We start from the raw sequence: 72,089 nt of genomic DNA, 5'->3' as shown, positions 1-72,089 counted from the left end.
TCTTCATGCTGTTTTTTTACCTCTGTTGTTTCTGCTGTGAAACAAAAATAATGTAAATTGTTCACTAAAGCCTGACTTTAGAATTCAAAATACCAGGAAATTTAGAGTTTAAAAATTGATAGCAATTTTTCTGTCCTGTGTTGAAGGAACTAGAGTCCTAAATTAGATATGATGCTTCATGGAAGCCAAATCTGAGATCTGAAGTGAGAAGTAGCATGATCAAACAAATATAAGTGTTGAATTGAATTGAATACTTGTTTTGGGGGGGAAACATGTCTCTGTGACCCTTGCAAAGAGCATTTTGCAAGCTGAAGAGTAACACATGGTACAATAACAGCTCAAATGAGAAAGCTGGATGAAGTTGTGGAAAAACCGCTTCTCAGAAAAAAAAAGTGGAAGGATCTTAATACAATCTAGCTGTATTGACAGGGAAGGGGAGAAAATAACAAAAAATAATCCCTACCAAGCCAGATTGGAAAGACGGTTTCTGACATTGAGTCATATCAAGAAGCAAATTTGATTTAAGGCATATAAGAGATGCAGAAAAAATTGCATGCTCCAGTTTCTCCTTAATCTGAAATGGGTTTAGCAGTATGAAGGCCAGCTGTAGTGGATATTCCACAACATTTCTCACTTCTGCCCACTCTAAACTCCTAGATTTTCTATATTCTTTTGTTAAATTAAACATATTGAGTCGTATTTCATTAATCATGATGAGATTTGTGTAACAGAACTTTTATCTCCATCAGTGTTCCAGTTACATTCAACGTGCTGTTTGGTAAGATGAGTCTTTTGTCCAAAAAGCCACATAAATATCAGCTGCAAAGCAGTAACTTAGAGTTTCATTTTGCTGAAGCCTGAGCTTCTCTGATTAGCTAGCAGATGGATCTCCCATCAGAGAGAGCTGTAATGCAGTCACAAGCTCAAATTCTGATATAATTTTTGTACGAGAATTTGCCTTAGGTGTTGCTATAATTTTACCCTTGAGCAAAAGAATCATCCAGATCAAACACAGAAGCATTGATATGAACAGGTGATCTCTATTTTGTAGAATAACACTGGAAAGAAACAGGTTGAAATGTCAAATGTGAACTGCTGTGAGCTCGTTTCACATCACCCTTACTACAGGACCTGACTGCTGCTCACACGTGAAAAACTCAGCACTTCACCTGAGAAGACCTCAACCATCTCAAGGATGTGTGTGCATTTGTGGACAACACTTTCCTCAGGACCTAATTATCCTCAGGGTTTTGTTAGCGTGGCTTTGGCACCTGAAGGAGGAAAAGCCTGCTGCATTAGGCTGGTACTAACAGTAGGCCACTTAAACTAACTGGCTGGCTCTCCCAGAGTGTTCCAGCAACTGCTGGGTGCCTCCTCTGCCTCTGCCTCCTCCTCCTCCTCCTCCTCCTCCAGGTAAAGCCTGCAACACGTGTTGGCTTTGGGCTGCAGCCTGCTGTTTATCTGTGGCAGGCAGGCAAGCAGCAGCCCCTCTGCTTCCAGAGCTTCAGCCTCTCCCTGTGCTGGTGATAAGTTACTCCTCGAGTCCTTTCTGCCAATTGTTCTTGGCAAAGGGAGCAGGGAAGACTTTTGTTGTTGCTGGCTGTTATCTCTGCCTCTGACTCCACTTGGCAGAGGTGCAAATCCATCTCTCTGGTGTGGAAACAAGCTGCTGGACTTTGGATGAGTCAACTCATTAATAAACAAAGAGTTACAAAGGAAGCAGGGATCAGTCTTAACAAAATAAATGCTTTGAAAGTTTGGATGCTAAGGTATTTGTCCTCCCCAGCATGACACTGCTTTATCTTGGGCCCCAGCCTTCCTATCAGAAAATGGGGAAGTTAGTAGTTTATCAAATTTTAATCAGCTTAAATGTTGATGTATTACTTACATAGCATGGAAAGTATTTTCTTTGTTGTTATTGGTGAAAGCATTTTTAATTATTAATTTATATCTGTTTCTATACCTTCCCTGCTTTGTGGAATATGCCAGTGCTAACTGGAAAACCTTCTATCACCTACTGCTTACCCTATCTCTGTGAAGGAACCTAAGCCACCTGCTCTGTGGGAAGCTCAGAACCAAAGTATTGAGTTCTCATGGAATTCTCTTCTTTCCTGAAGCAGAAGCATGAGATCAGATTCAGGAATATGGGACTTGGAGGATGGGGGATTGCAGCTTTTTGGTGGATGGGGTTGATGGGGTATACTTCGTGTTAGTTTATTTTTTTCCAAGGAGAGGATATTTGGATTTTCTCCTTGTCCGTAGCCCACTGTTGACCAGGAAAAATTTCATTTGGATGGGGCCTCAGTTTTTGTCCAGCAGCATCATTTCAGTGTAAAAGGAAAACCTGGCTCAGCTTTCTTGATGCTCCTTATGCCACCCTTAAAGACAGCAACCCTACTTTCCTTGTGCCAGCACTGGGAAAACCTCACAGTTTCCTCATCTGCAAGATGCCCTTCTCTCACCTTCAGAAGCCAGTCTTGCTCTCCAGCAGACACTGGAGTCAGCCCCCACTGAAATGCACAACTATTCCAGTGGTATTAAAACAGAGGAAGATAGGTTTGTTACACTTCAGAAAAGCTGGAAGCAAAAGGAGCTGTAGGCAAACCTGCTGCTGGACTATTAATTCCACATAAAGCAAATAGGGACATACAGATAGAAACCTTATTTACAGCAAACTCTTAATAGGCAAGAGCCACAAAGTATTACAACAAAGTATAAAGTTTAGCACAGACTTTCTGTTTGCCTTTGCATGGTTAAATTTATTTGAAAGCCCAGGAAAGTAATTCTAATGACGTGTATGTATTTGCTTTATAGGGAAAAAAATAAATGAGATTCTTTATATTTTCCTAGCAGAAGGAAGTCCTCTCTCTCCCCCAGTCAATGTGCCATTTAATTTCCCCCAGGGGACCTATCAAAGCCATGCAGAATCCAATGTCACCCCAGCTCCAACAAGGTATTCCCAACCAACTGCACTGCTCATTCTTCCTGCCCAAAATTCACTGACAAGTTTAACACTGAAAATAAACCAGACATGACCAGATATGTACATTCTCCTCTTCAAGAATTTTGTGAAATGCACATGAATGTTTATCTACCCAGGAAAACAGCGAGGTGCAATAGGATGTGGGAATCTTAAAGGAAAAAGGGTACATCATACTTCCAGTAAAATGTGACACTTTTTGTTAATTCATCCCTAGAGTTCCCTAAGAGTTAGATAGCAACTGTTACACAATATACATTGTGAAATAAATTGTTTGAAGAACTAAAATACATAGAAAACACATACCTTATGACAGGTGTCTGATGAGATGCCCTCATCTGTGCTAAAAGTGCAAAGGATAGTGTTCAAGAGCTAGGAAAGGTCACACTGAAATTCGGCCAAGAAAGCCAATGGAAAGTTTCCTAAGCAGAGTCCTTCAATGAAGTGCGGACAATTTTCCCAGAAAGTTCACCAACAAAGCAGTTGGCCAATGACAACCTATAGTGTGGACAACAAATCAATTGCTGTTATATAAAATCAATCGTGTTATATAAAAAACTCAGTTTCTCTAATCAGTTGTAACAGTCAAATAGATTTAATCCATTTTCTCTCTGCTCTTGGATAATAAAGGAATTTGAATAGATCTATGATTTACTTTGTGCTGTTTACTGTATTAAAAACTTCAGACTCCACACCACGCCTCTAAAACCTTCTCCCTACATACACACCTCTCAAAACTTCATTAGATTTTTGTTGTCCTTTTCCCTTTTCAGTCATATTCCTTCTGAGGTGGAGCAGACTGTATTTAGTAGTCCAAGTACATCCTCTATATCAAGGTTTAATGTTGTTTTATTTTTAGTACTGTTCTTTATTCTTCTCTCAATACCACCTCATTTCCCATATATCTCTTTGCTTTTCAGCCAGTGTGGCATGATGGAAAGATCCTTTATCTCAATTCTTCACAGACACATCTGTGTCCTTTTCCCAGCTGGTTTCAATGAATTAAAATCCAGTATCTACAAATAGTCAACATTGTTGTCTAAATCACATTACACTGCAATAGCAGCTCCATCATCATGTCAGATTGCCTGATCTTTGTTAGGTCCTTCCACATTTCCTTCTCCTCCTTTCTACATGTGACTGAGTAATTTCTTTGGGGCACGTGTTGATTTTACGATCCCACTGCTTGCGCCTTCCTCCAAATCAAACATTAGAGAGCACCAGCACAAACTTTGGGGGAACTCCACTTAACCTTAATTAAACTCTATGAAAACAACTTGCATCCACCTTTTCCGCTGTAGAGCCTCATACTTTCTACCATAAAGTAAACAAAACTGACCTCTTCATGTTAAAGAAAGAGAAAAAAAAATAGGAAAAAAACCCCCCAAACTGTGCAATCCCTGATATAGGCTTGTTGAGGAGAAAAGTGGGTAAAATATAGAAGTTAGAGCTCAGAGGGCATCATTGCTCCCTAGGAAGCCAAGCACAAAATAGAAAGGAGAGAAGAGAAATCACAGGAGTGAGCCTTTGGGAGCCTTGACGGCGAGTCCCACACCACTCAAGGAGGCCGTACAAAGGATGGCCACTCTCTTGGTCAGACCAACAACACCTGGCATGGTCAAAGAAGGGACTGGTCATTGCTGAAACATGCACGTCCCCAAGGACCTCATCTCCTGCAAGTCCAAAGGCAGCTGTTGTACCCATTGCCAAGGGTTTATGGAATGCAAAAACCAAGTCATAAAAAAAGGGGAAAAAAAAGGGAGGGAAGAAATGTGCTAAAACTCTCCAGTCCTCCCAGGTATAATTACAGAAAATAACAACAGAAATAAGGTGGCATTTGGCACTTTTGGTGTTTCGAGGTGTTTACTGTTTTGAGTCTCGACTGCGGTAACGTGTAGGATGCATAAACTGTGGAGCTGGCCAAGCAGAATGGGCACGCAACCTACTAATTGGGGAAAGTCTGCCCGGGCATCCGGCCACGGGCTGGCAACACAGCAGCCCCCAGAAAGTCCATTTTCATTTTTTAATAATTATCTGAAACGCTGGCTCAACCGCCAATCTAAAAATTAAATGAATATCCATTTAATATGCAAAATCAATGGGTTTTGTTCTGAATATGCATTAGCTTCCATCTCTTCTCTGTTTGTAGCATTTAATAGTAAGAAATATATAAAAATAACATAACTTCCAATGCCTTATCTATGTAGTGCTTCCGTCTCTACAGTCTGGGTTTTCTCCTTTTCCTTAGTTGAACAGAAGTTACACAGATCCCAGGAGCAAGATAATATACTTAGCACAAAACACAGCTATTCCACCAGCATATTCAGGAAGAACCCCCCACAAAAAAATAACCCAAAAAAGGCCTACAATTCTCCCTGCTACTACACTTGGATGCACAGTAAAGTTACCTGTTAGAAAGAAACACAATTTGAGACCTTTTGTTTCTCTTTCAATTTCATAGAAAATAAATTTGGAACCTTCATGACTCAATTACGTGCACACTAAGAAAAGGTGATAATCCTGTTTTCTACATACATTAAAATAATGATAATAAATTCCACTCCTCTCTAATAAATTCCATGTTTTTTTAAAAAAGTATATAATAGATTGCCTAAGGTTTCTAGAAAACATATTCTAAAATATACTTTATTTCCAAGCAAGCTGACACTTGAGTCTTGAGTCTTATCTAATCTTTAGCTGTTCATTGTTCAGGTCAATTTCTTCTGATCAAAGGGCTTAGCAAAATATCAGAATAGATATTATAAAATCCCAAGATATAATGACTCATCGCTTTCTTAACTTAGCTCTCTGGGACTGTTTTTTCTCCCTTCCTTTTCTTTCTTATGATCCCATAATGGAGTGAGGGTCTGATTCTCAGCCTAGGTTTTAGCTAATTGCACAGGGCCACAAACACTTTGAGTATTAGGTAGGTAAACTACATACTTCTAATTGTGAAAGGTGGCAACCAAAATAATGTTTCACATTGTAAATTATCTGACCTTTCATTTAAACATCTGCTACTGGCTTAATGACCACTAATGGTGTTCCAGGAGCAGAAATAATTTACTGCCTTTTGCTCCTTTTGTGTTACACTGCCAACTCAGCAGTGAGCTGAAGTGAAGCCAAAGGGTCAGCACTGGTGGAAAGCAGAGCATCAGGTGGCAGTCACAGCTACAAGGCCAAGTGAAAAAGGACGGGAGGTGAAGCCTGTAGGGCTCTACCAAAACAATTGTGGAAACATCAGCTTATCACCCCTTTACTATGAGCAAGAGTAGAGAAGGCAAAATGGAAGCTCACCTTCATATATGCTATCCAGAGCTATCGGGTAGGAAAGATCTACTTAACAATAAATTAAATTTAACCTCTATTTTTTTGGTTCATGTAAAAGCCACTGTGACATTTTGGGTGAAAGACAAAGTACTCTTATTACCCACCCTTCACAACTATTCATAAAACATGGCATGAGCCATGAAACATGCTGAAGTGTTTTGACCTCATTGCTCATGAGATGCCTTCAGTTTTAAATGCTTGGAAAATGTAGTTTTGAGTTCTGATGAACTAATTAAATCTTGATACAGCAAACGAGATCACATCTTCACTATTTCATAAAACAGAAATAAATAGATAAGTTGAAAACCTCCAACAATAGATTCAATCTGACAAAGATCTAAATAGCACAGGCATGAAAGTTCAGTGGCATGAGAATAGTGATTAATCAGATTTCCTCACCAGAGTTCAGGCCATTATTTGAAAAAGGGACTACTTGCTTCTGTCCTCAAGAAATCATGCCTGACTACAAAACTTCCAGATAAATTCTAGCTGCAGTGACATTCATGTGAATTTTGCTAAAGATTTCAGCAGGAGTTTGTCCTGTTTTCCCTGGCACAAACACAACACAATGTGGAGACATGCAAAGCCCTCTGCTGAGTCCAGGTCCTTCTGGCCAAGTGATCCCTTGTAAATGCTCAATGTGCTTCCAGATGCTGAGTCTAGACAGACTCTGCAGCCTCTGCTGCCGTGCTACAAGTGATCTCACACAGCCCTGGAGCTGGTAGAACTCTGTCAAGTCCTCTCAAAGAAATAAGAAAATAAAAACAACTCTAAGGAAGGTTATATGATATTATACATCTTCATTAAATTAGAAATACCTCCCTTCTTAAGTAAATGGAATTGATACCTTCACCTTTTAAGAATATTTTCTTCATGCTTCATCCAGAGGCAAGAATGAGAGTAAATTCAATTAAGGGCTTCTGGTTTAATACTACTTGATTTTTGATGTGCATTGACTTGCAGTTTCCTTGTTATCACTTCACAAATTTAATACTGCAAGGCTACCTGTGCTGCCGCCTTGCTGAGATTCTTCATTTTGGATCCAAATATACACTTTTGAGAAGTATTTTCCATTTCCTTGATTATTAAGCATGTAAAAGGAGCTCTTCAAAGATCAAGGGCATCAACTCTTTTCTCAGGAGCAGTGTTTCATTTTTTTATATGCCAATATAATTTCTATCATACAGTCCAAATTGCAATCCTCTCTAAGACCTACTCAAGCACAAATTAATGAGTAAACTGAAGATTAACCTGCAAAAGCAATTATTATTATTAAGATCATTAATAAAACAAAACAAAAAGAAGTGGCATAAAATGAACACAGAAAGCAGAAACAGTGTTTTCTGAGTGACAGAAACTGGACCAAGATAATGCTGGTAAAAATGACGCTGAGTTGAAAGAGGTAAAAATGCTTTGTCACCACTCATTTTTTCCCATATGTTTTCCTGGAAGAGCACATTTCTGAGACCATGTCACTGGTTTTACTTCACAGAGATAAAATGGGAAAAATGATATCTTTATTGTACTTTCCTATCTCTAAATAAATTTGATTTGATAAAGGTACTTGGCCATCAGGTTCCTGTTCCTTCTGTGTGTAATTAATGTGATTGCTAATGAAAGCCCATTAAGAAAGAAGCCTTTGCTTGTCACTGGACAAAGGAGGATGTAAAAGCACTTCATTGTTCCTGCTCTGAAGGAAAACAATTTGCCACAGCCAGACCCCCTCCCAGCAGTGCCAAGCCCATGGTAATTTATTACCTCTGGATGTCTGATTCCAAGCGAAGGGAACTGAAATGTCATACCTTCATTCACAACACCGTCTCATGGAATTATTTTTTCCGGATTCCTGGGAAGTTGAAATATTTGAGAAGAATATCAGGAACTGTTGTTTTAGCCTGTTTGGTGAGTAGATAATTGCCTTCCAACTCTATTCTTTCAGGAAATGATGTGAGTGTTGCATTGTTCCTAGACAGGAGCAGCAATGTTTTTTAACAAGACACACACATACATATTTTTAAAAGAAACAAAACACAATAAAAACTTGCAGTCTAAGCCACTGTACTGAACCAGACTTTTTAAATCTGGCAGAGATAAGGGGTTGGCCCAGACAGCATGTCCACATTTCACATAACTCAGAGCATTCTTTAGAAGGGATGTAAGCAACACTTTTTGTTGAAGTACAAAAAAAAGGAGAAATTTCAAACAAAACCTTTTATGATGTGAGAGTAAAAAGCTCATTATGTTAAGTGATATCAAGCATGACCAGAAAAGACCCTAGGGAGAAATTACACTTTCTTTATTGGATTCTGTGGGACAAACCAGCCTGGGAACTTGAAAGCAGAAGGAAGGTGCACGTGGAAATCACATCATATATGAAGAATAATTCCTTACCGTGTGAAAATTATTTGGAAATAGTTTTCAGCTAAGGTTTCTCTTTCTGGCAGCCTTTTCAAAGGGAGCACACTGAGGCAATGACCTACAGTAGCACTGATACAATGGCTACTGGATAACCTTCTCACAGAGGTATGTGGTCTTAGTCCAGTTACGTGTCAGCAGAGAAAATATAACAAGGACTGAAACTTGTAAGAACAAGGGCTCAGTTTGAGCCTCTTTCTTTATATTGACTAAAGATAATAGTGAAAATTTAACACAGTTAACTTCAAAAGAAAAAAAGAAAAGGTAACACAGTTAAATTTTCACCATTTTTCAATTCAATTTCATTTTTAATTGAAGTAAAATTTGGCCTAGAAAGGGTGTACTATTTCTTCTAAGGGAGAGGAGTTTAAGGACTAAGGGACAGCATGCAGGAACTCTGCTATGGCTTTCCATACTCCAGGTTGACCACCACACATTTCTCAAGGACTTATGTCTTCTAAAAACAAACTGGAGGTAGATTTTTGCATTTAGTAACTGTGTGCTGATGGTGACCACCTCAGCGGTAAATACAAACTTTACAACAACCTGATGAAGGGGGCTGCATTTCCTCCCTATCCTCAACATCTGTCTAAGAAACAAAAGTCAATAATTAGACAGTTTTATTACATAATATTCTATCTGTTTGTGGATGTTTTAAAGGAAATTGTATTTGCTATATCATCTGCAAGTCACAGCTGCAAGAAAGTTTCAAAACACAATGGATCCTGGTCATCCCGAATTTATTATTGTTTAGTACATGTGTATATATTTTGAGATTTGGTGGTTTTGGTTTTTGTGTCTTTTTACAACCAGTGATGGTAGCCAGTGATTAGGCTACTTGTCCTGGATACATGGGTACACAACAATTTTTTAACAAAATGAGAGAAAGGTGCTGTCCTACACTAGATATCTGTGCAGTATTTGTATTCTGTATAAGGTGCCTCAGACAGCAAATTCATCACATTGGCTGATAAAATGAGCCTCTCTAAACTTGTTCAAGACACAAATATCAAAATCCTGTTAGCTTCAAGTACTTTGTGATTCCAGAAAATTTTCCACTCTGGCAATGTATTGCAGGCTGCTTATTCTAAAACAAAAATTGAATCTTTAGGACTTTGAGAGCTTGATAGTTAACTCCTCCTTAGGATTCCAAAAGTTAATTTGTTGTTTGAACCTAAGCTGCTACCTAGGCCTACTGCTGTAATTCTACTTTACAATGTTGAACATTCATTGTTTAGTAAATAAATGATGCTCAATTTTCTTTCAAATCAGTGCATTGGAAGGATGCACAGTATTTCCCATTTATGTAATTCAGCTTAGAAGGTTTCTAGTTGACATAGTAAATATTGGAACATATTTAGAGCCATCTGGAGAGGGGATTTTCAGGAACCGGAATTTATTTAATGAGGGCTAAAAACATCTGGAAAGGACAAACTTGTGTCCACTCATAAAGGACTTCCTATGACCTCAAGCAATCCTGAACTAAATTTCCCAGGGCTCAAGCTACTGAAAAGTGCTGTGCGTATTCTAGAACACATCGTAGCAAGAGGCATTTTTGCATATCCTGATTTGGGAAAGCACTGAATAGGGACCATCCCACAAGCTTTCTGAATCAAGTTGGCAAATTTATTTCACAATTAATTTAAAGACAAGTAAAAATGCTTATCCAGGTTCCTGCAACATTTCCTGCAGCAAGAACAAAGGTTTGGGGTTTTTTTTTCCCAGATTAAAGAATATTGGGACCATGTGTCATGAAATGCTGGATGAATTTGTAGAGTATGTCCATCTCAAAATGTTAGTAATGAGTTCCAAGCAAAAGTTAATAGTGCTTTGGTTCCCACTAAATTCCATTACATCACATTTAATGCAATGTCTGATAAAAAACAAAAGTAATAATAATAATAAAAAAAAATATATATACTCAATTGCAGGTCTCCTTGTATCTACCCAGTGACTCATTAGTGGGGAAGACTGAGGAAATGCAAGGTTTTAGTTTAAATTAGAGTTTTAAGATACAGTACAGTTGTCTCAAAAGCTCATCTTGAAAGGGTTGTCTTTTTCTTCACCATATAAGAAATGATGTTAAATAAAAATCTGAACATCTATGTTCTGATTTGGCCCAGACTACGCGTAGAAGGTGCCAGACTGAAATTTAGCTGGATAGTTCTACATGACTTCTAGTTAGGAAGTATAAGCTTGAGACGAGATTTTCAAAGCTACAGCTTGACACCCTAGCAGGACTTCTGCAAGGTTTTCTTCTTTCTAATGCTCACAATTATCTTGAGTAAATGTGTTCCTACTTTGCTCATTGCTTACATATGAAAGCACCAAGATACTGCATGCAAAATTGTACACTGCAGAACTGGAAGCAACATGGATATGGAGTGATGTACTTTTACAGGATTTCTTTTTACCCCTAGAAAACTCCCTTTGTTAATTGCTTCAAAATAGACTCTGATGCTTTTGACTTCCGCCTTCTCTTCTAAGTGTCTACATTATCTGGATATTTTGAACAATCTTTGACTATTAAGCTATTTATGAAAGTTGTGGTAATCATTAATATCCTACTACAGCTGCTGCAATTCCATCTTCCTGCAAATTCTGCTGCACCTTGACACACAGACCAGAGCTTGCCTGAGAGAACTGGGCATACTGCATCTTTAATACTTTGAGAAGTCCATTTCATTATAAGCAATTAAAATAACTAATCTGTTTTAAAAATGTGCAGAACAGTAATTTGGTTCAAAAATTTTATTTGTAGAAGATCCCATTTCCTTTTCATGGCACAACCCCCTTCAATAAATTTTTGCATCAAATCTTCAGAAAACCTGATCCATTAAAACCAACAGTAGTGTTGGAATGCAGCTCTTCAAAGTTCTAATTTCCAGCATTTGAGTCTGCGATTATAATACATTTTAATTAGAAGGCAAAAGAACTGCAGACACCATTGTTCATATTAGCAGCAAATATTACATAAATAACTTTAAGTGTCCTGTTCTAATGGGGCAAATGCCACTGGTAAGTAGTGTCACTCTAAAGTATGTGGTTTCATCCACCAAATGTCTTTTACTTACACAGAACACTGTGTAAGTTACTGTGTTACAACTGAACACTGTAAAGCATTTATGTTTCACACCTCGTATAAACCAGGCTTCCTCGTCGTGCTCCTTCTCCAGACTACACTGACACCTGCTGGGGAACTTCTGTCAGCCTCAGAATCCACATCCTTGAGTCTATCATCAGCAATTTTCAACTCGGCAATGAACTGATTCAATTTTCTGCCTGATTATGCCATGTATCTGCTGTATAGTTTGGCTTGTGAAAAAAAACCCCCACAATTTTTGAGGAAAGATCTAACAAGCCATAAATTATCAGAGAAGATGTGATGTTCCAGTTGTAACGATCTTCCTTTTCTTTAAAATGCATTATCTAGTGTCACCACGGAAAGAAGCAGAGGAAGAACACACGAATCAGCCCCCTCCCTCATTGCTAGGAATAAAACAATGGGTAGGCCTTAGACATAAAACACTCCAAGAGCAGTACTTAGCTTCGTTGTTAACATAAGGCAGTTAAAAAAAAAACCCAAACCCTTACATACCTCTTCATTTCCTCAATTTGTTATTGCTCCTAAGCAGGGGCAGATTTCATACAGCAGTTCCAAGGAAGACACCACCTTCTTGCTATGTGTTTGTTAGAACAGAAAAACTCAGAGAATATTCCAGTGGTTACGTGACATCCAACCCCACTTTCAGTTCCAAAGAACTTTTCAACAAAATAAGCAGCACTAATAGTTAAACAAAAAGTTATACACATAGTCTGGTACGAAAAGGATTGCAAAACTCACCTTTAATACTGGAAGTTAATATTGAGGACCTTTTTCAACTCCTTTGTTGGAATCCAGTGCAAACTTCTATCAGGTTTAAGAGGGGCTAAATAAATCCTCAAGATTTTTAAAGCTATGGAATTCAGTGATGTAAAATTGCAAGTATAAGGTGAAACACTTCCTTCATGCACCAATGGCATAAAACCAACTACTAAAGCATTGATTTTTCTATCTCCCAAATAGCCGAGACTGTGAATAACAAAGTCTGGAATTTTGAAAAGAAAGTTGCACTGTGGAGAACTATTGTGTTCAGACAGACCACAGTCCCACTTTGATAAAAAAATTCTGAAAACAGAAATCTTTATCAGTCAGACATACTGAGATAGTATTGGACACATAGGTATTGGTTGAGATTTTTTTTAAGCATTTGGACAGAAAAAAAGGTTTTCCTATAAATGTTGACAAGCTGCTTCAACGATGATTAAGCTTTTCCAAGCACCTACAGCATATCATGCAAAAAAAGGTGAAAGTTACTAAATGAAATTATTTCAGGAACAGATATTTTTCATTTAGTCCGCACCATGAATAACATTGACAAAGAGGTAGACAGATTTTCAAGAAGTGTGTTTTCAAATGATCTCCAGCATAAAGGATTCTTTACCATAAAACATCCTGAAAGAGCAACACATTTTCAGTGCTAGTACTTATTAAGCTTTCAAAAAAATCAGGAGCACACATCCCAGGTTTTGGAAATGCCATTTTATTTTCCAGTGAATATCCAAATGTAACACTTGCATCATTGTTTATCAACCATCAAATTGATGAAATACTAAAAGCTCCAGTGCACAGTTAATTAGATATCTAAATCTTAATAAAAAATATCAGTGCAAAAATAAAAATTAATTCAGTATGCAGTTAAATGCATTTTGTTATAAAGATATTTGGGCTTTGAGCACGTATACATCAAATTATCTGGTAAGAGAAGCCACTTCCAGTCTGTGCTCCAAACAAAACTATTCCACACCCAGTTCTAAAGACAGGCAAGAACTAATTTCTTCTTTTTAAATGAAAAGTCTGAGCTTAGTTACAACATTCATCATGGGTACACAAGCTGAGAAATATTACAGAAGTCACCCTCTATTCAGATAGGAGTTGTTCAAAAAAGAGGCTTTCCTATTTTTCATATGTGGGATCCTTTGGAGACATCTATGTTTTTTCCATTCAGAACAGAGAATTAACAACATTCCAGTGTGCCCCAGTGTTGGCAAATCCTCTTTCAGTCCAGATACACAATGATGATTGATGAAGCTGTTGGGACCACGGTAGCAGGCAGAACAGCTTGGCAGGAATTCAGTGTTATTGAAAGAAATCTCAAATACTTATTCCATCTCCTCTACTCACTTTAATCACACTATCAACATGCTGCCAGGAATGGAGCCTTGAAAACAAGCCATAAACTTAGACAAGCAACACTTGTTGGTGTATTACTGCTGCAATACAGGTAAAGTGTAAATTCTGTTTATTTTTACCTGTTTCCATTCTCCATTAGACACCAGCTAAATTATGGAAAGATATTTCCTGCACTAACGGTTAGCTTGCAGCAAATTTCATTAAGGTACTACGTCTCATTTTCCTCGGTTAATGAACTGATTGAGTTAACTTCTTCAGTTGCACTGCTGGTAACTGCAAGTTTGGGATAAAGGAAAGCAGCGCAGGAGAGTATTTCACATATGCTGTACAAGTTGGTAAGAAAGAAGATCAGTACTACAGGCATTTAACCACTAATCTGCTCATTAGTTATGCTGATAAAGAAACAAAAATCTTCCCTCATTTCTTCATAAAAGTTCTGACAAGCTTATCCTAAGTAAACCAACAGCATGCCAAATATTTAAGGTAAAACTGTACTAGCTATAAAGCTAATACAAAGACTGATATGCTTCTCATGATCACTTTTTTAGCTTGTTTTGGCTTTGCTTAGAACAGTAAAAGAGATGCCTGAGACATTTACAGGGAGAAAAAAAGAAGGAATTGTTGACCAAGCTTACCTTACACATTTTTTGTTAACAAAAACTATTCAAATTGCAACTCTCCTTCATAATACTGAACATTCAACCCAAAAGTTTAAATTACAATTGGATTTAAAACTCTGTTGAGATCTTTCACTGGTTAATCTTCAAAGTAAAACATTCCATGAGACAAGTTTATTTTCTTGAAATCTACAAGCAGAATATAGAGTTTTCCCAGTGACTTCTCAGCTAACTATGGCTGGAATCTATTAACCTACTTTTTGGGAAAGGGCTGTGGCTGCACACCAGGATGGCTGATATTACATTAGTCTCTGTTTTCCCAAATGATATGATACTCTGCTGATGGGAGAGAACTCCAGTTTGCAACTCCCTGAGCTTGATGTAGTCACACAATTTTCAGCTCCAGCTTCCAACAAACAAAGAAATACTGGCATTCCACCTGCCCTGAACCAAAAAAGCATAGATAGGCACTTAAGTTGAAAGTATGCAAAACATTTCTTCCCGTACCAAGACTGTAGAGGAAATCCTCCTTTTTTCTATCAGCTTCAGCTTTCCAAAAGAACCTTAATTTAAGTCAGAACCAACTGAGCATGGCACAAATCCAGCATTATTGAAAAAGGTGTTAAAAAGAAGTATATTTGGCCAGTTCCTTCTCCATCTCTGCATATTGCTCTTTGAGGCGCTCCATCGCCTTTCTGTGCTCTTCGTCCACCTCCGCGCGTTTGTTCTGCTGTTCTCTCATGAACTCCTCCCAGTGAGCAATGCACTTCTCCTCACGAGCCATCATCTTGTCTGCCTGAAGCTGACAGGAGGAAAACAGGAAGCTTTTAACCATCATTTCCATAGTAAAACAGGGGGGTTAATGAGAGCAACACAATGTTGAACTATCTGGAAACTAGCACGAAGACATATGGAAAGGAGAAACTAAAGAGAAAACATTTATTTTTGTATAGCCAATCCAAAACAAGTGGCAAAATGTCTGCAATACTATTAATGTGATTGTATTAGCAATGATGCTATTTCTATAAAATATTATAACAGAGATATTAAATGTTTTGAAACTGGCAGCTAGTGTTTCTGCTTTAGCCAGCTAGCTCTCACTGTGATTAATGTCTTCCTTTATAAATAAGTTATTTTTCCCCTCATATTTTCCTACTGCTTGGCTTTGCTAAGTTTAATTCCATTCACTATCTTATCTTGAAAACAAAAAAAGTCTAGATATCTAGAAAAAGAGATCCCAGACACATCAAATGCACATGACAAAACACAATGTAACTGTGGATTGCTTGGGAGCTGTATTGACAGTCTGGCCCCCTTATATTACAAGTGCAGAAGCCAAAATAAACCTAGGCAGTTGTTCTTCTATTTGCTCCATGTCCCAGCAAAAAAGAGGATTAATCCTTCTTTTTCTCTCTCCTTTTCAGTGTATCAGCAATAACTGTTTCTGATGTGTGGCATTTTTGTCAACTAAAGGCACTGGGAACCCATTTATGTATTCTTAAACCCATTTATGTCTTTTTATATTTCTGCTGTTCTTCAAGATCACACAGCAGGGGCTAAATAAACGACTTTTTTCAGTGCAGCTTTTGATACACTTTAACAACATTGTGTCAAGATCCATTTTGTTTGCACCCAATACAGTAACATCTCCCGACAAGATACACAAGTGTACACTAACAGTTTGACAGGTACACTACTTTGTATTCAACAGGTTTTGAAACATGGAACTTTTGAAACATTTGAAACTTTTTGACACAATTACACATCACCTACCCAAAACTAACAATGCTTTCTGCCAAAATCTCATTATTTTTTCAGAACACATAATTTCAGAAAAGTAAGAAAAAGGTATTTCTCCTTAAGTGGCTGCACTACAATGACAACTTTTACCTATATTTTTTAACAAGCTACCTACATGTTACTACTCTCAGTTGGAAAGTTTTAAGCTAGAAAGTTGTACTATGCAAACTTTAAGAAATGCTATGAATCCTGGATACCTATAACTACTCTTCCACTACACATTAAAAGAAAAAAAAAAGAGTGGAAACATCCAGCTAATATTTTTAAAAAAGAACAGTCACCATTCTTACTAAGTGACTGTTCATTTTCTAAGTTATAAATTTCTTATTAAAGTTTTACCTCAAACAAACAGTAGCAGAACTGTAAGAATTTCCTACCTCTCTATGAGTATCTACTCTAGTGTCAGACACAAGCAAACTCTGTCAGTGCTCAGACATGTGCTGTTTGCCCAGTACCAGTGCTCAATTGCAACTGGACTGCCCATCTTCATCAGTTGCAAAAAAGGAAAGAAAAACATGACTATCAGCTTACATCCATGAATGCACAGCCTGTTTTGCTTGATAGTCATGGAAATGTCTTTGGTTTTTCCTGAACTAAATTATAATCAACAGCATTTTGCAAGTAAAGAGATAACACAGGAATACAATAAAGAAGTAGGATTGGGAATACATGAAACTAATTTAATGTATAATTTTCCAGGTTTTAGATTTAGAGCACATGTATTTCAAATAAGCAAAGTGTGTAGCCAACTGAAAAGGTTCCAATGATTCGCATGTTCCTATAATATACCTCTTCATTAAATAACCCATCCACAAGTGAAAAAAACACTTCCTTTTCAACAAGCAATATATATAATATGGTCAATGTTCTCAGCTAACTAGGAAAGATTTACATTTCCATTCTGGTAGGTTAGTAGATGTTTTTTGTTCCACAGAAAACAAGCTTTTTTATATTTAAGCTTTCCCTGTATGTGACAAATGTTATAGTCTGAGCTAGGAGGAAAAATAAAGCAAAGGAAATAAAAAATAGTTTCCATATATCAGGAGATTGTAGAAAGAGTTAGCTAGATCATTAACTTTACAGTGAGCATTTTATAAGTGCAGAAATCACCCCAAGAGAAGTTTTACTGCCAGTATATAAGGTACAGAAAAATATGTTTTTAAGTTTATACTGAAGGCAGACAAACTTGCTGTGAAGCACAAAACTCTTAGATCACAAAATAAAAATCCATCCATCTATCCTTTACCTTTCTTGCTTCACACTCCCTCTCTTGGAGTCTATGGATCATAGCATTGGCAGCTTGCACTGAAACAAGAAAATGCAGTAGATCAGTCTGCTGTTGGAAATCAAAGAAACTTGCCTGAAAGGGATTTAGAAGATGCAAGGCTGTTGCAATGTGAAGATTATATTCCACTGTGTCACTTAACTCTGCCAAGAATCACCTCTACTTGCAGAAAATGCTTCACACTTACAACTTTAACACTTATAAAAGTAAGCAGGCTTATTGCAGAGTTCAACCTTTGTGTGTTCTAGAAGCCAAAAGCAGGAAGGCAGTGAGGTCCTCTTGTGCCCACACTTTTAATGTTGCTGGTGAGCTGGAGTGCACTACTGAGCACCTCAGAAGACATCAAAAACCACTCTCTACTTAGCAAGTAGAAACAGGTGATCAAACTCTAACTCTTGAGTTAGTTGAGGGGTTTTTTTAAAAATTTTTTTCCCCCATCAGCTGTGTATAGACTCCACATGTACATCTTTATGCTCTTTAACATCTTTATGAGTCCATCTCTTTTCTCCCTAAGACTAAGCCTGGGAAAACTTGTCAGTGGAAATAGGAACTGCATTCCTATGCACTTTTCCCCCCCAACACAGAATTAAATACACTAATTTCCCAAGCAGCAACTGGATGCAGTCCTGGACAACTGGCTCATGCTGCTGCTGCTCCAGAGGTCCCTTCCCACTTCAGCTATTCTGAGATTCCATTACTGAAGATGCACTGCACAGCTGGCCATGAGAAAATCAGGGAGGAGCATCGAAGGTTCACCCCAGTTAGGTATTAGGATGCCTTGTTTGCATGACTAAATTGTAAGTTTCAATGTTTTCCTGCAATCCTTTTGGTGTGGAAAGTACCATCTACCATTTGCTACTCTGCATATGCCAGATGTCATATAAATAAGTTATAGGAAATTAAATGCTTATACAACATGCCACACAAATTGTAACAAAATCCACAGTGGCATGTTTCAGCTGCATAAATTCAGCAGCTAAAGCTGTGTACCCACACTCTCTTAGAATCTCTTTTGAAGAAGCCATCCTGCTAAATGTAGTAAGGGAAAAAAAGCACATTTAAAAACTAGTGCAAATTTCAAACATTCTTCTAAAATCTGAGCAGTAAAGAAATATATTAATAAGGATGAAACTAAAATTAACATGCAATTACTATTACTTCCCAATCTGTTACTGAATAATGATGATAATAATAATAAATTTCATAGCTATACAACAGTAAGTTTTATTTTAAAGGATTTAAGGGAGACAGTATTATGCACTCCTGTGGGAAAATTAAGAAACTTGAAGTTAACATCACAGCATGGTTGCAACAAACCAGGAAACCGAAACTTTTGTCCATGGTTTTAGTCAATGTAGAACACTGTTTCTAAGTGAATAGGAAAAGAATGGGCTAAAATAGCTTCTACTTAAACCAACAAAAAACTCTAATGTAATCTTAACAAGAGCTGATTGGCTGGACTACCAAGTATCACAAAACTTCCCTGTTGTTTCCTTTTCAAAGTTGCACAGAAGTGAGAACAAAGCACATAAAGAATAGAAAATTACACAAGAGTGGCAATTTTTTAACAGATTATACTTTGAATCCAAACTACTTAAATTACTCCTCAAAATGATCAAGAGCAATAAGAAGCAACCTGCTTACATCTCTTGAAGGTTTCACTCAGATTGTCCTGCATTGCCTGCTCACACTTTGGAAGAACACGTTCATTTGCATCAAAGATTGTATTTTTGAGATTTTCAAGTACTCGCAGCTCTCGGAGGCCACGTTTTTCCTGCCACAAAAATGAAAGAAAGTGAGTGGCTAACAAGGAATTCCACTTCACAAATTAGAGATGGTTTCCCAGCTGATAAACTAATAGCTTTATCTCAAAGACTAGACCATTGTCTATGGAAGTGTCACTCTACTTATTTAACAACAAAGATAAAATTGCCAAAAATAGACAGCAATGTTCCATTCATCACATTAAAATACAAAAAATCCTCTGAATGACTCCTCTGGCCCTTGTGAGAAAAGACAGTATCAACTATTTACACACTGTGGGGAAAAATGTCCTGTTGTGTATAGATAATTTACAGCATCTCTAAAACAACAAAGAGCAACAGAGCTTAAAAGCATTTCATTTTTATAACTCAGTTGGTTACTGGGAAATAACACAGTAGTGATTCTGCTTGCTTGATGTCTGACCTTCCATATTTAGTATGGCAGGAGGTGAAACCAACACAAGTAAAATTGTTTTAACTGAAGTAAAGCAATGAAATTGACTACACAATAATATAACACAAGTCTTCTAGATCACTACTCACCATGACTAATTATAAGTACAGCAAGATCTTGTTTTATTGTCTAAATTTATGAAATAATCTATTTTTCTGAAGCCACAGCACTATTCCCACTCTGAATTTCACCAGCATTTTACTTTAGATAAAAACTCGACATAAACAAAAAATACTCTTTTACATGAAGTGGGACAGGGATCACCACACCCGTTTTAAAACTTCAGAAACAGAGCACAGGCAAGCAAAACTCCTTAATTAAACAGGTTCCAGATTTCCTGAATGCAAATCTCCATTCCTTGCACACTAGGTGCTAATCATTGAAAAAATTAGCATGTATCTCAAAGTTAGAAACAAATGGAATTTTTGAGTGCTGGTGGTCCTAACCCCACTTTAAAGAAATTCTGAATTGCAAAAATTTAAATAATCCTCTACTTTGCTATTTTCCCCCCATAAAAGTATAAACCAGTAACTAAATTTCAAAAAAAGATCTAATTTGTCTAAGAAACAGAACACGACTTCAGGTGAAACGAGACAAATACATGAATTATCAGCCTAAAGATACAAGTTCTAATTTTGTCCATGAGTTCAACATTTTCCTTCCTATGGAATGACATTTAAAACTACTTACTGTATCCTACAGCTTAGTTAGGGAAAGCAGAGAAAAGAAATAACTTCTGACTCTCAAGCCCATATGATACAGATCTGATGAGAGTTTATTTCATATCCACATTTTGCTAAACCAGCAGAGACAAAATAGACCTGCTTGAAATATAAGCTACAATCTAGGTTGTAGGGGGCTGAGGGAGAAAGAGTTTAATGTCATTCAAAATCAGGTCTGCATACTAGAATTTTGAGGTGTAGCTGCATTTTCAGCTACATTTTTAAATTCCACATTCTGTAAGAAAGAAAATCTATACAGAAACTGGTATCCTTTGCTGGTGAGGATTCAAATTTTCTAAACTTTTGCTGCCATCTTGTGGAAACCAAATTACACTTTCCAGGCAAAGGTGTACATAAATACTTCTACACATTCAGTACTTTAGCCTTAATTGCAGCCAATGAAATAACAGTTATTCAATTTTTAACTATTTTATTACTTTGCAAAAAGTGCTCCTCTTCCCTTCCAGTAGTATAAGTTTCTCCTGTGTAATGAAAATAAAAACAAACAAACAAAAAACTGTGCTAGCTGAATCCAGCTGAGGCATAAAGTAGCTTTTCAAAGAGATGTAAACCCACGCTAGCCAACAATACTTTCCTTGAACCAACTGGATTTCTCCAAGATGTTAGGACTACATTATTCTCCAACATCAATATTCTTGCCAGTCTTGTGCAGGAAAAGAAATAAACCAAAAAACCACATCTTCTTTTCAAAAGTTTTAGAAGAAAAAGACCTAAATTACTGCCTTCTTTGCTGAAGATGCAGACATATACTACAGGTGTGTTATTTTTGGAAAAAAAAATCCACGTCAAACCCTTTTGAAGAAAGTTATGTACCTGCTATGATATCTAAAATGATGCTAAAGCTGTTCAAAGTTTCCGACACTGCCAGCCTCGAATACTTCAAATTCTTACTTCATACTTACTTCTTACTTACAAATACTTACTTCAAATTCTTTAACAAAGTAACGTATTTCTCCCTGAATTACTGGTCGGTGATCCAGCAGTCTTGAATAGACTTCCCCAACATCTAGAAGATTGACAGACAGAATTTTAGTTCTTCTCTCACTCTCACACCAGGCAACACAACACACACAGCACACTGTACCTCAGTGTGAGGAAAGACTATTGCTCACCAAGAACATACAAAACCAAAGGAGCATCAGAACAGAATTTTCAGAGTAACCTATGTATCCAGCAAACTGCCAGCTTAGATAAAACACAACAAACCAGATTCCAAAGACACCTTTCACTATTCCAGATGCCAAAGACACCTTTCTGAAAGGTGAACACTCTCCTCTGCAGCTCAGCACCCTTTGTTTCAATCCTCTTTCTCCTTAGTACAGCTTCCATATCTCATTTTTAATGCTGGTAAAAGACCAGAGCTAAACACAGCACCCTAACAGAGATCCACAGAGTAAGTGTGGGAGTCTTCTGCAGCAAGAGACAGGAGGAATCCTCACTACAGAGAAAAACTGTCAATAGTTTCTTGTTTTCTAGGGCCAGACTTGAAATTGAGTCTTGAAAAAGAGTATTTACTATTTAAATATATGGGGAGAAACAGGCTTGCCTGTCGCAAAGAAAAAGCCTGCTAAATTGAAAAGCACTCTGAGAACACAGCAAGTACTGTTTCAAGACATATACAATGTAGTCCCAAAAAAAGACTTTAAGGTGGCACCGCCATCCCAAGGATGCGTTCTCCTGCCCCAGCTGATGGACCTGTCCTGTGGCTCTACTGTATCCACCTGGGTTTGTTCAACACCCTGAATCCCAGCACATTCAAAACAGTGCAGAACGATTATTTAGAGATTCGGGAAAATCATGACTGCAGTAAATAATGCATGGGCTGAGTACGAACGGTTCAGAGCGCGGATTGACCACGACAAAACCTGGGTGAACCAAAAAGTAAGAAATTCCCAGGAAACTCCATGCCTGTGGCAAGGGTCGCGGTGGCCGACTCGGCTCCCCGAAAAAAAGCCACAGAGACACCCAGGTTCCCAGTTCGGAGAGACGAGAGCCAGCAAGGTCTGCCGGGTGTCCAGCGTTAAACCCCAGCACACGCCCCGCACCTCGGAGGGCGGGAGGCCGCTGGAATCCCGGAGAGAGCTGGACGGTCCTGGGGGTGTCGGCACACTGCGGCCGCTCCCAGGCCCCCGGGCCGTCTCTCCGCCGCTGCCGCGGGGTTACACGGCGGGCTCGGCGCCTCCGCGGGCCCGCACCGCTCCCTCCTTACCCTTGATGATGGGCTGGATCGGGGAGCCGGCGGCCGGGGAGTCCCGTCTCCTGTCGGCCGGCGGCGGGGCCGCCGCGCTGCCGCGGCCGGGGGACGCGGGGCCGGCCCCGCTCATGGCGCTCGGCGGCCCCCGTGCAGCGCAGCCCGGGCTGCCCCGGCCCTGGCCCGGCCTCCGTCCCTTCCCGCAGCGCTTCCGCCGGGCCCGCTGCCGCGCCGTGAGCTCATCGCGGCGCGCCGGCCGCGGAGGCGGAACCGCCCCCAAGGAGCCCCGAGCGCTCCCGAACCGGCGGGCCTGGGGCGGCTCCTGTGGGGAGGGAGAGACGCGCACGGGTCCGGAGAGGGGCTGGAGGGCATGGCCTGAGGAGGGTTTGAGGGAGTGCGGGTGTTAGCGTGAGGCAGAGGAGGCTCAGGAGAGACCTTACTGCTCTCCACAAACGCCAGAAAGGAGGGAGTAGCCAGGTGGGTCGGTCGCTTCTCCCGGGTAATCAGTGACAGGACAGGAGGACATGGCCTCAACGTGTGTCTGGGGATGTTCAGGTTGGACATCAGGAGGAATTTCCCCACAGAAACGGTGATTAGACACTGCAATGGGCTGCCCCGGGAGGTGGTGGAGTCGCCATTCCTGGAGGTGTTTAAGGAAAGATTGGACGTGGCGCTTGGTCTAGTTGGCATGGTGGTGTTTAGTCATAGGTAGGATTTGATTATCTCAGAGGGTTTTTGCAATCTAATTGATTCTCTGATTCAGTAATTATAGTAAGAGACATACATTAACCCACTTTGCTTTTAGGTGCAGTAAACATGAATAACAACTGCTGGACACACGGGCTACAAATAAACAAAAAACCAAACAAAGAAATAAAAAAAGAGCAGCAGACTCTATTTACAGCTATTTAAAAAAGCAAAAAGTGATGTAAAATCCCTGTACATTTCTTTTAAAACCATTTCAGAGTACGAGAGAGGCTCTCAGTATGAGAAAGGTATGGAGCTCCTGGAGGAGGTTCAGTGGAGAGCTGCAAATCTGATTAGGGGACTGGAGCATTTTTTACAATGAAAGGCTGAGGAAACTGGGCTTGTTCAGCCCTGAGAAGAAACATCAGAGAGGGAACCTTATCGATGTCTATCAGCATCTGAAAGGAGGGTAACAAGAGGATGGAGCCAAGCTCTTCTTGGTGCCTATTGCCAAGCAATAGGACAAGATGCAATGGGCAGAAACTGATGCACAGGAAATTTCACCTGAATATGAGGAAGTTTTTTTACTGTGCAGGTGACTGAGCACTAGAACAGATTGTGCAGAGAGGTTGTGGAGTCTCCCTCCCTGGAGATACTTAAGTACCTTCTGGATGCAATCCTGTACCAAGTGCTCTAGGATGTGCCTGCTTGGGCAGGGAGGTTGGACCAGATGATCCACCATGGTCCCTTCCAACCTGACCCATCCTGTGATTCTGTGAGAGCATTAGGATATTCTCAATACACTTCTCCTCCCTCTTGGCTGCTTATACATTACAGTATATTAACTTCTGTTTGTGACTTTTTTCTTCCTGCTACTCAATAAACTCAATAATTTCTAGAACAGGCCGATTCTGTTTAGACCATTGCATCTAAGTTTGTTTCTTGTTTTACACATTTTTTTTTTTAAATCTGCAAGACATACCACACTTCTCAGTGTCATTGTATAGTCAATAAAGAATAAATTGGGCCACAAATTCTGCTACAGCTACTGCAGCCTTCAGTGTCCTGAAGGCTTCCTTCCTACCTGGAATACCAGAAAGGTGCCACTTTAGCTGGAACAATTACTAGTTTATTAGCAGAAAACAGGACTAGTATGTATTCTTTGTTAGAAATTAGTTCTGCACATGTTCTACTCTGCATAGCTTTTATAAATGGGAGCAATTGTGTGGCTCAGGAAAAGGGGGACTTTTTAAAAGCTATTTGAACTGACACAAAAAATGATTCTATTATTAAATCCTGTGCCACATAATAAAAGCTTGGAAACTGCTCATGGAAATTACTATATGGAGGTTTTTTTGACAATGTCTATAATCTTCTAAACTCAGGCTTAAAAATGAGTTAATTGGTTCTTATGTTGGGAAGTGTTCAATACTTCAACTAACATTATTATTAAATTCAGCATACTTATATAATGTAAAATAGTTTTTCACTCCTTCACTGTTACATAGTCTGTAAGTATTACATTAATTAGGCAATTAGTAGATATAATAATTACTTTAAAAATAGTTCCCTTCTGCATTATCCATTTCCTGAAAGTGACGAGCTATTGCAACCTGTAAATTAGTATTTATGTTTTTCCATTTGAATCCCAAACATGGAAGTATTTGATAATCACCAGTAAATTACAGTCATGCTCATATATTAATAATATCTACAGGATATTCCAGCTGGCTTAGTCATCACTACTAATTTGGGCTAGAACTGTTCAAATCTTAATTTTACTCTTTCCAGCTTTCCTTTCATAGCCTTTCACAAGTTATTTGCTCCTCTAGGCCCTATGCTTTTTATTTGTCAAAAAGGAAATCCTGTACATAAGCAGCTTTGTAACTGCTGCATTTCTAGGAAAGAGTTTTTACATCATGACTAATGTCAGGTTCAGAATTATGGGACTGCAACAAGGGCAAATCATGTGACAGATAGTTCCATTGTTCCATTGGTTTCTAGGACTACTGTTCTGAAACCATTCCTCTTTTGTTTGAATAATGTTGGGTTTTGCTTTTTTTATTATTTTTTTTTTTTTTAAGAATATGCTATTTGTTGTATTTATGCCTGGTTTTGTTTTTTGTTCCCCTGCTTACTCTCATTGCCCAGTCAAGCTTATTTTCAAAACATATTTTAAAGAAATTAAGGAGGACTTAAAGAGGTGATGGCTATAAAAAGACAATACTTGTGGAGCCCCTAACCTGTCAGTTTGTAGAAAGTAGTCATCAAGTCACAAAAATATGGAAATAGCTATGGCTTGCAGCATGAAAATCAACATATGTATTCATCATGTATTTTTTTGGAAGATAGGCTAAACAACCTCTGTCATTTTTGCCGTGCAATGGAACCCGCTTTCTCTTTTAGGGATCACCCTGCCACTTCCCATTAGCATTAGCAGCACTCTGAATTGCAGAATCTTCAGCTGAACGTGCCGAGTCCTGTCATTTCCCCCACAGGCTGTCTGGCGATGATAATCCACGAAAGGATTATTTCATCCAAGTGGCGGTGTCCGAGTCAAATGCCGGCAACAGGCAGGAAAACCCAAACCTGTTGAGGCAGACATCTGCCCAGATGGGAGGAATCGGAGCGACGGCCCTTAAGAGGGCGAGGCGGGGGACATACTTTGTGCCAGCAGAATAAGTCCATGGGCTGCACCCGTGATGGGAGAGCAAGACCACGATGGTGATGGCTGGAAGTTTGCGGGCTGCGATGCCAATGCTGGCCAAAGCAGGCCCCGGGCTGCGCTCTTTGGAGCAGTGCCTTGTCACATTAGCCGGGCGGCCGCTGCGTTTGATGCTCAACCTGGACAGACAGGCCTGCCAGGCAGAAACTGCTCAGGCAGATGATGCTGGGGAGGACAAAAATTATCCAGCGCAAGACTGAGAGGACAGATGACACCCAGCAGGAACAGCAAGCCAAATCTGCAGAATCCACAATGCAGCTGGCTAGCCCGGGGCTACCTGCCTCTTTGAAGAGGAATAGACATCACCTACGAGCTGTCAAATTAGATCACCAGCCTGAAAATGCTGAAAGAGATTTAGTTCTTCCAACAGAGAAGGGAAAGTTTAATGAATTAAAATCTTCCTAAAGGGGCCAAGGTAGTGTGGGAGGGGAAAGGGGAATCCTTCAGATGCAGCAACAATGAAAAATTAATCACCTCCTGCCTGCCTGCAGAGTGAGAGATGGGATGCGTGGTGTTCTGTGGCAGCCACGCTGGCTGTAGTCACTACCAGCATGGAAAATAAAGGCCACGCCTGCAGGAACGTGCACAGAGCAGCAACAAGTAATGCTTGCTACAAAATCGATCCCCCTTTCCAAATCTGTGATATGTTTATGTTGCCCTGGAGCTGGGCTCTGAGGTACCGTACATCTCACATTCAAGACATGAAGCGGTGGGATACAAAGGCCCAGTCTGAATCTGAAAACTCTGCAAAGCAAGAGGTGCACGGTGGCATTTCCCCTTAATTTCCTTTGCAATATAATTCCAGCACAAAGAAAATGTGTGCAATCAAAGTCAATTTTGATAAATAGAAAAAAAAATATTAAGATTACCAACTGAGTAAGCATGTGCTCAGGTGTATGGTGAATATGAAACCTGGCATCTCCATCAGGGACAGCAGTAGCATGAGCCAATTATAGATGCAAAGAAGAAATACTGCTCTTAGGGGGAAAATATTAAATGTAGCAATCCATTAAGCAGCTGCATCACTGCAATTGCACTTTGAAGTTAAAGACTGTGAAACGCACCAAAGATTAAAAGAGGTGATAAGATTAAAAACCAAAAGGGGAAAAAAATCAAATAGGCCTACTGATCCCTCTTTCTAGCAAAAAAAACCAAAAAAACCCAAAAAAACCCAAAAAAACAAACAAAAAAGATAGAAAAAAATTACATACTAGGTTCTGTATATACATACAATTGTAAAATCAATTTGTGGCCATACCAAGCAAATCTACTTAAAAAATCTATTCCCGACTTCAACATTCATGTAGCAGACAGACCATAAATCACCTACAGAGATGCAAACAAGATGCTAGCAGATCAGAAAGATTATGAACACAGACTTCTGAATAGAAGAGCTTACACTGGATTTCTTAATAATGATTTTATAGTTCTATCTATTCTTTTATTTTCATCTCTCTCAGCTAATCGCTTTCTAAGTACTTTGTCCTCTTCCAAATCAACATCTGTCTTTTGATCATCTATTGTTTTTTTAACCAAGCAGAAAATAAAAGACAGCTAAGTTCTACTACTCTTTCATCTGTAATGTTATTTGGGTGTATTTCACAGACCAAACCACTTCTAAGACACATTTTCATTTAAAATAATGAATATAAATTAATGTCTTATTTGAATTGCAAAGTACATCTACATTAAACCTTACTTAAAGTGTCTCAGCTCCCTGCAAGTAACCCAGAATCCACACTGACACTGAAGGGTCCATATTAATCTTCCATCAGCTATAATTGAAATTAATGTGTGTGTATGCATGTGAGAGTGAAACAAAGTGAAGTTATAGAATTATTTTATCCAGATATTCCAAATCTGTAACACCTATTGGGAGGTCTAAGGTGCACCTCCCCTTAAAAATCAGTTCCCCGTTTCAAGGCCTATGTGCTTCCAAAGATTCAGCCAGTAGCATGAAATTCCTGAGAGAAGGTCTACTTTAGTTTACAAATGTTTTGAAGAGGGCTGGATAGACCATAGAGAAGGAATACAAGATGGAAAAGATTAAAAATATGTGAAAATATCACCTCTTGCAGGCAAAGGTGTTTGCTAGGAGATTGGTAAAAGTTACACTTTCTACACAAAGAATCTTGGGAAATTCAATAGGTGCAAACCTATTCACAGCAAGTACTTACTGTGAGTGGGGGGAAAGGTAACAAAAGTGGCTGGATTGGACTCTTTCAAGTGTGAACCAGAAGTTATATCTTCTAACTAATTTTCTGTGTGAAACACCGGGATACCAGCCTGGAAAGTAAAGCACTCATGACCGGGAACAGGACAGAAAGCATGTTACACATTTAAGCTATCATAAATAATTTCTTTAGTTTTGTTGCTCAAAAGCCTTCACTTTGGTTCAATTTGAATGGTCAGATCTTCTTAGTCCCCAGGTCTAAACTGGAACTATTTTTTGTTTGTTCAGTGTAATCTTCCCAAAATTCTCATTCCTGCTCAGTCTTTCCTAATCCTGTATTAAACCTGGATTTTTCTATAAATTACTCTTGCCCAGTTACAAGTCTTAGAGCAAGAAACACCCCTAGAGACTTCAGAAGTCAAACTGAACCCTAACTTAAAAGTGAAGTTACAAACACAAAGACAACTAAAAATTATCAGAACATTTCTAACATATCTCATGCTATACTCGAACACCTGTTTCAACCTGGTTGGTCTACAAGCAGTCATCTTGGCATCAAGGGAAAATGACAAAGGGCTAAGTGCAGGATTTCTCTGAACACTTACAATTATCATATTTATTTCAATGTTGAATTCTTCTGTTGCTGAAAGGTTGTCATGCAGCACTATCTCACCATATGGCAACACACTCAAGTCCCAGGGGCACATACTTATAAGACCATAAGATGTCAGGCCCCTTGAATAAATTAGAACAATTATGCAAAATAATAATACTGCAATGATGAGATACATTAACAAACGAAAGTGGTGCTGTTCATGAAATGCTGTGAAAATAAATTCCACACATCACTGTGGTCATCATCATCATCAAAATGCAAAGCAACAAAAGTAAAACATCACAGTGCCCTTCAGCAACTGGAGTTACAAGAACGGAGAAAGGGGTTGCAAGGGAGCAAAGTCTCTTTTACTAATGTTCAGTGAAAGTATAATAAAATATTACAGAAAGAGGAAGTAGCTTTAAAAGCAGCTGAACATTTACCCATGCAAACCCTTTACACAGACCATCAATGTTAATTTCAGAGCTCCCACTACACATCTCTTTTAAAATTATGAAGCCTAGTTGTAATATATATAGCTCATACAGTCTCAGACCAACTCAAATAGAATTGTGTGATTTTTCAGAAGTTTTCTTACAGATTTATTTGTCCTTGATCAAAAGGCATTAGATAGAAAGGGGGAGAGGCGACAAAAATCAATACCATCTGGTTTTCCCAGTCATCTCTCTAAAGGCAAAGTCTCAACTCATCCTTCTTTGCTTTTAACCCTCTATCCCCTAAAGTTCCTCTAAGCAGGGGAAAGAAAATTGAATTGTGCTCAAGTTACTATATGATAATTAACAAATGCCTTTTAGATAGTAGGGAGTTAAATACTACTAATCCACTTCTAAACATTTGATCTTTCTACTAGGTGAACTTTTTTTTAACATTTCAGCAGCAAGTAACACTTTTGTTCTACACCAGAGAAAATAAAACTGGCACAAGAGGCTAGGGGATACTGCAGCAGTAGCATGTATCCAGCCTGAGAAATCCCAATACTTGCAAACAGCAGCTGTTTGGGATTTAAAAAAAATATGACATTTTGTAGCATCATCTCTACAACAACCTAACTGAAAAGATGACAGTATTGTTCCCAGCAACATTTAGCTCTGGCTCAATTTCAGCATTCTCAGCTGTAATGTAAGCTATTTTCATGGTTGAAGGTTTGCATATTCACTTTAAAGAACTTAAATCATTCTCACTTGCAAAAGCATTGATAAAAACAATAAATCTGTAAGATGAACGTGAAACTTTCCTAACTAAATGCACTGATGATTCACACCTATGCACCCACTCTAAAAAAGAAAATGGTTCACTACAGCAGAATTTAGTAGAAATGCAGGTATTTTTATAAGTATTACCATCACTTGCTGCCATACACGACAGAAAAAGCAAACTCACTTGAATAAATGCTACTAGGTAACAAATTTTTGAATAAATTGGATATTAAAGGTACAAGTAATAACAGTAAACACCTGAAGAGCTCAGGCAGTTGAAAATGAAAAGCTTTGAGAAAGAAGTTTCTCACATATATTTGTACTAAAGCCCACTCCACAACTCTTGAACAGATGAGAAGATTTCAGAGAGATTTTTGTAAGGACATCAGGTGAGCTTCTAAATAGCAAGGAACAAGAGTTAACTAGAAGTGGAGAATCAAGTCCCCCCGAAATGGTGAGAAATTGTTGAAAGTTTTGCCCTTTAAGTAATTTGGTGTGCCTGTAAACCTTCAGTAAAAGAATTAAGAATAAAATTATGTATATCTACAGAAAACATATATTAGAGCATGGAATTTTCCATACTATGCTTATCCTTCCAAGTTTCTTCTGTCCATTTATGTGTCAGGATATATTTTAATTACCTCATCTCATTATATTTTTCTAAGGCCTTTTAACATTTAAAATGCTCAAACATCTATCCAAGATAGCTTTTTTTATATTTACTGGGTGAGAGGCTTCTAATGAGCACATAAAACAAAAGAATGTACAAATGAAGATGTCTGCTAAGCATTGCTGAAGAAACCAATGCAGAAGTTCATTTGTCAATTAAAATATCAAAGTATTTTTGTATTTCTTTTGTGTCTTAAAAAAAATGTTATCTGAATTGTGCAGAAGGTAATTAACCAATTTAAGTTAGCACTTTTATACTTTTTACAAATAAAAATCAGAGGACCACATTTTACAGTAAAATGACCTACCCAAATGTGTGACTCAACAACAGTGCAGTTGGTTTTAAAGCCCATTTTAAACATTGGTAATGAACTTGATAGAGCAGCAAATTATCTTGAGGGTTTTGGTTGTTTTTGTTTCAGGGTAGGAAAAGTGCATCTGTACTTGCGTAAAAAATGAAATGAGGCACATGCAAAATCTTTAAGGACACTTAACTTTGCTACCCAGTTTGAAAGGAAATGCTTCCACAGTCAAAACAGTACACCACAAAATGAAGCAGGAAGTGAACTAACCTTTTGAAATCTTCTTCACTGAAGAAAAACTAAAAAGTTCCACAGCCAAATTCAGACTACAGTTTTAAAATAATTTATTCGGTCACATAAATACTTTGTAACATTTGCATGTTCCCTTTTTCACATCCTTGGCACACAATATAGCTCTTGTACAAAACTAGTGTAAACATCCATGGAAAATGAAAGGAAAGCTGGTTGACATACATAAACATTCAATAAATAGCAAAAGGAGTGAATAATTGATGGTAAAGATCATGTAATTTCACTTGAATGTTTAATTAAAAGAACCTTAATTTTTTTTAAAAATAGTGAATTAAAACTCCATTTCCCCACCTTTTTACCATTTTTGCATTTAATCAGATACACAATAACAATTCTTTAGTTCAAATTCTTGAATGAACAACAGCAATTCAATGCGGTTGCATGACTTGAGGCATTGACAGTTTCGGTTCACATACAGAAGGTTACAAAACAGTATTTGCAGGTTAGTGGCTTTGGACAGCACAACTTCTGAACTCCCTCACCTCATTCCAACACAACATTAAGATTTGCCTTAATGAGCATTAGTGTATAATCTGTTCTTGATAAAGACGACGTCAGACAGATGCTGTCGGACACCTGGGTAATGCTGGATGTGGTTGAACCAACGGGACACGTTAAGGTATTTCTCCTTTTCTTGCACTGTGAGATCCACCTACATGGGGAATAAATACAAGGCACCAGTAACACCAGGCACTGCATCATTAGAGTCATAACATGTGGTAAGGCAGAATAAAACTGGATCATTTTACAAACGATTTAAACTCAAGTAACTTGTTACACTCCAGCAGTGTTGTATCCTAATTTCACACAGTAAAACTCAAACCCATAATATGTATGGAAATTTAATCTACTCGAAGAAACAGACCTGGAAGTGGAATACAGTTGCATTACAGAGGGGGGGGGGAAAGCTTGCATGAATTTAAAGCATCTCTCTATTCATGGAGTCAGGATACAGTACAGGACAGTGCAGGGAAGAGTTCCACAACATGCACAACCCTTTCATGTTAATTTAGCAGACAGTCTTGTCTCACAGGCAAAGTGACTACTTCATGTTTCAAAGTGTATTTTAAGTACAGGAGTAAGCTTTTTCCAGGCAATTTCAGACTGGATAGGATAATTGGAAGTTGTTTTGTATGACTACTGCTCAAAATAGAATAGTTACTAAGAATCAGCATAATTTAACTGCTCAGATCTGCTAGCTTTCATTATTAAGATAGCAATGGCATTATTCAAATAACAACAGTAAAACAAACTGGAAACCTGCCCATACTTCATAAAAATATTTAAAGTACTATCACACAGAACAGCTTCAAGATCAATCAGGGAGAAGTCTCTATCACACTATTGCAACAGCTCCTTGACACAGGACATGTGGTTAAGATTAATGCAGAGCTTCAAGCCTATCCTTAATCAGAAGACTGGCTTAGGTAAAGTTATCTACAGTTTCAGATCCAAATTCTACCTTTAAAAGTCTTTCAAATTTAGGTCAGCAGCACCCTCAAAGCTTTACTACAAAGTCTGTTATTACTTCAGAGTCTTTCAAGCCAGCTGTAAAACTATTCCCACCCTGTATCACCTGCATTACTATTCTTGATTAGCAATTTTATGTCTTCTCATTTCTCTGTCATCAAGGTGGCTTATCAGTTTAGACCATAATCTCTTTTCTCACATTAACATACTACAACTGAATTACAAATGGGGCAGTCCTCAAAACAGACTATAAAACCTGCCTCAGGAACAAAATGTGATGCTCACATCAGCTCCCCTATCCCATCTCACCAAAACTGAAACCAATCAGTGCAGGATTCACCTCACTTCATTTTCAGCTAGCCAATTAACCATCAAGCTTAATTTAAATCTTGACAATGCCGGCAGTCAACAAAAAAGGGCACATCTGCACAAGACAGTTTTACCAGAAAAATCACAGAATCACAGAAGTTCAAGACTGGAAGAGACCTATAAGATCATCAAGTCCAGTCGATGTTCTAACTGTTCAACTAGATCATGGCAGCAAGTGCCACATCCAGTCTTTTTTTGAATTCTTCAAGGGATGATGACTCCACCACCTCACTGGGTAAATGATTCCAGTATCTGACCACTCTTTCTGTGAAATATTTCCTTCTTAATTCTAACTTACATCTCGCTTGACGCAACTTGAGACTGTGTCCTCTTGTTCTATCTGTTATCGCCCGGAGAAAGAGGCTGACCCCCAGCTCACCACAGCCACCCTTCAGGAAGTTGTAGAGAGTGATGAGGTCACCCCTGAGTCTCCTTTTCTCCAGGCTGAACAACCCCAGCTCCCTCAGTCGCTCTTCATATGGCTTGTGTTCCAAGCCCCTTATTAGTCTCGTTGCCCTCCTCTGGACACGCTCAAGTAACTCGATGTCCCTCCTAAAGTGAGGGGCCCAGAACTGGATACAGTACTCCAGGTGAGGCCTCACCAGTGCTGAGTACAGGGGAAGAATGACCTCTCTGCTCCTGCTGGCCACTCCATTTCTGATACTGGCCAGGATGGCATTGGCCCTCTTGGCTACCTGGGCACACTGCTGGCTCATATTTAATCGACTGTCAACCAGCACCCCCAGGTCCCTTTCCACCTGGGCACTATCCAGCCATTCTGTCCCCAGCTTATATCGGTGCAGGGGGTTATTGTGGCCGAAGTGCAGTACTCGGCACTTGGACTTATTGAACTTCATCCCGTTTGATTCTGCCCATGCGTCTAACCTTTCCAAATCTCTCTGGAGAGCCCTACACCCCTCTAACAGATCTACACTCTTTCCCAATTTAGTGTCATCAGCGAATTTACTAATAAAAGACTCTAAGCCCTCATCCATATCGTCAATAAAAATGTTGAACAATAATGATCTAGACATGCCTAATATTTTTCATGTTTAGATTTCTAAAGCTAATCAAGGTTAATCTTCCTCAAAAGCTAAACAGATGGTGTATTCCTTACGCTTTGCTCTACAAACACTAGATTTTATGGATGCTGCAGGTTCACTGAAAATTTGGTTTTGGGCACAAGACAGTTGGAAACAAATCTGTTTCAATGAACTTTGGATCACAGAAAGAGCTAAACATGCTCATTTACAGATATTGAGGTGTATGAGTAAAAAGCTGCTCTTTAAACCCTCGTCTTGTATTTCACCTTGTGACATACTGCACTTTTGATTTCAGGAGTTTCCTATCAGATTTGCTGCTTCTCCTTGCTGTTCTCTCACACAGCCCAGCACTTGGCTTAGAACTGGGAAGCTTTGAACATGTATCAGCAAAAAGACTGTAAGGATATATACTAGAACCAGTGGAAAAATACTGAGGGAGAAGAATTTCAAGGAGTTGCAGAAGGGAATTCTAAACCAATGGAACACAGCATTAAAGCTCAATGGGGAGTTAGGAGCATAGTAACTGTGGCAGTAACCAAAAGGCAGGGATCTTGCAGCTGCCCCTAAACCCAAGTAGCTGCTCTTCCTAAGGAACGTACCTGCCAGAATACAAGCACAGCACTACAGATGTATTTCTTTCTGCAATTTTGTACTGTTATGAACCTCAGTTCAGGCGTATGAGAAAATCTGCTCTTCTTGCTGCTGGCATGGAAATGCAAACATTGTTCCTACAGTTGTATAGTCTGATAGAAATGCTCAGAAAAACCATAAAAATCAGCCACATATTTTTGCAGATCTAGAAATATAAGAGAGTTATTGGTAATTAATCAAGTAAATAGCACTAACCAGAACAGCCCTAACAAAGGGGGGAAAAAGTCTAGAATTTTTAAAGACATTACAAATTACAATTGGAAGCTATGGTAATATAATACTTTCACAAACTGCCTGAGTTTCTCCAAGTGCAGTATATTCAGGACAAAAAAAAAGCAGTACCATTTAGGGAAAGATGCTTTTGATCACCTGCAGTGCATTATAATTAATGGTAGCTGGATGCTGATGCTTGATATGAAGCTGGGGGACCATTTACAAAGTAACATAGTGCGTGAAAAGAACAATGTGTGTGCTTTAAGGCAACCTAAAACTACTGGTAGTGACGAAAGGTATTTAATAATGAGCAAATACTAAAATACTGAAACTTGAAATTCCCTGAGTTTACAGTAACCTTTTTTGAAGCCTTTACTGGATGAGCACCTGGTTATGGAAAGGCTGAGCTAAATTTTATATTTTGCAGCAGATATAGTATTTCCTTCCCATCATCTTTCATTGGTAATTCTCGATCTTCACATTTCTCCAATGTAAATCAAAAATATAAGTCTGGAAAACTAGTCCTCTTCCGTTCTGTTAGCATAGTGAAAAAACATCTGAAGGGCAAAACAGCTATGCTAATAGTAAGACCCCTTTTTGTACTCTAGGCACAACAAGCGAGATATTTTTACTTATTTACATAATGTACTCTTATCAGTGAAATATATTAAAAAGCACTTTGTGGCATGCTCTACTTTTTACTCTGAACATAACTCTTAGGTTAATTGTTTAGAGATCACTTCCATGGCATTTTTTACAACATTTTGTTAGATGGGTATTTTCTGTTCTTCCTCATTAAATTAGATAATTCCCCCAAGTTAAGAAAGGCTGCTGTTCTGCTGTTAAAATAATTATTTGCTATTAAAGCAATTATTTTAATAGCAAAGAAGCAGACACTTAATTTGACAGACTTTTTTTTCTTTCATGTGATGAAAAAAAAAAGTCTTTTTCTTCCACCACAAAGCTCACTGAGGGGCACCAAGGTGGTTATCATACAATGCAACTTTAAGAGTTTCTGAAAGAGCTAAAAATACACAAGCTTTAATTATATTTTCTTTCTATAGCATTGGGGATGCAGGCATAAAGCACCATTCCACAACCTGCAGGTCATGGAAAATCTAAAAATACCTCCCTACATGTGAACCTCTTCAGCACCAAGACAAGGATAGATACTATCTGACTTTTTAAATTTAACCTTTAGACAGGGGAGAAAGACAAAATAATCCAACATCTGGATGGTATATTTCATGACATACATGTACTTTCTCATAGTTCGGCCTAATTTTCTGCTGTTAAAGGAATAAGCTCAAAATCACATATTTTTTTTAAGTTAAAACTGCTTCTTTTGCAATTCAGTTGAAGAACCATTTTTAGCATCATTGCTTAGAAGAAAAGCCTGTTACCTCAGTACTATAATAAGCAGCATATCAGTGAATCTCAACAAAAAGTCATGGCAGTCTGTTTATTACAGGAAATGTTCCTTATGGGAAAAATAGCTCCAAAATAAACTACTATTGTAGTTTCTTATAGTTATTTATAACTCCTTGAAATTCTTCTCCCTCAGTCTCATTACAGTTCAATATTAGTGGTTCTGACTCAAGGACAACTGCTTAGTTTGTTCTGTGCTTGATCATATTTGGTTTGACACCAAAATTTTGACTGAGGCATCTTCCATTTGCAGATATAAACTTCACCCATAAGTAATTTTCCAGACCTTTTTAAAAAAATTTCAAGTCAGACATATAGATTTGAGAGCATTTCCTTGGTTCTGACAAAATTTTTGAAGTATAAAAGCAGTTCAATCATCATATTGACTATTTTTCTTTAAATAAACTGGACTTGTGCTGGTCAAAAACATTTAAGAATGAAGACATCTGGAAACTTTCAAAGAAATAATTTTAAAAATCTGCCAGATTAGTAAACAAGTTCATTACCACAGGAGAAATTTAATGCTAACTGATTGCCTAAGCTAACCTCAAGCAATGCTTCTAAATTCAAGTTTTTGCTGCAATCTATGCTTTAACCTAGTAGAATTTTATTGTCCACATTTATCCACATATGTATTTCTGGAATTGAAGTGTCCATAAGACAACAATATTAATGCTACATACACAGACACATCAATTACATATGACAATGCAGATCACATTGATTGAAAAGGAAGTATCAAGCATTATATTTTTTTCATGTTTTGACCTATATTATGATGCACAACAGCATGTACTATTTAGTTCCTACCTTATTACTATGAGTGTGTACTTCTAATTAAAAGACCCAAACAGATTCTGTGTGCAAGAACCCTGAAACACTGCCTGTGAATCTGATTCTCACTGATTGAAAAAATAATTTTTTCCCCACAATATGGATTTTTAAACACATTGCACTACTATGTTTATTAGGATAACTAGAAGGGACAGGGAGAATGAAAGGCAGGCACACAGCAGCAGAATTAAGGATTGCTGCTGTTCAGTAAACAAACTGTCAGGTCAAATGGATGAGCCTGGACAGTGAAGAACCAGACTCCAGAACCCCTCCTGGATAAAGGGAAGGGCAAAATGAAGATGGGAGGGGGGAATGAATACAACAATGCATAATCCATACTCAGAGAAACCAAGACACCACAGGTGAAGAACTGAGCTACAGGAGTGGTTGGTCTTAAAAACTTTTCCAACGAAATGTGCATCAAAAGGGTTTTAAAGTTTTTCTACTTGGCTTATTCAGGATGGCCATGGTATGCCAGAAGTATTTACCATTAGTGATAGTATCCTATCACTAATGTCTGTGTTAGCATGTAGTTTTTAGCCTATCAAAAGCAGAGATTAACCTCTAAGGTACTACCAGTGATGTTTTTAGATCAAATTTCTAGGTAACTTGATGGACAGCAAGATCTGTGGGTTTGCCCTATGCCCCATGTCTCCCATTTCTACCTCCTTTCTTAAAGCATCATAGGAAACACGTATTGATATTTTGCACAAGGCTTAGCTGAAGCAGTGGGGGATATGACAGCCTCCTTCTCTGAACCACTTCAAATGAGGAGATACAGCAGCTTTCCCTGATTCTCCCATTAAGCTTAGGGCAGAGCAGCAGCTCTGGACATACTCTCTTCTGGTTACAAGAAAAATAAAAATAATTAAAAGACATAAAAAAAAACAACACAAGACTCTAGAGTTCAAGATTCTGCTTCTATCTCTATATGTTTATCAATTCTGAAACCTTCAAATTACATGTAATTCCTAGTTAGTGGCTTCTAGATTTGCATATTTATTTAGAACAGTCACCCTGTTACTAGCCCTTTATACCTTTCTGATTCAGAAAATTACCTTCGATGAAATCAAACATTTCAGAAACAGATGCTGTACTATAAACTTGTCCCAAGTAGTGTCTGGATGGTTGCAGGCACACAGGAGCATCAAGTCATTTGTTTTTACCATCTGTTCTATTTCCCAAAGCAATAACTTGTATCTTTTCATCTTGATTAGGTGGTCTACTCTAGAGCAAACTCTAAATTTAAAATACGCTTGGATTTTCCCTTGCCAAGTTTTTTTTTTTAAAGACTCATTTGAACTTGTACTCTCTTACAGAATATACAATCATATTTTTAGAAAATACTTATAGTCTTTTTTATGTCTGCACATCATATGTGAAAGGTAACCCATTCTGACTCTGTAATCAACACATCTATCTTACTGCTTAAGATATTTTACAAGGTAAATATGATTTAAAAGAATTAATTCTATGCGACTTATTCTAGCAGGTTTTCAAAAACCTTTTGAAATGAAGCTTTCCTCTCCTCTGCTTGACACTTATTTGAACTTTTACTCCTGGACAGTCAAGATACAGATACATAAGTTTCCTTTCATTTCTGGTAGAATTTCACTACTTGATTGCCCCTCCCCTCTGCTTCCATTTTGAAATGTATTCTTCGACACTTCTCCCAGAGCTCTGCTATTAATTGTATAAAAGTAACCATTCACCCAGTTGATTGAATTCAATTCTCAGACATACATGCATTTGTCAGAGGCATCTTGTTCTAATTATCCTCACTCCCCCCCTCAATTTTCTAATGTAAAACTGACTGATTTCATCTTTTCCCAAGAATTAAGAAGACCTTTTTATGCGAGTCCTTTGGTTTCTTTCCACTCCAGAGAATGACAATGGCTCATTTACAAACACATTCCAGCTACCAAAATGCAAATAGCTTCTACTGCTTTAAATTTGCACTTGGGGTTCAGAACCGAAGGTGTATGAATTTTTAAGCACTTCATAGTAGCCTGAGTGGATTACAAATAATCTGAGCATCTTTCCCTTAGAAAAAATTTATTGTTGGCATGGGTTTTTTTTTTTTTCATTTTCCTCTTAAGCACCAGCTCCCTGTGTTATTTTCATATTATGTACCTTATCAAGTCTTATCACTTAAGTCTGGAAACACAAATGACCATTTGTTATGTCTCAAACTTTTTTATATGCATTAAAGAGCTTAATTTACATGCATTTGTATTTCTCTAATACTAATGAAGTTAATACTTTCCGTTCTGGCACATCCTTTCAGCTTCATTTATCTATTTGCCCATGTACTTCTGTGACTGCAGTTCAGTGATGTTTCAAACTTGAAAAGGCAAGAGTCCTTAATCATAGAAACACAGGGACAGGTATCATCCTTGCTATATTTTGCAGAGGAAACTAAAGCATTCTGACACTACATGTCTTTTGACAGATACACAGCTAAATATTAAAGAATAAAATGAAAAACCTAGGAACAAGTTTTATCTTCCTCTGTTCTGTTAGTTAACTTCTACAACAATAAAATGCCCTTCAGACAAATAACAATTATGATAGTCGCACATATAAAAATGATGCAAATAATGCTTACCATGATATGATGCAATCCATAATACATCAAAATGTCTGCTAAGGTAAAAATGTTTCCTGCAAGGTAGACTTTATCTTCAAGGTGCATGTTAAGATCCTAAAAAGGAAAAAGTCATTACACTGCTGTAGTATTGACTTTGTGAAATGATATATGAAGGCAGCTGTTAAAATTAATAGAAATTTCCTCTGGAGACCATGCATATAAAATAAACATCAGTTTTAAGTTATCCTTACTCAGCAAATAAAATAAACAATAAAAGAAAAAAAATCTAGAAAGTAAGTGATAATAAAATAAAATATCAATCTTTGACAGTGAGAATTAGGTAAAATTTAAATGCTGGTCTCTAAACAAAGTAGTTTATACATAGTGAAATTTTTGTAAATGCAATTGATTTTAAGCTGACTCCACTGAAATTCTTTTAAGTCTGTCTTTTCTTGGCTTCAAATGACTGCAATTCAAAAATTAGGAGAGCTGCGTATTTATCATGAGTGCAAATTCAAATGTTTAACATTTGATTAATAGAAAATGCAGTCCTATGACAAAAGGACAGCACACTGTTCTCCCAGCAGCAGCAATGCCTGCCCTCCAGGATTCCATGCAGCTGGTCAGCAAGGCTCTGGAGCACCAAACGTCTAAGAACCAGGGAAGCACACAGGAACAGTGGGGTGGGAAACAAGGTGTTTCAAGCTTGATGCTGGTAACTTGATACCAATCAGCTGCTATCACTTGACACCTGCTTTTATTAATGTTGAAATTACTGCTAACAATTCTTTGTGACTGATATTGTCAATTCAGCTGTTGTCCAAGTCTCTCAGAAGAGAAAATTTCAGCATTTTAAGACCATCTCTCAACTGTTCCAGATCAGAAGCCATCAGGGTGGGTAGTAGGTGGTTTCTGTTCAGGTTCAGTAAATAATTATTTCAAATGTCTATTAACAGAAAGACTCATTTTCATGGCTTTTTGTATGCAGCCATTCTCTACCAAAAACCAAGAGACTGACAGGCTCACTGTTGCTCAAGTTTATCATTCTGAGGACACAGGCACCACACAGCAGCTCTACCTCTCTTACCTGTCCTTCCTCTTCTCCAATTCTTACCTAATTGTCATCCAATTCATACACCTTTTGCCCCCCCACCCTTTTCTCTAAAGAACTGTAACAATAAAATTATCTACTTTAACCTGCATAAGCCAGGTTAAAGTAGATTTGGTTTTACAATATTATTTTCAGACATCTACAGAAACAGTTTCCCAGCTTTCCCTTGGATTTGAAAACTCCCCTCATCAGAGGGAAAAAAAAAGAAGGACACAACATGTGCTTAAGCCACTCCCTTCCCCTGCCCTAGAAACAGGTAAGCAGCTTAAACATAACTAACATTTTCAAAAACGTTAATTTTTCAGTCTCAATTACAGCAAATTGCATTTTCAGACATTTTATTGAAAAAACAAGTCTTGGGCAAGGAGAAAGGGGTTAATACTTAGTGAACAATTAAAAAATTTTATTTGGCCTTCAGCATGTTGCACTTTTTTTGGTTACATAATTTTACTGATAGAGGGATTTCCTATAATGCATATATAGAAAATAAACCAAGATCAAAACACAAAACTAGAATGCTGAGACTTTAAGACATCTAACCTTGCATTTGCTTTTGACAAGTTTGACTCCATTAAGCTACCTTACTATTCTTTGATAACCTCTTCATGACAGGACTCCTGTACTTCTGTAATATCTGAACATCCCCATGTCTGCTTTGATTTCTTTTATTAGAGCAAATCAGGAAAGCATATTAACCCCTGCATAGTTAAAATTCTGTAAGGTCAACTGCCCCTGGCTATGTAGCTTCTTTTCTTTAGACTGGTTTACTGCTTTGTGCATGTTAGCGGGGGCTCAAATTACCTCAAACATGTAACTACAGTTCTGTGGCATTTCCTACAATGCAACACAAAGGAAAATCCATCTTAAGAAGAAAAAACTTGCAGGGAGAAAAATACCCCCAAAACTAAAGATCTGCTTTACTAGAAAAAAAAAACAAAAACCACAAACTTGTCTGTTTTGAAACGAATTCTCTGACCAGCATTTTTCATTTCAATTAACCAGAAATTCCACATGCATTATAATGAAAACTAACACAGCTGAAATTATATTTCCTCCCCTCCTTCTCTCTTCTTCTTAGCTTAGGCTATGGAATCAGGATTTTTTAAAGGAAAAAGCTCATTATCTTTGAAGGTATCATCACCATAGTTATATACCTGCTGAAAATTTTGGATTTCTGCATCAAAGAAATTACAGCATGCTAATTCTGAGTTTTATATTGCATATGTACACTCAAAACAGTCATCAATAAAAAAAAACTAAAACTTTAAAGGCAAGGTAAGCCATTATAGCGTGAACAATTATTTATTCTGGTTCATCAAATTTTATGAAGTCAGTTAACTGAGCAAATTAAATTTGACAAAAATGGTTTAGTCTTGTATAAATTAGCATTAGTTTACAATTCTGTTTTTGAACATGTATTTCTCTCCCCTAAAATACATACAGATATTTTGATTTCATTCTGCAACACCATATTTTTTTCTGAAACACCATATTTTTTTCATGTGCATTAAGCACATCTAGTTAATCTTGCTGCATGGGTTGTGCTTCCCATGGATGATTATATTACTGGCTAATAGCCAAATGTGCTAAAATTCCTGAAAGTCAAGTTTGCTCAAGTGACCACTGTAATTAAGTGAAATATTGTTCCAGTCCTGGAGAGATTAATGAAAATATGAACACAAAACTCTATAGAGCTTCTATCACATGCAGAAAATTCAAGTCTGCTGGCTGTCATCTGAATAATTTGTCTTTAATGTACCGAACGCCACTACTTAAATGAATTCCATATATACAAACCCAGGATTAAAAGACTGAGATAGTCCTGGAAGTTGCTTGTAACTATATAAACTTACTGTTGCATTCCCTCAGGAAACTCTCAAATTTCAGACATACTTAAGGCACAGCTGCATCACAATGCATTAACATACACTGAACAACTGCAGCAATTCAAACACCATTTTGAGGAAGAGAAAAGCAGCAGAAAGAGTTGTTGCATTATTTATGGACTAACTGATGTATTTCCATTTGCTTGTGCTATGGGAAAAAAAAATCCAATTTACAGCCTGTATCTAGCAACAGCTCAACGCATCCCATCCAGAGCACACTCCTGAGCACCCCCAGCCTTGCTTACTGCCTGTTAAATATGCAATCCAATGGCCCCTAATCCATTTAATCTGCTCAGGCCCCTGAATCCCTGCCAGTCACTGCCAGTTGTGACAGCGGCTCAGATAAGGAACAGTGGCCTCTTAGGACAACTCAGGAGCTTCCAATGGACCTAATCACACTCTGATTTTGTTCTGGATATTCTGCCCACAACACCCTGCTGGTGTACGTGCTCCCCGTACACACAGACATCCTGTCCTTTCAGTCAGCAAGATTCCCGAGGTCATTTATGCCCTAAATGCTTTTATGTCTCTCACACCATGCAAAGACAAAAAGCTGAGCACTCCCAAATGTTTCAGGAAAGCCCCTGACAATGCAGAACACAAGAAAGGGTTTCTGCAGCCACATCCAAGAAAAGCAGAACTACACTTTTGATACATAGACATATTTTTAATTCTCATGCATGACTCTTCTCTCTAACTGGCAAACCGAGCTAAACCTGGTCTGGAAGAATATTATATTACTGAGTTTCCTGTAAAAGAAAAAAAATAATCAACAAATGTTGCTGCAATAATAAAAATTCAATCTTTAAACCTGTAAGTGTGCAAAAAAACCCCAGTGTACAGAGCTGTGGATTAATGCTATGAACAGAGCATGGATTAACCTGCTTTTGCACCTGTGGAAACAGTAATTTTTCAAACAAGCACATTAAACAGAAATTACAGCTCTCTTATTCAGATTTAGATTTGGATTTCATTATTACAGCAGGCAGCACAGGAGACTGGGATAAAGCTAATTGAAATCATGGAATATTGTTCTGTATGAGACACTGGAAGTAGTACACAGAGACCCTTAGTTATTATCCTTCACAGAACAGAAGTTTCTACATTTATGTGGATGCTTTTATATGAATTTAACAAGCTACCAGTTATTTGTCAGAGGTTTCTGAAGATGGAGTATGAGGGGGGAAGAATCCTCAGGTATAAAATACATAAAATTGATGAAGCAGAGACATTAAAATCTCCTGAATAGAATTCACTAACACCTAAGTAGACATTTGATGGCACAAAGAAACAGAAAAAACACTGCTTATCCTGCATGACAACTCAGAAATTTTCAGATTTTTTTTTCCTTATGCCGCTTAATTTACCACTAACTAAATATCAAAGAAAAAAAAGATTATACTCCTTCACCCTGTGGAAAAGGAAGTTAATATAATGCACTGTGTATTATGCTATCACTGCTATTGACATTCATCATTCCTATGGATCTGCTGAGGAACAGATTTGGAGCAAAAGTACTGCTCCCAGTTATTTTGTCAAGTACAGAAGCACAAATCAAAATTAGACAAAACTCAACAAGCCCTTTATTGGTGCATTCTGAACATTGTGGCCTTTGCTCTGGATGAATTTAAAAACCCTGGTTGAGATGGTCTGTTTCACCATAATTTTCCTGCCAAGTAACAGCTTTAGGCAACACATCAGTAAGAACAATTTAACAACCTATTTTCGCAAAGCAAACAGAAAATCCTTCCTGTTCAAATTAACAAACACGAAACCAGTTATTTACTGACATTTTGTAGAAGCACATCAGTTAAGGGTTAAATAGAGGCAGCCTAAAGTTTATAGCAGAAGTTACTGAACTGTTTTTGGTGCAGCTTATTATAAATTGTGGCTCTAGGCTGCAACCGTCCCAAGGCTGCCATTGTGTATTCCAGACACGTTGTAAAACTACAGCCTCAGACTTCCCTCCCTATTTTAGTTCTTCTTTTTTTTCCACCCTTACTCCCTTTTGGCACAGTATACTTTAATGGTAGGCTGCCCCTTTTCTGATTAATCATGGTGGCAAGAGAACAAATTACAAAAAAAAAAAGCTCTTAATTGCTATACTATGAAATTATTAGTGCTGAAACAATTCCACAGCAGCCTTGTGTTAAAATAAATTCTGGGTATTCAACGCTTGATTAAAAAAAATCCACAGCAAAACTTTTAAATGCACTTCAAGGCAGAGATTCTCTCTAAAGTAACACTGACTGTTTCTCAGTAAGGAAATTTTGCTTTGCTTGGAAACACTTGATAAATCTACATATTTGTATTCAGCATATTGTCTTTTCTACACAACCAGTGTCACTAAGGCCAAAGATGGAAAGAGGTCCCAGCTCCAGCAGGAAACTGCCATATCACTGCATCTGGCTTTAATGCTCCGGTGCAGTTCTGCAAATACTCTTGCATGTGCTGACACTGCAAATATCATCCCTAAAACCATCCTGAGCACATAAATTTTGTTATAACAAGACAGAAAATTTGCTTTTGGTTTTTATAAAAGGCAAGAGAGGTAAATGAAAGTTAGTTATTTATTCTCATATGGTTTTCTCACACTTTGGGAGAACAGAAAGCATCACAAGTTTCAAGTTTATTCAAAGAATGGCTGAAACTCTGGGACACTTGTCATAAAAGTTTAGACAACAGGGACCTCCACAAGCCACCTCGTCATACCACAGCTAAATCTGAAGTTAAACCCTGATTAGTCAGTGCCCCTCCTTCAATGAAGTTCTCAAAATCCTAAAGGGTAGACAGTTTTCATGCTGTATCTGTAGAGTAACCACGACTGTGAAGGTTTTGATAACATTTGCACATAGAAAGTAAGAGCAGATATGTTACAAAAAGAGAAGCAATGTAAACAAACTCATGATTCATCAATGGAAGATATTCCCCAGATACAAAGAAACCAAGATAACTCAGATTATATGGGATTCAAGTGAGAGAAATGGTTTATCGTGGTTTTCACCAAGTTGGTAGGTATGCAGGCACCGTCAGCCTCAAGATCAAGAGGGCTATCAGCTCGAAGAGTAACAAAGAGCTGTTTTGTATCACTTTAAGTTGCATTTTCCTTTATTTTAAGTAACAGTGTTAATACTGCTTCAGTTTATCTTTGGTTTCTGCACACCTTGCCAGAGCCAGAAGTTATTAGGACTCTGACACCTTCAAGTAGAGTCAACCTTGCAGCTCACAAACTTCTAAACTCAGAACTCACTGGCAGCACTGATCAATGTAACTCTCTATCTAAAACATACTTTTAAAACTAGAAAAAAAAACCCTTTAAAAATCGATCAAATTTCACTGCCCTTTTATACATACTTTGAAAACAGTGCTTAACACTGTAAGGCAAATTTTCTCTTCAAGTTGTTCCCACAAAATTGCAAAAATACTTATTACCAGTTGCAAGGAGTAAGGAAAACAGAGTAAGTTTTGCTATCTGCTCCTTGTCATCTGGCTGCTCTAACAACAAGGGGGACTCACAAGATTTTCTTTTCTGCTTCTACCTGTTTAAGAGGAAGTAAGCTTCAGCCTACAATAAAAGTTTAATAACAGCAGACCAAGGACTCCACACAAAGTCACTCAATGTTAAGGACAGTTATGTAGTTGTTCCTTTATGATTTCAGTTTTCACACACAATTTTGTCCAGTATTTCCTTTTAGCATCAATATCAATGACCACAGCATCAAGTATGGCTTGTATCCCATAACTGCCACATCATTAAGAACAGCTCTTAAAGCAAACAGAGAAGTGTTATCCTGGAATACAACACCAACTTACGTATAACCAAGGGTTTATGAAGATAGTAAGAAACTGGTGCCTCACACAGGCAGCTGAACAGTCTCTAAACTGTGTGGAACACCCTTCACAATTTACAGCCATTGAGCACTGCAAGAGCTCTGCTTCATCTATGTCATAGTTTTTGCTGTTTTCCTGTTTCAGGTTGCTGGGGTATTTTTGTCAATAAAAGTGAAAAGCAGCAAGAGGAATAAAAGCCAGTACTTAGTGATACTGTCAAGCCTTAGGATTTGTTAAATTTTATTAATTAGATGCTCATACACACATTAACACTGTAATTTCCTTCAAGGTCTAGTCATTCCAAAATTCAGTGGCAAGGTAATGAAGAACTCCTCACCTTCAGAATTGTTCTGGTCTCCTCCTTGCTGGAGCCTCCATTGACCCGGGTCACCCTGTACTCCAGCCACTGCTGCACCACAGCCTTCTCCTCAGCAGTGCTCCCCAGCAGCTGCTCCTTCCTGGCCTGCCGCACCAGGTGGGCAGCGATGGTCATCAGCCCCCTCAGCCCGGGGCCATTGTTGCTTTGCAGAACAGGAACCTGAAGTGGAAACACAAGTGGAGGGCTAAACAAATAATTGAAGAAAGCAATCTCTATATGAATGGCTATTGGTTTGGGTTTTCTTTTTATGCTCCCTCAGAACTTAAAAGCATTCCTGGTAAAGGCAATGCCATCAAAACCAAGTCTGTGCTGTCCACTTTTTGCTCCTTGGGGTGTTTTATTTTCAATTCTTACAGAAGAACATGAACAAACCAGGACACCCTTAGCTCCAATTAAGCTAATTGTGCCAACATTAGGCAAAAATAGCATTGTGTGTTCTAACACTGTCAGAAATCTCATGAACTGACTTCTAACTCACTTCCCAATTCAGGACTCTGACTTTAGACTGTGAAGTCAGTAGCATCCAACTTGTCTCTGAGCAGGCAGGCTGCAGTAACCACACCTCCTGACAAGCTTATCCCTACACACTGCACCATTGCAAAAGGCCCTGAAGAGCAGCCAGGAGCTCACTGGTACCAGCAGGACAGCACAGCACACCTCCAGCTCCAGCCATGATGTCTTTGTGAGTGACAGCAGCATGTGTTCAAGCATGGGAAGGGAAACTGGACTGCCACCTCGAGAAATGAGGTGAGGGAACTGGAACTCACTGCAATGGGCTGAAGCCCATTCAGGCATTTATGACATAAAATGAAAGAAACTGATTAAACTGCAACACTCTTTCTTTTAAAGTATTTGACCACACAGAGGAGTCTGTTTATGTCCAAGTTTATTTAATCTAAGCTGAAAGTTGAAAGCATAATAATATTTTTGTATTTGTATCAAGAGTCTTCCACTACTATTAAGTTTTTTTTTTTTTCCACTGAGCATCCAGCCAGAAAAACTACACACAGACCTAGTTACTTGAATTTTTCAGCATTATGCTTTATGGTAACAGCACTAAAATACCAGCTGGGCTGGAAAATAATTAAGGCAGTTTTTGCAAGTGAAAAACACACATAGATAGTCAGGACTCCAACCATGAGCAGTCAATTAAAAAAACCCCACACACAAGACAACTGCAGAGTTTCATTTCTCAACCAACCTTCTCCAGGAGGGAGGAGCAAACAAAGGGCTCATAAATTTGTGACACTCCCAGCTCTAAATTGCATTTTTCATGCCTCAGATGCCTCTTAAACAATGGAACCTAATGTTTCCATACAAACTTTGAAGCATCAAGACATCTGTAACCATAGAATCATCAAAGTTGGAAAGGACCTTTAAGATCATACAGAAAAGCATCCACCCAGCACAGTCCCTGCAACCCTAAATCACTGAATCACCACTCAGTGCCACATCCAGACAGCTCTTAAACATCTCCAGAAATGGATACTCCACCAACTCCCTTGGCAACGCATTTCAATGCCTGATCACCACAAAAGGGAAAAACATTTTCTAATATCTAATCTGAATCTCCCCTGTCTCAGTTTAGGCCATTTCCTCTGGCCCCCACTGCAGGCACAGTAGACAGACCAACTCCCACCTCACTACAACCTCGTGTCAGGCAGGAGTACTATAAAGATTAAATATTTAAGAGCAACACGTCTCCAGTACAGACATCTTCCTATTATTAAAATACCTCCTTTTTCTTCCCACATAATTCAATCAAGATAGCACAGGTACAGAGAAAGGAAAGTGCAGAAAGAACAAGCATAAATCAAGCCGAAATCCCTTCCATGACACATGATGATCCTTCCCACAAGCAGACGGAAGGAGTTTCCAGAACCGACAGGCTCGCAGGCAGCGAGGCCCTACGGCATCCACAACATATGGTGAGGGACCGGCTGGAGGGAGCCCAGGTGAGACCCCGCTCAAGGAGACGTCGGCTGGACTGGTACCTGGGGGGCCGCAGCCACGTTCACATCGGTGTCTGTGGGGAATTGCCAGGGGGGAGGGAAGGGAAGCTCGGAGCGAAGCAGTCACTGGGGAAAGGAGACCAGAGAACGCCCGCCCTCCCACGCGCGTCGCCACCGCCACCCACTCCAGGCCCCTCCTCGCTCCCTTCACCTTCCGCTCCCCCTGGACGCCGTACTTGTTCCCGCTCGGCAGCCCCAGCAGCCGCTCCAGCAGCTCCAGTTCCTCCGCGCCCCGCACCGCTACCGCCATCTTGCGCGGCGGGACACGCGGGACTGGGAAGGAGGGCGGCAACAACCAGTCGTCCCATTGGCGGAGAGCGCCACGGCGCCGCCGGAGGAAGCGCCGCTGCCATTGGCCCGAAAGGGCCGGCCAGCCAATGAGAAGCCAGGAGAGGCTTCGCGTTTCGCCTTTCGGAGGGGGAGGGAGGAGCAGCAGGGTCACGAATGGCGCATGCGCAGTCGCGCCTGCACGTCCCCGGCCGCACGGTGGGCCGGGCACGCGCGCGCCAAGCCGCGCCCCCGAAGCGGGGCCTTGCGGGGGCGGGGCAGCCGTGAGGGGCGGAGCGGGTGGAGCCGCCTCTTTGCCCAGCCCAGGCGGGGCGGGGGTGTGCGGGAGGTGTTCCGCGTGGTGTCCCAGCCTCGGGTTTCGCTGGACCGGTTTGGTCGGAAAAGACCTCAGCGATCACGGAGTCTCATCTATGACCCAGCACCACTGTGTCAGTTGGACCGTGGCACTGACTGCCACGTCCAGTCTGTCCTTCAACACCTCCAGAGATGGTGACTCCACCACCCCCCCGGGCAGCCCATTCCAATGCCAAATGCCAATGGAATTCCAAATTCCGCCTTTTCTGTGGAAAAATCCCTCCTGATGTCCAGCCTGAACAGGGGATCCTGGTGCAGCTTTAGGCCATTTCCTCTTGCTCTATTGCTGGTGCCTGGGAGAAGAGTACGGCTACCGCCTCCTTGCAGGCAGCTGTAGAGAGTGATCAGTGAGCCTCCTCTTGTCTAGGCTAAACACCCAGCTCGCTCAGCCGCTCCTCACAGGTCTTGTGCTCCAGACCCTTCCCCAGCTTCGCTGCCCTTCTCTGGACAGTTCCAGCTCTGTCCCCGTGTCCCCGCACCCCCGGCCTGCCAGCCCCTCGCTGCTCGGTTCCATGTGTGGCTCAGTGCTACACAAGGGGCTGCCCTGATGTGTCCCTGGGGATGCCCTCCGGTTCTCCACACAGACCGTCCCTCCCTTCTCCTCGGCTTCTCAAGAACCATTCTCAGGCACTGCTTCTATCCATCTGTTCGCCTGTCCTGCCTTCCTCCATTTGGCAAATCTTGGAGTCATTGTCCAAGTGCAGCCAAATTTATTGGGGGAGTGAAGTTTGGTGGATGGCTACATCAATAGGGGACTTGTGAAAAGATCAGCCAGAACCAAGGTGCTACCCAAGGGTATCAAAGGAGGAGAGATAAAAATAGGGTTAAGAAAATCATCCTAATCACCACTGTTAATAGAAGTAGTGGAGTTAAGAGATAAACCTCACAAAATCTCAGCTGGCCATGCAATGGCCTTATTTAACTGCATTTTAGTGTATTTGAGATTTGATGAAGACATGATTTAATCACCTTTCCAATGCAAGATACTCTGCTGCAGATGTCATACTTTTACATCTGATCATAAATGTTACGAGTTAAAAGAGTTTTAGACTTTCAGGTTTATTTGTGCAGAGTATCAAAGCGCAATTCTTGATAGAAGACTATTAAACACCAAATTAACATTTTCTTTTTACTAGAAAGAATGAGCTAGTCTTGTCCTGCTACTGACATTTTCACAATAGACTCAGGGCTCTCACTGCGTTAGTCATCTCAGATAAGATGATCCTGACAAATGTCCTGTTTCTCCAGTGAAACACTTTGTCTTGATACAAGGTGACATTTAGATTTGTACCTTCTGTTATAGAAAAAGTCTGAAAGTTGACACTGAGCCTTCCTCTTGCTGGGGAGCAATTCTGAAATTATGAGTGGATTTTTAAGCTTTATAGGATCTTTTATATTAACATCTGCACAGCACTTAATTAAAAAAAAAAACCTTGAAAATGGCCTTGCTCTTTGCAGAGCTTTTTAAAATTAGTCAGCTCCTTTCTTTAAGCAATATTTTGAAATTATATTGTTCCAGTAGTGTTCCAGCTCTGTGATATCAATGAATGATCTAAAATTGTACAGAAGGCTTCCTTTTCAGTGAAAAAATTGAAAGAAATGCTTTCCCACCTTTTTGAAAGCTTGTTGATAGTTTCATTATTAAGCAATTTAACTTTTATTAATGAACCATCTATCAGTAAATATATGCCTACACTTACAGTTTATTTTCTATATTTATAATTTTTAGATGTTTTGGAACCTAGAAGATGTGATCCACCAGTGTAAAATTTAGTATTGATGTGTTGAAGTATCTATCATTTAAAATAAAAAGGTCACAATTTCAGTCAGATGAAACCTGGGGGTCGTTGTGCGGTTGCTTGCTTTGTTGTTGTTGTTGTTTTTTGGGTTTTTTTTTTGGTTTTTTTGTTATGACTTTCTACCCTCAAACCTCAAAGTTGTAAAGACTTTGGAAAAGGAGACTTTATAAATTAGATGGAGGAGATTAACTGCTCACAGTTGTGTAGTAGTTTTCCCTTGATAGCAGCGTTTAGCAAAGTGTCTCTTTTCCTGGGCACAGTTCTCCCTTCATTCCATTAGGTGGAGCTTTGTGATTAGGGCTGCAGAAGAAACTTGCATCTGAGTGCAAAATAATTCACCACGAAATGGCTGGGGGAGGAGGTGAACGAAGCCTTCTTTGCTTAGAGGTATCGTTGTCCTGTACGCGAGCTCGAGACACAAAAATCTGAATCAAGACCCTCACATACAAGGAAAATAAATTGAAAAATCGATTCTGTCAAACAGGGCCCTGCTCTAATCTGCTGTTGTCATAGTCAAGTTCTGAGTCTAAAATACCTTAGGTTATAAATTAAATGTCAAATATAATTAATTTGCCACTTGAAACATGAAGTGGATGACTGTCCTTTGGAGAAAGCCTGACAGCTTTATGTATGTCACATTGGTATCTGTTAAAACAAGCTTCACATGCCAGACGATCCTTGTGTGAATTATATTGCTGTTAGCTGTACCAGAATTTTGTCGATGGAATAAGTCTCAGAACAGTTTTCTCCTTAATTGTCTGAAGCTTTTGCAAGACAATATAAATCAAGTGTCATCTGCATCATCTGTGCAGAATAGTGGTTTTATCATACATCAAATAAGCAATTTATTTCTTATTCATTACTACAGAAGCTATTGTTGAATATTTACATACAAATCTATATTTTATACAAATGGAGAATGTTTTCTGCCCTGTGCCTTGAACCCACAATTTGAATCCAGTTTTCCTTCCATCTTCTTAACTTCAGCAACAGCAGTTGTAGCCCTGCCATCCTCTTCCACAGGGAGACCAAGGTTATAATTGAGTACCACTCCTTCCTCAGCCACTTCCCTGGGGCGTGGAGATCCCATTTGCATGGCCTCCTACCCTTGCCCCAAACCAGAAGCAAAGAGATCTTTTTCACATTTTGTGTTTTGTGTCCTTGCTTTGCACAATGAACTACGCTCACCTTAAGCCTTGTTTATTCACAGGTACCCCCAGGGAAGTGGAGGAGGCAGGTTTGCCCAATGGACACTTTTACACAGTTGTTGAGATAAAAATGTCAGTATATCATGTTATTTCCCACTAACAGGACCAGTAGGACCTTCCTAATCCAAACCTCATAAAAATTTCCTGAGCAGGATGCTGCAGCAAGGTTTCACCATTAATTTTTAAATGTGGGTAACAAACTGGCTAAATGTTTGTGGGAGATACCCTTTACACTGCTTGTGTGATCAGGATATTCATTTAGCTTAAGAGAAAAAAAGAAAAAAGAGACTGAGACCATGCTGCTCATTGAAATGAGGGGAACTTGTGCAGACAAACTGAAAGATCCAGACTTGTTCTCAGTTCCTGCAGTGGCTGAATAAAGCAAAGATGAAGTTGACTTTTTTTTTCCCAAGTGCTCTTGGAAAATCGAACATATGAAAAGAATGGTGCTTGTAACAGTCAATTCTCCTCTGCTTCAGCTTCTCTTATTTTTTGCTCAACCCTGTGCTCTATAAGAGAAACATGAGCCCTAGGTCTGTGTGGAAATTTAGGCATTCTTGTATGCGTCAGGCAGAAAACAACTCCAAAGCAATATTTTAAACCAAAGAGGCACAATAATTTTTTTCTTTTTGTCTCATTTCTACTAGGTTACACTGACAAAAGGACTGCTACTTAGAAGCCTTTCTGCAGGCAGCCACTCAGAGAGGTTACTGTCCCAGCAGCTGATTTTAGCCTTAGTGCATATTGAAGGAAGCAGGGAAGGGAACATCGCTGTGTGATTACTGCTGTGGTAGTGCACCAAAAGCAGGGAAAAGGACACTCGTCATACTTCTGAGAATATTGACCTCATGCACATGTATACCTAATTCAGCAAGATTAATATGTTTATATTAATTTCAGTCAGAACAACAGCAGGATTAGTCAGTGACCATTATAAAATTGACTGATTTCTTTTTCACTTCTGTTCCATGGAAGACAATTGCAAGTCATGGTACTTCCCAGGCACTGCAGTGAGTTAAGATCATCATCTTAGCTGCAAGACAGGGCCAGATCCACAGGCAGGATAGCTGCATTACTGCATGCTGCATTAAAGCTAATCAACCCAGGTAAGAGGGAATCAGCTCCACACTGCCATGTCTAAAATGTTCTCAAACCTGACTCACTTGTATGTAGCTCAGAGATCCCTGAACTTTGTCTCTTATAGGCATATCTGCATTTGGGTCTCATAAACCTTGTGACTCAATTTTGAAATTAAACAACCGTTGAACATAGGTGACAGTTTGGGTTTGATAATTCCGAAATAACTTTGACTGTTTTCCATGGATTTGGAGACCAATCAACAGAGTGTGTATGTATTCATAAACACATATATTCATCTATAAAAATTGTCTCATTGATGTTCCTTTTGAGTATTTTTTGACAAAAAGCCCAGGAAACTTTGTTCTTCAATAAGGAAGGAGTCAACTCTTAAGCACTGATTGTTATGAGGTTCATTTCCCTGAGACAGGGAAATATGGACCTACACAGAGAGGTTTTTCTAATTGAGAGTTCTGTAGAGACATATTCTGCTCTCAGCTTTGTCCTCTTAAGTCAAATTTACTATCCTTTATTTCTCAGTTGCCTTCCAAATTTGAAGATATCATTAAAGAAAAGCAACCATTATTTCTGGGTGTATTTTTCAGGCTTACAAAAAATGGCACAGAGGAGAACAAACTGGTGTCTGACATTCCAACCTGAGTGCTAAGGTTTGGTTCATCAGGGGACCACTGTTTCTTTCAGCAGTTGTGTGTATCTGGCAGAAGCTGTTCTGTCCCTGACAGCTAAATAGATTAAGCAGATGACAGATTTTAAAAGTGCTTTACCTAGAAGGCTACACCTGTTTTATCATCTCTAAATGTGGTACATTTGGTTGATGAAATATAATCAGCACCTTCTTTTACAGGTAAGTAAGCGCTGGGTTTAGTCTGTTGTGTTTTTGAGAACATGATCATTGTAAGAAGAAGCTGTTTTTAGGGCGGTTTGCCCTAATTACATAATGCAGAGTCCTGAGATGAAAAGGTTAAGCTATTTCAGCGTACCCTATCAGTGACATGCCACGTTTGCCCAGACTAATTCTGTTCTTTGTTCTCCCAGCTATGGCTGTGCTGATCTGGAAATATGTCCTGAATATACACTAGATGGCAGGCGGTCAGGGGGCTGGAAGCGAGCCTTGCCCATTCATCACACAGCCTCTCTCCTGCCTCCAAAAGATCACTTGGTCTTTCCCAGGCCTCTGCAAAGCACGTTTGGCTGGCTGTACTAGATATGAGTATGCAGTCAGCAGACTAGAAGCTGATGTAGCCCTCTGCCCACAGGACGCTAGGCCATGTTGTTTCTGACAGATTTGCTTTTGCCTTTTAGCCGACAAGGAGAAGATGCCCGATCAGTAGCAGCTCGATCAGTAACAGCTGTTGTTGAGAATAAGGCTTGTGTTAGAGAAATGGATGTGTTAAAGAAGTGCTGTCAGCACCTGAGGCAGGCTCTGATGGTTTGTCTTCAACAGTAGACTCCTGTATTTGCCCTGCAGGAGATGATGGCAGCTTGTCGCAAATTTTTTGTAGCAGAACATCTTTCCAATGCTCTGTGATGCCCCAGGATGAAAGATGCCCTCAACGTTGCCCTTAAAGTGGTGATCTCATTGCAATGCCAGTATGTACAGCCTTGAATACATTATTGCTTACTGGAGGATCCTTTGGGAGCTGTCGTGACACAAGGTCAAATTCAGCCCTCATGTAAACTTGTGGTGCTCGCTTGACCCACAGCTCTGTCACTGTGTCAGAAAGCTGTCAGCTTTCACCTCTCCTGATGTCCTTGAGGAAAGGGTGGATTTGAAAGGAGATGTCATATCACTATGAGATTATGCTAATGCCATAGGTGAGTCTCACAGGGCTCTAAGAATGAACCACATTTTAAAATAGTCTTTCCTGTAGTTCTGTGTTTTTTTATTAGTGGTAGTTGCGGGAGAGCCATGAGTGGCCATCAATTGCTTTTCCGGTCCCAGACAAAAAGTTTCCTCCATGCTGAGTTGCAGTCAGATGCATTTAGGATTCCCGCTCTGGTGTGAGAATTTCTGAATTGGTGCACCTCTTCTGATTTTAATGATAAAGTATTCTTCTGATTTTAAGGACACAGCTACTCTATGGACAGACTAATGGTAATATAGTTATTGGTAGAGATAAAACAAGTCTCTACGGAGAATCTTAAGTAGTTTCTTGTATCTGTTTCAGGGCTCAAGTACTTCCATAGAAGCAAGGCAGTTTTTATGGCCAGTTCGTCTAAACCTAATCAGGACATGTCTGGATAACAAATGGTGCAAAACATGGGTTTTTTTCTACACTCCTCTAAACTACTGCTACTTGTGGCTCTTATCAGTTGAGAATTCTGAAAAATTCAGTAGTTTCACTGAGTAGTGAAATAGTTGGGGGTCTTGAGAGTAGCAATGGGAAAATCTCACTGAAAAGAGCAATAGAGGCTTGACAGAGTGAATAAGTAGGTGTGTTTATCCAGACATGAACACTGAGAGGCTCCTTCCCTCATCAGCAGCCAGCCCCAAAGGAAAGCTAAGAAACCCTTCCTCCTGCAAGTGTGGTTTGAGACAAGTTGCACAAAGACAGCTGGAGAAAACATTGGGTCACAACCAGACAAATGAAAATATAGAGCTGATGACTGACCATAGTTTGAGATCTCTTTCATATACATGCAGTCACAGGGTTTATTTGCAGCAAAGCCCCCTGAAGCTGATATTGCTAGTGAAAGTAAATGTAAAGTAAAAATGAAGGTTCCTGCATTTGTTCTTTGCTTCTCTTTGCTTGGTCTCTTTTAACTTTTAATTGCTGGAGACACAGATCTACAAAGTAAAATAACAAATTAAAAATATAGAATTTGAATTAGGCGGTACATTATATAACTTTTTAATGCTTATTTTTCCAGGAAAACGACTTTTTAAAGGTAAAATGAGTTTGGAATATAATTTAGAGACCCAGGTCAGCACCAGCTCTGTCTGTGGGTGGTTGCCTTTGTGAGAGGAAATTTACATTTAGTTTTTAGCAAGTTTGTTTGACATTAGCACATACATCTCCTAAAGGGAAATCTGTATGGGTATGGAGATGTCAGATGAAGCTCTGCTACTATGATTCATGTCACTTTACCCAGGATTGCAGGAAGGAATTACACACCAACCTTATGAGTTTAAGAATTTCAGGTGACGTTGACCATAACCCATGAGTTTGATAATGGGCCTACCAGAAGAAAACAGGGTCACAAATAGAAGATTATCTTGTTTTTCAGTGCCTCTGCAAAATCACACAATTCTTTCTTTTGCTAGGTGTTAGGGTGGTTTTGGTTTTGGTTTGGTCTTCTTTTCTAAATTTCAATTTTTGTACTGATCTCCCCTCCTTTTCCCTGTTCCTCCCTGCAGTGATCTTCAGTCTTGTTTCTACTCTCCATCCAAAACTTGTCAAAACCATATATGGTGAGACAGACATTCTTTTAAATCAAGTGTTTATTTACTGCTGTTTTGGAAAGCATTTTGTGAAGGTGAGGAGCAAGGATTTTGTGATGATGAGTATTTGAACTGATTACAGCAAAGAACTTTAATGCAAAGAAAGCAGGTTATGGTTATAAGCTGCTGGGTTTTGTTCAACACATCAGTGACATTTTAAAATAACTGGTTTAGAATTATTTGAGCCTATAGTCTGGGTGCCTGTAATTTTACTTTTTGGGAGCTCACAGCGGTTCAGACAGTGGCTTACAAAATATACACAGAGATTAAATGGTTTGAAATTCAGACTGATTTTCTATCTTCTCTTGGGTTTTTTTTTGGTGTGGCAAAAAGGAATAAACCCTCAAAATACTTTCATCCAAGGCCAGTTCCTGCCAGCAAGGGAAATTTAATCCACTCAAGCCACCAAATCATTGAGTACACTTATTCATTAAAGTAATCAATCAGTGGAAATAGGTTTTTCTTTTTATATATTAAATGGCAAAAATGATGAGTTCATAAAAATGTCAAGAAATTTTCATCTCTGCTATCTCTTTTCTAAGGTCAGCTGTCTTCAAACATATTATCCCATTTGTGGGAATCTTACTTATTCTGTCTTTCTTGTAGGAAGCTGAGCATTGAGTATTACACAGAGATTAAAATTGAGTAGAAACCATAGAAAATGTCAAACATAGCAGAAATCATGACACTTGCTCTTTTGACTAGACACAAAATCATCAACAGCTGTTAATTTTTGAAGCTAGTATTCTGGCAGTGTTACATTAATACATCAGTCACAGCAACTTCTTGTTTCCATTTTTGCTAGCATCTACAAGTTTGTCAAGATCTATCGTCTCTTTCCCTTATGCAGTTGGCTTCTCTTATTTTGACAAATGGATTCTTGCCAAGAAGTTATGTATGTGCCTTGCACATCATCATTTAGGAGCAGGAGACAGCGTTGGGATTATCATTTTTCTCTACCATTTATAATGCAGTCTGCTTCTTTGAGATCTTTCCATGGAAAAGATTGGGTGAATAAAATAATCTACTGTCCATTTGCCATGGGAAATAAAATTAGATGCATTGTTTGCCTGACTCACTCTAAATCTAGAAATTAAGCTCCTTTTATTTTGGAAAAGATGAAGAAAAAAGATTTTGGAAAAGATTTTGGAAAACCTGCCTCCCAGGTTTGTCTTTGAGCTCTGGTTCATTTAGGAAAGGAGGAATATAAAACGACCTACTGCATCATGAAATCAGTGTCTGACATCTGTAGACAGTCCTTTAAAACAGAGTAACCCAAATTTATGAAACACTCTTTTACACCTCTGAGTGAGAGACCTTGCAATTGTTATAATGATTCTAAACCTAAAAAATGTTGCTACAAGTAAGGAAGAGATGAAATAAAAGGCATTGCCAATATTTTGGGTGAAGTAGCAATTTCTTAGGTGGCATTTCCTGGTCTTCCCAGGAAGATACGGGACCATGTACCATGCCTTAATCTCCAGAGGAGGATGAATATTCCCAGGTAATTTCCTGAATAAAATTCTGTCCTGAAATGTGTTGTTACCAAACCATTAGCTTGTTACTGTTGAATCTGGTGATGGGTTTAATGGTGTGAGTGTGTGAAAAAGACATGCTGATCTTCCTCAGTAGTGTCAGGAATATCCACTACCTCCCCCAGCAACACAGCTCCATCTGTGGCCAATTGACAGAGGAGATTGATTGACAGCAGCCCTGAAGTGTGGACTAATTAAATATATCATAAGTAGGTTGCAGTGAACACAAATCAGCTTGACCCAAAAAATTTTGGTTCCCAGATGTCAGCAAGATTTTCTGTTTAGCTTTGTAATATGGTCAGGGTCCAGAAGCAGCCTTTAAATGACAGGGGCATCTTTGATGCCAATTCTTACTCCTCACAGTTTTAAAGTTGACTAACAAATATCCGTGGAGCAAGCAGACTCTAAAGGGCAGCCAAAGGCCTGTTTGTGTGGAGAAAACAACATGGGGTAAGGTAAGATGAAAACTGAGGGTACAGAAGCTGTCTGCACTCATTCTTCACAGGGAGAGTGGTGAGCCCTCAGGGTGTGCTCAGATGGCGCCTGCCAGTGCTTGCTGAGGTAGTTTAAGGGGTCACTGTCCCTGGGTGTCTGCTTTGTCCTTTTGCTGGGGGTTATGGCCCTTATTCCAGTGGAGATGGAAAGAAGCTCATGGCCACCCTTCCACTGTCCTCTTTCAAAGCCTGCTGTGTTCATTGAAATTAGCCATGGAGACTGATTGGTGTTTGTGAGCCGAGCTGCTGCTGAGGGAGCCTGAAGAACTGAACCATGATTGGGATTGCTGCCCCAGGTAACGGAAGAGAACTGCTCTTAGAAGCATGGGGCATGTGCCATAGTAACATAAAAGTTTTAAGAGCCACCCTTTGTGAATGTAGATATCATGTATTTAATGATTAAAAGGCAGAATAGCTGGTGGCTTTTAAGTTTTCAGATTATGGTCTTGCACTAACTTCTTGGGCATATCAAAACATAACTCTGCAAATTTCAGTTATTCAAAGACACAGTAAACCTATTTGTTTTGGGGCAGAGCAATACCATATTATTTGTTATTTCACCAGAATTTGTCATTCCTTCTGTGCTGGATGACATTAAACAGAGCAGAACTTTGCCTGAGTAAGGAAGTGCAGCTACAATGCAGCAGCTATCATTATCCCTAACTGGAATGACAAAACCTGTTCAGATCCTGCTGAACATTTCCTTATATGTCTACTGCATGCACTGCAAATCATTTTTTCTTGAGATTTTGATGTGTTGTATGACTCTTAATTAATATCCTAGGCCTTGGGACTGGGCTGTATCAGCTTTCTACAGAGATGCAGTGTTTAAGTAATGAGAGCAAAGAGGCTGAGATGCAATCTTAGAGAGAGTCTATGCAACTTGGAGATCAGTTGTCAGTGTGTAATAGTTCCTTGAACACTCAGCAAAGAGCTAACAGAATATCTTTTATTGCTTTGCATTTTTGAAGGAATTCAGGTATGCAGCAGACACTGTTAAGTGTCAAGCTACTGCAGTTTGGGCTCACAGCCTTAGCATCTTAGCCTATGAGCTAGAAATGACCAATCGTTACTACCCATCAGAAATATCTACAGATGAATGATCATTAAAAATATTGTGAATACCACTTCATGCTTGCAAACTGAGCTTATCTATCTTCTCCTCATTGGCAAAATTACTAATTTTGGGATAAATTGGCTATACACTGAAAAGATTGGTATACATGACACATGATTTAGCTCAGTTGGTTGGAACATGGTGCTGATAATGCCAAGGTTGTGGGTTCTATCTTTGTATAGCCCAATCAGTTAAGAGCTGGACTTGATGATTCTTCTGTGTTTTTTCCAGCTCAGAATATTCTGTGGTATACTGGCTGTAACATATCTTTCTCTTCTGTATCCAGTCTTTGACTATGTGTAAATAAACATACCCAGTAGCAGGAGCAATTCACAAAGTACAATCTAACAGTATACCATGCGACAAATACTAAGGTAGTCTGCTGTAGCAGGCCCACCAGCACTGAAACTTTCCTGACAAAATTTCATCTGCACTTGGCTGGGTCTAGTCAAGGGAGAGGAGTTCAGGAACTTCAGGTAGATATTTAGCAACGGACTTCCTTATGACAAAAAAATACCATGTCCTCGTACAAATGGTTTTATGGACACCATGAAAGGCAGCTGGGTCAATATGGATGACAAGGAGGAGCATCTTGGAGGTCTGCAGCTCTTCCATGCACCATTGCCCCCACCAAAGAGCAGGTGTTTGCTATTTGTCATGTACAGTTACTTTGCTGTAATGGAGGCACCCAGCTCTGCTCAGCAGAGCTACTTTTCATCCTTCTCTGATACTGATGTCAAAAGCTCAGTTCCAATATATCAGGTTGCTCTTTGTTTGAGAAGCAAGTATGTGAAGGAGTCCCTGGATTTGCAGAATGTTTTGTCTATTTCTATTTCACAGCTTGTCTTGCTTCTGCTGCACTTTATATCATCTGGATTTTGTATGAGCAGGGAGCATGTGTTGGTTCTGTCCTATGCTCTTTGCCCTGGAACAACAAGTGCTGCTGGTCAAAAAGCTCTTATTTTGTGATTGTACCAAAGTGGGAATGCAAGTGGAAAACAGGTGGAAGGAAATTATCAGTGCTACTCAAAAATGTTCCTGTCCTATTCCAATACTTGGACTTGAGTTTCCTTCTTGAAACTACCATATCAGCTGAAAAGTTATTCAGTCCTTAGTGATTCATTCATAATCCTAAGGAGAGGAAAATCCAATGAAAACACGCCATTCCAGGCCCAAATGGACTTCCACTCTTTACAAGGGGAGTTCTGCCACCAGTTCAAATGAGAGTGATTGGGGTAAGCCTTCTGCAGCCACTACAGCCACACTTCCTTTGTTGATTCATATGATAGGAAAACCACCCTAAAGCAGAAAGGAAGAAGTACTTAGAGCTCTGAGGAAGCACAGGGCAGATCCTCTGGTAATTAAATTAGCCCAGTTCCATTGTAGCCAGTGATGTATGCTGTATTCACTGAAGTTACCCCAATTATTCCTGTCCAAGGCTTGGGCTGACAGTGTTTGAACATATCATTGTTCCGTAGGCTGCTGTTCTCTCTGTATACCTGAGTGGGGTAGAAATCAGAGGGCAAATGCAGTTGTCAGGCAACACTTCAGAAGTGTTACATTTTGTATTAAAAAATGTAAGTTATTTTCAGACTGACTTTAGTTCATTTCTCACAGGCTAGTTTTACAGACATGTAACTGCAGCTGGACACTGCTTGTAGTAGTTAAATTTTATGGTTGTTGTGAGGGTCCAGTCACTTGGAGGGGTTGCAAGTGCAGCTGCTTGGTCTTTGCAGCCACACCTGAGTCATGCTGGCTTTCACTCACCTGCTTAACCTCACAGAGGACAGGCAGAAACTTTTCACATGGCCTGATCTCTCACATAGGTACAAATACGCTTATGTGCTTATGGCTGCAAATAATTAGAATATTTTAAAAACAAGTACAATAGAAGCAAACATGAAATGGAGACATAGGATGTGAAGCACATAAGCACGTTGGGGGTAAGGCCCAGTTTCCAGAGGCTGCTGACAATTGCCTTGTGCCACAGGGAGACCTGCTGCTTTCCATAATGCATGGAGCCAATTATACCAGTGTCTTGACAGAGGGGAAGGGGGAGAAATATTTCCACTGACCCTGACAGACAACAAACTTCTACCCTGAAGCCTGATGTCTGGTTAGTTTTTCAGTTTTTATACTGAAAGTCTGTAAGGAATAAAATAGTTTTTTTCCTAAGACCAATACTATTCCATTTACCAATATACCATTTGATGTATTCCTCTTAGTTTTTTTTCTAACATCAACTTAAATACTGTTCCTCCTCTCCTGAAGATGTGGAATTGATAACTGATAAGTCCAGTTAGTGGGATCTGAGTCAGTAACACCTCCAGAGATTAAGGAGGCAGAATATTTATGAGCAATTTAATATTTTAGAGTACTTTTCATATAGAAAAAGCCTAACAATTAGGCACTAATATAAAATGAACCAAATAGTACACTACTAAAAGGTCAGGTTTATGTATGCTTTGTACTCTAACCACACAAAGAAGAAAAGTCAAATATTTGATTTCATTCTGAACTTTGATAAATTTAAGATTATTATTGTATTTAAGCCATTTTATGTCCTCAGTGGGAGTTAAGGCACTCAGCACTTGCAGAATTGAAGTAAGGATGTGAGCAGTAATTTGACCACTCTTGAATAGTATTGTCTAACATCTGAGAAGGATCAGGAAGACAATCCTTAGCCCTGAGCATTATATACAAATGAAATAGGGGTTATCTGGGGGCAGCATAATTCATTAAATGTTCCCTCTAAATGTAAAACACCAAATTCCCTCGACACAGTCAGCCTTTCTATCTGCAGTCTAGTTATGACATAAAAAAAGATATTACAGTAAGAGTAAACTGAAATTCAGAAAGGCCGAGAAGTTCACTTTTAAAGCTCGTTCTATTTTCTCATTACATCTTTTAACAAACAGACAGAAAAAACATTACAGGAATCACAGTCCTCTGCAAAAAAAGTCTGATTTTAGAAGATGGGACTGGATTCTTAAGTGGTATCAATCAAGAGATTTACATTAATCGTAATCCAATTACCCTGTAGCTCTATCAGCTGAGAATCTGATCCAGGAGCTGTAACAGAAAAGCATCCATTTGTAGTTTCATCTTCCCCTCATAGATCTCTCTCTTTTACTTGAGGCCAGTCTGGGAAAAATTTCAAACAAATACTCTGATCAGATTTTTATGAAGACTGTATAGACTTACACTGGGGCAAAAAACCCAGTTTATTTCAAGGGAAGATGTAAGGTGACCAGACCAAAGTTAAAAAAAAAAAAAAATCTCATAACTGTAATTGCACTATAAGACATGTACATCACCCCATTACACAGACTGTGTGCTCTTACCTTTGATATAGTTATTCTTATACCAAACCCTCTCATGGAATGAGGAAGGGTTAGTTTTCCAGTTTGGCCAAACAGGACACAACAGGGTAAGTAAGTGGTTTGCTCAAGGCTACCCAGGAAGACCTATCAGAAGAGCTTGAGTCTCTCATGCTGGACCAATGCCACGGTCCCCAGACCACCTCTGCCTGCCGAGGTCTCCATGTGTTGTTTAATTAATACAGAGGCTATTGATAATCTTTGGAAATTCAGTTATTTATGCTCCAACTTAAGCAACACAGAAAAGTGGAAATGTCTGTCTTATGAGCTGACAAATGGAGAATGTTATATAAAGGCAATTGATTTTAAATTTGCTGTTGCCACACTGCTAACAGGAGAGCAGCCCAAAGACTGGGATGATTCAAAGGCACTCCCCTTGGCTCTACCAGCACTTCCCAGTGCCCAGCTTGCACTCATGGATGTCAGGGGAGAGAGAGGCAGACAAGTAACCTGGCTGGTACCCCTGCATTGTACAGCTCCATCTGTGCTCACGAAGCAGGCATGAAGTCTCAGGTTCTGAACGAAGGTACTGCTGACCCCAGTGGATATTCAGTTATGCCAAGTGATGCTCACTTTCAGTTTAAATTGCCAGCAAATAGGAAGGAAAGTTCAAGAAGTCTTGGACAACAGTTTTGTAGGATTTGTCCTAAATTAGACTATAAAAATATATAAAAATTTGTGAAGAAAAAGGAATGGAAAAACCTTAAAAAGAAGAATTTATGTTTCCTTTTCCAGAATTATGTTTTAAAATTTCCTCATGGAAATGCTGCTGATTTATGTATTTTAAAAATACTCTCTTCCTATTCAGCCTTTCCCGCAGTAAGTCAGTCCTGATTCACTGTCCACTGAAGTAGATATTTGTGTTTCCTCATGTTTGCATTAATCCTAATACATCTAGGGTCCCTCTAAAACTTTAGAATAATTTTTAACTACAGATATTTTTAAGTCCTTTATGAGAGTATATACTAAAAATGATGTTACAAGTGGGTAGTAGAAAGATTTTGTTCCTTATTATCTGTGACCATGCAGAATTGCAAAGGAGACAGTGAAAGAAATAAGTGAATCTGGCAACTTACTGGCTTTTTATTACCTTTATAGTGAGATAGGGAACAGGCAAAAGCATGCCTTTCTCTGAGTGATTCCTGTTTTATTCAAAATCCACGAGGGCTTACCTTAAAAATATATGATGCTATTGAGTTCAGCAAGCTGCATGATTTATTCAACTGGGCTCACCATTTCTTCCTGTCAGTTATATGTGATCAGTTATTGAAAGTGTCTATCACTCATGATTTTTTTTTTTTTTTAGAGTTTAGAGACAGTCTTTTAAAAGATTTCACACAGAGGTATTAGGGCCCAATGCTCAAGAGCTGACTATTAGCTTGTCAGTGAAATAAGTGTTTTGGGACACATTATCAATTTATACAAGTCCTTGTAAACTTCATGCTTCCAATTTACCTCAGCCCTGAGAATCTGTCCTGTTATCACTGACCTTGTACCTGGCCATTTTTGGTGTAGTTTTGCTTTGGCACAGTGCAGTGTGGCTGAGATATTTTCCCAGAAAAATTGCAAAATGTTATACACCATCTCATTTCAGGTATTCTGTACCTCAAATTGGTGGAACAAAACATTTTATTTCCACTTAGTGGGAAGACACCAACATTGTTATTTCTACTGCTCTAGTGTCAGGGCTTTTTATTTCCACCACAGTGATTGTACAGGCTCTCATAACCAGTAAGCCAACATCCACCCTGCCAAAAAAACAACAAAAAAACCTTTGGTTGGTCAGAAGCACATTAGAGCACACAAAAGAAAATTGACTTAGGCTGCAGCTAGAAAGGAAATGTCTATTCTCCTGATAGTAGGGTGGAATTTGACTAAAAAATTACATTTTTCTGACAGATGAGCAACCTCTGGATCATTTCCAGTTCTCCTGATGATGCAAGTAGAAAAACCAAAACAACAAGCTGAGGGCATGTATGCATTCCTAAATTCAAAAAGGGGAAAGGAAGCATGCAGTACTTGCTTGTGATTGTGCAAAATAAACGCAGTTCAGGTTTAAAGCTTCTGGACGCAAGTGATGAGGTCTAAAGGGCCCAGATACACTATATCAGACAAAAAAAAAAAAAAAGCCATATCAATATAGAGCAGTGTAAGTTCTTAGAGAATTTCCTCTGAATAAGGGACACACAATCACTTCTCAAAATTTTCTGCAATGAGAAACAGCTTCAGGGTGAAACTGTGGCTCCCTGGAAACTTTGTCACAGAGTTGCTAGTTCACTGTGAACACTGGCTGTGCCCCATTCCCAGATTGCTCTTCCCACTTTTCAGCCTCAACTGCCCTCAGTTTTCAGCCCTCTGAGTGACCTTTTCTTATAGCACAGCATGGTGCTCTGACCTACTCCAGCTCCCAACAACAGGCTTTCTGTTGAACAGCATGTGAACCTGGGCCAGGAAAAGATGGCTTAGATTTTATGAGGATTGTGGACTACAGAGACATTGCCCCTGAACACACAGGAAGCTTGATTCTTGGATTGGTAGAATCTACAATAGCTCACGAATGTAAATAGAACAAGATGCATTTGTCTTTAGCTGAGTGTACAGTCTGTTCATTCTGGGTCTACCCACAGTTTATTTGTTGTGTTGAGAAATAAAATATCTTGGTTTTATTCTTTATCAGTAAAAAAAATATTTCTATTATCCACAAAACTAAGACTGACTCACATTTTTATGGCTTCAGTTATATGATGTATTTTTAAATTATGGAAACTTCACGAGTGAAACTACAACATGCTTTTAAGTGTAAACGATGATTCTGTTATTTGCAAACATAATGATCTCAGTTAAAAAGTTAGTACAAAATGTGTGCAGAAATATGAAAATGAGTGCTTGGACAGAAATAATCACTATTCACCTTGGAATGTGTATGTTAGTGCTCTTAACGGCATTGTTTTTTTCATGAAGATGTACTGAATAATTATGGACTATGACTTGAGAATTCACAATATATGAATATCCGATATAATAATTTTGTAAAGTGTAGAAATTTTTATGAAATTTATTTACTTGATAGAGAATTTTACTGAGAATTATTTTTTTCATGTCACCACAGCCCTTGAATTTGAGGCTAGTATCAGCATATGTGCTGTTTATTACTATATGTTGGGGGACAGTTTCAAAAAGTTGCTACAAGTGACTGCAAAAAATAGTAATATTAATTTTAGCCCATAATAAACTTTTCTCACAGGTACCAGCCAACATCTGCTTAGTTACTGCTACACATCCTTAGTCAGCGACATTGGAGGTGTGGCCATCCTGAACCCTGTTTCTCAGAGGCTCTGAGGATGGGGAGTTGGAGAAGATTTCAGCTCAGTCCGAGATCTCAGATCCCGCACCTGGATGTTTATCAGGAGCAAGAGCAGTAGCAGGGGGCGGAGAATGCGGGGCACGCTCCCGCTGGAAGCGCGGCACGGCAGAGCGGGGGATGCGGTCCCGCCGGTGCCGCACGGTCCCTGCAGCGCCGGCTGAGGTCACTGTGGCTCCGCACCTCCCGCTGCTTTTGGAGGAGATTTTTGCTGCCGGAAGAAAGGATGCGGCAACAGATTTTTCTTTTTTTCTTCTTTTTTTTTTTTTTTTTTTTTTTTTTTCTCCCAGCACATATAGTTTCTAAAAATGGGGACTAACTGATGGTTGTAATTTTGATGGGGAATTACCTGTAGGCAAGACGGCAATCAAACCCACACTATTAACAGAAGGCTGATTGAGTTAATGAATATAATTGTCAACTCTGCAAAAGGATTCAGTCTGTCTAACAATCTATCAGTTTGTCTTTCCTTTTGGAGTTGTCCCCATTTATATCTTGCTCTATGGTGGCTGTAGGTGAATACCTAAAATCTCCATAAATATAATGTTTGAGGGAGGACTGATGGATACTTGGGAAGGAAAAGGGGATCTGCTATACTGGGTAGCTGAATTTATCACTGTTCAATTAAACACAATAAATTTGGACTAGGCAGCTGAAATAGTAGGTAATATTAACATTTTATTTTTCATACAGCTGGTCTGCATGAAATTCAGGTCCTTTACTCATTAGACTAAGTCTGCAAAGGACATCCTTAACTTAAATTACTTATGGTCTGATGAATGAAATAGTGTACAGGAAGCATTGCATATAGATATCAGAGACTGATGCTCAAAAGTAAGAACGAAATGTTCTGTGGAGCAGAGAAGAAATAAGGAGATGTGAGAAAATATAAAAAATGCCTCCTGTGAGTCTGAATTTCAGGCTTGGCAAGCCAACAGCCCACCAGGCTAAAATGAACCACAAAGCCCACTACTGGATCTGCAGGTATTTTCTTTCCATACCGGGAATCCCACAGGCCTATAAAGAAAGGCTTTCCATCCTCCCCATGAGTTCAGAGAGAAAAGAGTGATATATTAGAAGATGAAGACTAAACTACTGAATAGTCAGAAAAGCTTAATTCACAGCTCAACCCACGGACAAATCCATCAGAAGAGTCCTGTACAGATCACACAGCCTTTCTAGAAGCAGTTCCTATAAATGACCTTTTTCAGATGTATTGGAAGAAGTGTACATTTGGCTTCTGATAGAGGAAGCATACTCTGCTTCCTCAGAGCTTGAACCAGTCCTCGGAGCTGCCATCACTGAGAGGTGAGGGCCAAACTACAACAAGAGAGTTGCCTGCCTTTCCCCTGGGGTCACTCATAAGAGGACAACAAAAATGAGATGACACTCCATGTCTGTGATGAACATTGTAAAGCAGTGTGACATAGGGATAATAACACATACATTTTACAGTGGAAAAAAACAACTGTATTTGCAGAGAAGCCACTTTTGAACTCTACTAGTGAAAGTAAGGAGCAAGAACCCACAGGGAGTGATCAGAATTACTCCCCAAGGCCGGAGCCTCTCTCTTTGGAGCAAAATAAAAGATATCCTTCATGTGCTCCAAGGGAAAGGTCAGGTGGAATCAGATTGCCCCAGGTCTATTTGTCTGTAAGTGAGGCTTTTGTGCTCTAATGGCAGCGACAAAGTCAGGCCTAGGTAGTCCATAGTTGTGTGTTATTAGAGGATACGAGGCTGTGGCATGGGCCTGATCTAGCTTAATTCATGGAAAGAAACACAAATTGCCTTAGTGAGGGGCAAATGACCATATATTCATGTGATTTAAAAAAAAAAGTTGTCAGAGTTAGGTAAGTCTCCTAATAAAGAGGTGATCAACTTTTCTGAAATCCATCTCATATACCTTTGTGTAGGTAATGCTGTGTTTTGCAGTCTTCCTTTCATCTGCAAGACTTTTTCTACACAAACATAATAATACAATATCTATCTGTCTTCTGACATGAATCTATATTCTTAAAGCCTTGCATGTAGCAGATGGAATAAGATTTATAACCCATTTGCCCATTTGTCAGTGATTCCTTCACTAGCTCTCACATATTACTAATTTTATTTAATAGAAGAGTATTTTGCATGTCTGTCATGCAAAATTTCAGGCCTCTTTCCAACATTAAGAACCCTTCCCCCCCCAAATGTTCTTATGCTGTATCACTCTCTGTGTCACAGCTAACAGCATCTGAATACACATCATCTCTATAACTGTGAGTTTATCCTCAAATTAGTTGGATTAGACAGTAGGTTCCAGAGACTACACTGCCATTGAATACACTTACTTGAAATTTAACAGGAAGTTTCATCAATAAAAATAACAACAATAAATTTTTCTCATTCTGCTTTCCTTATGCTATAGAAATACCTGAGTATAGATGGCTTTCAGCTGTTCCTCAAGAGATACCTTTGTCATTTATTGAGCATTTCGTGCTTCACAAGAATTCCTATTACAATGTCACAACTTAAATTTCCCTTGCCTCAATGCTCTTGAAATGCCTCTCCAGCTGATGGAAAAGGGAGTATCATTTGGTTCTTGCATGTAGGTGCCATCTAAATCAACAGTGTCTATGATCTATATGCATAGGCAAACAGTAAAATCCCCTGAAAATAGAAAGAAATATGATTTAAGAAAAGTGAAAAACCTCTATTTCAAATAATAGAGTAGAACTGCTTGTTAGGAACTTCAGTGAGTGAGTCAATATCTCTTGCTCAAAAATGAAACGTTAGCTAAAAGTTGTATTAACTGAGTAAGCCAACTAATTGAAGTCTTAATCGTGACCCGTAAAAAGAATAGATTTGTTTGCTTTTTAAAATGTATTTTTATGCATATGAAGACTGTCTAATAGGCATTTTTCAAAAGGAGGAAAGAAGAAAGCAAGGATTTTATGTTCAGTGTTGAGGTCCTGTCTTGCCTGCCTGCCAGTAAGAAGCAAAAAAGTGTTTAAATTATAACATCGGAAGAGTCAGGAGCAAAAATGTCAAGTCTTTAGAGGAAGAAGGGTTTTTAGGCATGACTGTTATGATTTTTTCATTTTGTTTAATTTTAGTGTCTAAAAAGCATTTGGAAAGAGGATGTTTTTATTTAAAATTCAACACCCACAATACTTATATTATGGAGTGAAAGCTGCACTAGATGACTGATATCTTGGCAAATCTCCCGGGAGCTTAAGCTGTGCAGGATCTTACCCATTATTTTAAAAGCAAACAAGTATAGGGGAAAAAATAAACAGAATAAAAAATATTCATCATTTAATTGTAATAAAGAAATAATAATAATAATAAAATCTTTTGCACATACGGCTTTCAGAGAATGGTTTTGATTGACCACTGGGACAGGTTTTTTGCCTGAAAATATCTGTCCTAAATATAATTCAGAAATAAGAGGAGGTTTTGTGTGGTGGTAGTAATTTTTTTTTTACTTGGTACTTTGACAGAGACTTAGCCTCCATTTTACCTGAAGGACTTACTAAAATTCATATTCTGAAATACCAGCTCAGATTCAGACACATGGATGAACACATGGCAGAGTGTTTCTCATTTGAAATGGCAAGAAACATTTCCACTTACTTTTAACACTTATTTATTGATTTTTATGCAACACCAGTAACACCATTATCTCAGCACTGAAAGAATGATATAAACTGTAAAATATCTTCTTTGAGACATTTAAACCTTTGCTGGATAAAATGCTAGTAAATGTGATATTAATTAAGAAATAATCCTGCACAATAGTAAAAGACATTAGATCCTTATGAGTAAAAGGAGTTTCTCAATTTTTAATATTTTTAAATCTGTGGTAGGCATAAGATAATGTTCTTAATTTTTTTACTTTTTAGTAGAAGATCAAAGCGCATTATAAATTTAACCTTGATTCAAACAATACATTTCCTTCATATTCTCTAGGCCTGCGGTTTTTTGAAATCATCAACTTTTGGGTGGGTGTGTAAGGCAATACATTCTCCCTCTGTGCCCAAAAAGTAAGTAAGTAAATTTCCACGGTTGAAAACTGGAGTGTAAATATTTTTAATCTTAGAATCTAGTGTAAAATGGCTGCCTTAACTTTCCAAATGTGCTCAGGTACTATGGTGATGGGCAAAGCATGACAACTAAACTCATGAGGTTGTGTTAGAGAGAAGATTGTTCAGGACACGAGTGGCTGCTTTAATTTGCAGTCCCCCACTGTTCAGCAGCTCTGGGATCAGCTTTAGGAAGAAGACATCCCGTTCCTCAGCCATGCTAAGGCATGTATTCAGGGAGCTTTATATTCACATACTTATTTCATGTCCCTGGAGTTGAGCTTATTGATTACTCACATACTTAAACAGTCTTAACTTTAACAGCTTTGTTAAAATGGGGACTAATTCACTTACAGTCAGTCCCATTGTGTGCAACAGGGATATACATTTTTAAAAGGGGAAAAAGGAACAAGCCAAAAATTATATATGAGCTTAAAACGGGCTTTAGACAGATTTGAGGGGTTATAGTACATGACTGAATCTAGCCCATAATGTTAAAACTGCTTTTCTTCCAAAACATGGGCAAACCCATTAATCACTAAGGGCAATAGTAACAGTGGCAGCATGTGGCAGACATTGGTAGTGAGAGAAAAATAGTCTGAGTAAATGCAATACTTTCTTCAACACTGCACACTACTTTA

General features: G+C 39.0%; 2 protein-coding genes across 3 annotated transcripts; both read right to left on the bottom strand.

Moving 5' to 3' along the window:
- Positions 1 to 13,292: 13,292 nt before the first annotated feature.
- Positions 13,293 to 23,021, bottom strand: BLOC1S5 (biogenesis of lysosomal organelles complex 1 subunit 5). The gene is made up of 5 exons (XM_059473879.1): positions 22,830 to 23,021; positions 21,544 to 21,626; positions 19,305 to 19,434; positions 17,622 to 17,680; positions 13,293 to 15,377 (listed from the first exon to the last, which is right to left on the bottom strand). The coding sequence occupies exons 1-5, from the start codon at positions 22,942 to 22,944 to the stop codon at positions 15,198 to 15,200; spliced, it is 567 nt and encodes a 188-aa protein (XP_059329862.1). The 5' UTR covers positions 22,945 to 23,021; the 3' UTR covers positions 13,293 to 15,197.
- An 8,485-nt stretch (positions 23,022 to 31,506) lies between these two features.
- EEF1E1 (eukaryotic translation elongation factor 1 epsilon 1) lies at positions 31,507 to 49,616 on the bottom strand. Of its 2 annotated transcripts, none has more exons than XM_059474125.1 (4): positions 49,485 to 49,616; positions 47,255 to 47,455; positions 40,108 to 40,203; positions 31,507 to 32,143 (listed from the first exon to the last, which is right to left on the bottom strand). In XM_059474125.1, the coding sequence occupies exons 1-4, from the start codon at positions 49,614 to 49,616 to the stop codon at positions 32,003 to 32,005; spliced, it is 570 nt and encodes a 189-aa protein (XP_059330108.1). In that variant the 3' UTR covers positions 31,507 to 32,002. The 2 variants fall into 2 exon arrangements, with proteins under 2 accessions (XP_059330108.1, XP_059330117.1); XM_059474134.1 differs by having other exon boundaries at positions 49,460 to 49,578.
- Positions 49,617 to 72,089: the final 22,473 nt, after the last annotated feature.

Source organism: Ammospiza nelsoni, chromosome 1 (assembly GCF_027579445.1).
Source record: "Ammospiza nelsoni isolate bAmmNel1 chromosome 1, bAmmNel1.pri, whole genome shotgun sequence".
Lineage (NCBI taxonomy): Eukaryota > Metazoa > Chordata > Aves > Passeriformes > Passerellidae > Ammospiza > Ammospiza nelsoni.
The sequence above is the reverse complement of the archived record's forward strand: the minus strand, read 5'-3'. Positions and strand labels throughout refer to the sequence as shown.

Bases quoted from the DNA above. Each gene is read 5' to 3' on its own strand.
- BLOC1S5 (XM_059473879.1), bottom strand. From the start codon at position 22,944: ATGAGCGGGGCCGGCCCCGCGTCCCCCGGCCGCGGCAGCGCGGCGGCC. The intron at 19,435-21,543 runs GTAAGTATTTGT...TTTTTGTGGCAG, and splicing joins ACTTTGTTAAAGAATTTGAA to GAAAAACGTGGCCTCCGAGA. The intron at 15,378-17,621 runs GTAAAGGATAGA...TCCTCCTGTCAG, and splicing joins GGGAGTGTGAAGCAAGAAAG to CTTCAGGCAGACAAGATGAT.
- EEF1E1 (XM_059474125.1), bottom strand. From the start codon at position 49,616: ATGGGACGACTGGTTGTTGCCGCCCTCCTTCCCAGTCCCGCGTGTCCC. The intron at 47,456-49,484 runs GTACGGCGTCCA...TTTCCACTTCAG, and splicing joins GGGCTGCCGAGCGGGAACAA to GTTCCTGTTCTGCAAAGCAA. The intron at 40,204-47,254 runs GTGAGGAGTTCT...TTTCCTTTTTAG, and splicing joins AGACCAGAACAATTCTGAAG to GATCTTAACATGCACCTTGA.